The sequence below is a fragment of the Nicotiana sylvestris genome, chromosome 7 (genome assembly GCF_000393655.2).
Source record: "Nicotiana sylvestris chromosome 7, ASM39365v2, whole genome shotgun sequence".
In the NCBI taxonomy this organism is placed as follows: Eukaryota; Viridiplantae; Streptophyta; class Magnoliopsida; order Solanales; family Solanaceae; genus Nicotiana; species Nicotiana sylvestris.
The window spans coordinates 147,318,938-147,391,026 of NC_091063.1; the positions used below are offsets into that span (position 1 = coordinate 147,318,938).

Here is a 72,089-nt window from a genome sequence, read left to right on the forward strand (position 1 = left end):
GCTCGGGCCGAGTATGGGACCGGGTGTCGGCCACGGTGCTTCAGGTTTGGGGCGTGTCATCTGGAGTCGTTTGCTCAAAGGTCAAACTCCGGTCAATTCTTTTTATTTAAGCTTCAAAGTTAATAATTGTTCTTTCAATTTAATCCCAAATCGTCTGAAAACCTAACTCGACTACGCACACAAGACATAATACACATTACGAAGTTGCTGAGACCTTATGCCGCCGATCAAGATATTAATTCTCAAAACGACCGATCGGTTCATTACAATTGCCACAGCCCAAAAACCATCTCTGTCGTGATGGTGCCTATCGTGAAACTAGGTCAGTCGACACAACTCCCGAATCAACCATTATTCAATAAAAGTCATTTTTTATACCATTTATTAATCAATAATCTCATGATGTAAGTCTAAATAAACAATGTGGAATAAATACACAAGCCCGACATCGGGGTGTCACTATCCATGAGCATCTACTACAACTGCCTAACAACATCAAGACCAATATGGCCGGGAAAAATCACAAGAATATATTAAGGAAGAATAAGGGGGAGAAAAGTAGGGTTGCGATCGCCAAGCAGCTACCTTGCTAACTCCGATGAACCTGCCACCGAGCTCAGAAATACCTGAATTTGCACACAAGGTGAAGAGAGTAATGTGAGTATGCCAACTCAGTAAGTAATAAAACTAAATTTGAGCAGTAAGAAATCACGCAAACCACGTCATAGCATCACAGTAGGTACAACATGTTTCCAAAACAGGATACAAATCAAATCATCTCGTTCAACTCCCATTTCGGAAAAAATCTTTGAAAAAATGTCTTTCTAACAGTTTCAGTAGAAGTGCAATGCAATTTATAATGAAAGTTGTAAAATCATAATTGGCCCCTCGGCCAAAACATAGTTCGTATACAGCCCCTCGGGAAAATAGTAATTCATAACCATTTCATAATATAAAAATCTCAGTGGAAGTAACAAAGCCAAATCAGTGACTAAATTCTTAACACCTTGTAAAAAAAACCAATTTAAAAGAAAGTTGTTTAAAACATTTTGTTTAACATTTTAAATAGAGGCTCAGTATAAAGTTGAGGAAAAGCAGTAATTTAATCAACATATTCAATAGAGACTCACTTTAAGAAGGAGTGAAAACAGTAATTTCATAAACAGGCCCCGCAGGCAAAGCATCACTCGTATATGTGTATATATATAGCCCATCGGGCAAGCCTCTCAGTCACTCATGACTCAAATCTCAGCAATCAGCGCTCACACTCAGCACTCACGATCAATATGTACCTTATCATAACTGTTGCGGCGTGCAGCCTGATCCATATATCGCTGCGTCGTGCAGCTCGATCCATATATTTAGTCGATTGCACTAACTGGGGGTGTGCAGACTCTAGAGGCTCCTACAGCCCAAGCGCTATATCGCTGCGGCGTGCAGCCCGATCCATATATCGTTGCGGCATGCAGCCCGATCCATAAATATATAATCCTCACAACCATGCCCTCAGCCTATCTCACTCATAACCTCACACTCAGACCCTCGGTCCTTCTCTGTCATTAACCTTACAATTAGGCCTTCATCCTCTCTCAGCCATCAACCTCACAAGCTACTCGGATTATCAGTAAAAACAGGGCGTTCAGCTCAAGAATATCATTTATAGTATCAAAATTGAGTTAATAAGGGTGAGTTATGATATCAGTAAAACACAGCATGACTGAGTACAATTATTAAGTCAAAACAGTGAGGAAAAGTAGTAAAAGCCCTATAAGGGTCCAAAACAGTTGGCACGAGGCCCAAATATGGCATTCCGCCTAAAATATAGCAATACTTTTAAAAACACAATGATATCAAATAGTTTTCAATCAAATACGCGACTTAACAGTCGTATGGGACGGACCACTTCACAATCCCCAACAGTGCACGACTCCACGCTCGTCATCTAGCATGTGCGTCACCTCAAAGTAGCACAACGATGTGAAATTCAGGGTTTCATACCCTCAAGACAGCATTTACAATCATTACTTACCTCAATCCGGTCAAAACTCTAGCCCGCAATGCCTTTGACCCTCGAATCGGCCTCGTAATGCTCCAAATCTAACCAAAAATCAGATTCATACCATCAAAATATGCTAAGGGAACAAAGCTTACTCGAAAATAACATTTTACATTAAAAATCCCAAAATTGGCCAAACCCGACCCCCGGGCCCACGTCTCCGAATCCGATAAAAATTACATCAATAGAATCCTCGTTCTCCCACAAGTTCATACATACCAAGAACATCAAAAGAGGACCTCAAATGGCCCCTCAAATCCCCAATTTACACTCTCCAATTTCAAGCCCTAATTCCCCAATTTTAAACTTTAAATACCACTAATTTCATGCTTAAACAAGTAAGAATCAACATAGGATCGAGTATTGAGTTCAAAAATCTTACCTCCAAGTGTTTCCCTTCGATTCCCTCTTCCATCCTTCTCAAAAAACTCCAAAGTCGCTCAAAAATGGAGGAAATAGACCAAAAATCGCGAAAAAACACTTTTAAAACATTCTGCCCAGGGATTATTTTCCTTATTCGCGAACACGGCCTCACTCTCGCGTTCTCGTAGCACTATTAGCTACTGACCAAAAATCCATCTACGTGAACGCGAGGACCATCTCGCGAACGCGATGCATAACTGACTCACCTCTTTGCGAATGCGACGCCTACTACGCGAACGCGTAGAACAAATGCATTGGGTCCCAGCTATTCCACTTCCTCTATGCCAACGCGATACCGCTCAAGCGTTCGCGATGCACCACTATACAGACCTTTGCGATCGCGGCTCCCACTTCACGAATGCAAAGCACAAATCCTCTCTTGTCTCCAGTTCCCCTTCACGAACACGAAACTCCCCTCACAAACGCGGAGAAGGGAAACCAGCAACTGAACACCAGATTGTTTTCTACAATTCCAACAAGTCCAAAACTAGTTCGTTAACCATCCGAAACTCACCCGAGGCCCTTGGTCCTCAACCAAACACGCCAACACATCCCATAACCTCATTCAAACATGTTCCAACCTTCGGAACACTCAAAACAACATCAAATCACCCTCGGATTCAAGAATAAGAATTCCAAAAACATCCGAAATCTGAATTCGATCAAATAGTCTATTCAACCTTGCCTGAATGACCTAAAATTTTGCACACACATCACAAATGACACAATGGACCTAATCCAATTTCCGGAATTCCATTCTGACCCCGATATCAAAATTTTCACTACCAACTGGAAAATGCCAATTTTTCAATTTCGCCAATTCAAGCATGAACCTTCAACGACATCCAAAATACATTCCAATCACGCTCCTAAGTCCCAAATCACCTAACGGAACTAGCCAAATCATAAAAATTCCAATCCGAAATCATATACTAACAAGTCAACACTTAGTCAAACCTTTCAAATTTTAAGCTTTAAACTGAGAACTGTTCTTCTAAATTCATTCCGATTACACTGAAAACCAAAACCGGTGATTTACATAAGTCATAATACATCACACAGGGCTAGTCATGCCTAAGAACTGTCGAGCAAGTGCAAAAGCTCAAAACGACCGGTCGGGTCGTTATATCCTCCTCCACTTAAACATACGTTCATCCTCGAATGTGCCCAGAGTTGTTCTGAAAACCATTAAATCGCTGTGTAACCTTACCATGCACATACCCGAGGGTGATCCCACGTCACCCTATCTCATGTAGGTCTGATAACACAATGTAACTGAAACTTCAAAATCCATCCTAGCCCATAAACCTTGGAACCATATTTCCACTTCTAAAATCATCTACAAGATCAGAATCTCACATCTATACTCTGAATAAGCCCGAACAAGCTGTTACAAACCATACTTGCAACCTCAGATGCAATTACATGAGATACCTCATAACTCAAACACTCACGGCGATAACTTCTAATCATAGCAGTTGCTCAAAACAACCGAATATCGATAATAAGCCTCTTATCAAATAAAACCTCATTCCAACACTTCCGCATACTGCCAATGATAAATGAAACACCTAGAAAGTCATAACCATTCCTCAGATCAACCATTTGTGAAGCCACCTCTCCTTTGGCAAGGACCATAGTAATTTCTAAGTCGAATCCCGATATTATCCTTCCAACATGCTGAAATCGAATCCAATAGTATCCATTCCAGATCCCAATGACCTCATCTCATTCAATACGGCTACTCTAGTGACATGACACACCGATACAATCTCAAGCCACCATCAGTGCACCCCCGTGCACCAATAAGCAATAGTCCGAATGTACTCAAATCATGAGAAGTGAATCAAATGAGAGTGCTGTACCGCAAGCTCACTAGTACCACCACAACACGATGCTAAGAACCCATCATACACCGTAGAACCAGAGCACACGAATCTAACCCGAAGGATCATAGCTCGACATAACTTCACCGCAATATACGACCCTATCCAACACTGGTTCGCACGAGACACCTCAAGTCACCATGCTCAAAATCATCAACCAAGCGCAATTTGATGCCTAGCACCCAAAAGTGAATCACCATAACCATGGAGAAGCAAATGACGCAATGTCATACCAGTCCGAAAGAACATATCCAATGCGCAACAAATCATGCAACACCCAAATACTAGTCTCACTCAAATTCTATTATAAAGCCCAAATAGAACCGCACCATATGTGCATATCATCAACAAATCACAACTCCTCATAACACAGAAGAGTAACTCATAGATCACCCCAGAACACGGATAAGCGCAACAATAATCGAATGGCACATATCTCAATAATAGCAGTTCGGAGTCAATAATTCTGACCCGGTGCAGAACACACATCCATGTTGGGCCTACCACTGAACTACAAATCAACTCTGGTCACCCATAACAGATAAATAACCCTCCGGAAGTCCACAGTGACTGAATCACAACGCACACTACCCTCTGACTATGTTTTTACAATCCACAACCACGAAACCATCTACTCACGAAAAATCTTAGTCTCCCAATCCATAAAGCACACGAATCACCATATCTGATCCCAGCTACACTGCCCGAACATCTAACACACATCTGATACTCGATCATTCAATGAGGGATACTCCTAAAAATTTTCTATGCTACTAAGCGAACTTTAATATCAGTTGTTGATATAACAAAAGAGTGTCGCCATACCAATGAAGTATCCATAACTCAAACACATCGCCCTTTCTGAAATGTATACCCTCATCAAGCCACACCAATCAGTGAACTCATTGTCTAGTCATCTGGAATGTCCATGTCGCCTAAGAATTTATAACCTTCCTTTCGAAACTTAACCGTAACCTTACACGCAATCTCAATCCTACACAACATATCGCAAATAACATGCCATCCTATGTCAAATATGAGGACTTCATAATCCACTCTGAGCCACAAGCTACTGTGTACTCAACTAGCCAAGACTTTCCATTTGATCCCATCTAGGAGAAAATCACTATACATCCCATGCTCCTCATTCTAGTTGAAAATATACATCTCTAACTGTGGTAAAAATCATCAAGAACTATACAAATCCCCTTTGCACAAAATCGAACCGTCAGGACTGACTCCTTTCAACTCAACCAAGTTGGACAAGCCATCAAAACCTAAGAGCATTGCCATGAAACACCTGTATAAACCCACTTCATTATAAGCACACACGAACCGATCATATCCATTACCATGCCGATCCAACCTACTACCAAGTTGTCCTAATTCTCGGAGCTCCTTCCAAATTACCTTCAAATTGATACATTTCCTTGCTAGTACACCATTATCCTTAACTAAAACTTACCCCATGAACTTTAGCATAAAATCACACCGCCCTAAGGCTCATAAACCCTCGCATTCCTCTGAAGCACCCCCAAAAGTACCACAGCCGAGATACCTGCTCTGAGAAGACCTTTTGTGAATTTGAAGTCATTACATTCACCTTCCTAATACTGATGTGTAGAATCCATAATAATATAGAAATACCACGAGTCTTGACACCCTTCAATGCAAACCTCAGTTTCCAGCAAAATATACAACCTGAAAATCTCCAATTATTACATGTAAAAATCTTGAACCCATTAGACGCATTCTCAAGAGTCATCCACTCTACTCAAACCTCACTTAGACTGATCAAACGGACCGGATGACCTGTGCTCCATTAGCACTCCAATACCGCAGAAAGTAACCCCACCTTAATGCATCCAAATAGATTTTTGCTCCATGTACATTATATCCTTCACCAATAACAACTCAAGTCATTCCATAGATTCTTATACACCCATGAAGCATAACATAACACCTATCCAAAATTTCCTTTATTTGGATCATCCTCGATCTCAACCTCTGTAAGCCATGAATGATTCACCAGTATGCCCCAAACTTGAACCAACACAGCACATAACCGTGTAATCAACTGACCAATAGCAGACTCCCCCACTTGGCTCAAATCCATAGATCAAAACACATCATAACCCATAATGCATATACTCTATTACTACCATAATACCATAGTGAGATTAAACTCAATCCTTCATGAGCTCGTGCAACACAAACCATCTAGTATTTCAAATCATTTTCAAACCTCACGTTCACCCTTGTAACGGTCAAGACAACTTTTCTACGCGATCAAAACTCAAACTGCAGCACATATAATTTCACTGATAAAAGAGGGCTCACAACAAACATCATAGGGACTACGCAACTTTAGAACACTCCGCAGAAGATAATCCACTTGCTTAGCCTCAAACTAGCATCTCTCTATATTCTTCCATAATCATAACTATCACCCGGTCACTTACCCTTCCTGAGTCTGAACTCATATCACGACATGAAATTTACTCCATCTCCCAACTAGACAACATGAAAAAGATCCTTCATCATGCTCACAACTAGGGCTATACATCAACTCATGATGAAAATCAAGCACCAAATAGTTCTTACTACCCCCAAGTAGACCCTTCTCGCCTCATTCAAATCATACGAACACACCTCGCAGTCGCATCATACTCATCACATGGCTATCCATCCATCACTTCTCCTAATAGGGACACTATCGAACATATAAATCCAGAAACATGCGCTCACAAAATCAACAGCTCAGGGCTCAAGCTACAGGCAAGGCCTGGCCTCAAGTCCTCCAGATTTGCCTAACATCAAAACATAGAAATCATATCTCGCCCCTTGATCAAGGAATCACATGCCGCCGATGCACAACTGATACCGAGCGCTCATGCGCGCATACAAACGCATGGAAGGAATTTCAAGAGTTACATTTCAAGCTGAATCAAGGACGCACGATAAGAATTCAAGAATATGAAGTTTTTTCTAAAGGTTCTGCAGCCACCCGAGGATAAGTACAGACGTCTTCGTACCGATCCACGAGATTCTACTAAACTTGCTCATGACTCGTGAGACCTATGTAACCTAGGCTCTGATACCAACTTATCACAACCCAAAAATTGTCCCGGTCGTGATGGTGTCTATCGTGAAACTAGGCCAGCCAACACAACTCCCGAATCAACTATTATTCTATAAAAGTCATTTTTATACCATTTATTAATCAATAATCTCATGATGTAAGTCTAAATGAACAGTGCAGAATAAATACACAAGCCCAACATTGGGGTGTCACTAGTCATGAGCATCTACTGCAACTGTCTAACAACATCAAGACCAATATGGCCGAGAAAAATCACAAGAATACATTAAGGAAGAATAAGGAGGGAGAAAAGCAGGGTTGTGATCGCCAAGCAGCTACCTTGCTAACTCCGATAAACCTGCCACCGAGCTTAGAAATAGCTGAATCTGCACACAAGGTGCAGGAAGTAATGTGAGTACGCCAACTCAGTAAGTAATAAAACTAAATAAAGACTGAGCAGTAAGAAATCATGTAAACCACGTCATAGCACCACAGTAGGTACAACATGTTTCCAAAATAGGATACAAATCAAATCATCTCGTTCAACTCCCATTTCGAAAAAAATCCTTTGAAAAAAATGTCTTTCTAATAGTTTCAATAGTAGTTCAATGCAATTTATAGTGAAAGTGGTAAAATCATAATCGGCATCTCGGCCAAAACATAGTTTGTATACAGCCCCTCGGGCAAACAGTAATTCATAACCATCTCATAACTTAAAAATCTCAGTGAAAGTAACAAAGCTAAATCAGTGACTAAATTCCGAACACCTCGTAAAAAACTACAATTTAAATGAAAGTTGTTTAAAATATTTGTTTAACATTTTCAATAGAGGCTTAGTATAAAGATGAGGGAAAGCAGTAATTTAATCAACATATTCAGTGGAGACTCACTTTAAGGAGGAGTGAAAACAGTAATTTTATAAACAAGCCCCTCAGGCAAAGCATCACTCGTATATTTGTATATATATAGCCCTTCGGGCAAGTCTCTCAGTCACTCATGACTCAACTCTCAGCACACAGCGCTCACAATCAGCACTCACGCTCAATAGGTACCTTATCATAACCGTTGCGGTGTGCATCCCAATCCATATATCGCTGCGGCGTACAACCCGATCCATATATATAGTTGACTGTGCTCACTGGGGTGTGCAGACTCCGCAGGGGTTCCTACAACCCAAGCGCTATATCGTTGCGGCGTGCAGCCCGATCCAACATATTGCTGTGGCATGCAGCCCAATCCATATATCGTTGCGGCATGTAGCACGATCCATATATATATATATATATATATATATATAACTATATATTGCTGCGGCGTGCAGCCCGATCCATAAATATATAATCTTCATAACCTCACACTCAGACCCTTAGTCTTTCTCGGTCATTAACCTCACAATCAGACTTTCAACCTCTCTTAGCCATCAACCTCACAAGCTACTCGGACTATCAGTAAAAACATGGCGTTCGGCTCAAGAATATCACTTATAGTATCAAAATTGAGTAAATAAGGCTGAGTTATGAAATCAATAAAACATAGCATGACTGAGTACAATCATTAAGTCAAAACAGTGAGGAAAAGTTTTAAAAACCCCATAAGGGTCCAAAACAATTGGCACGAGGCCCAAATATGGCATTCCGCTCAAAACATAGCAATACTTTTCAAAACACAATGATGTCAAACAGTTTTCAATCAAATACGCGACTTAACAGTCATACGGGATGGACCAAGTCACAACCCCCAACAGTGCATGACTCCATGTTCGTCATCTAGCGTGTGTGTCAACTTAAAGTAGCACAATGATGTAATATCCATGATTTCATACCCTCAGGACAGCATTTACAATAATTACTTACCTCAATCCGGTCCAAACTCTAGCCCGCAATGCTTTTGCCCCTCGAATTGGCCTACAATTGCTCCAAATCTAACAAAAATCAGATTCATACCATCAAAATATGCTAAGGGAACAAAGCTCACTCGAAAATAACCAATTTACTTAAAAAATTCTGAAATTGGCCAAAACCGACCCTCGGGCCCATGTCTCGGAATCCGATAAAAATCATATCAAATAGAATCCTCGTTCTCCCACGAGTCCATACATACCAAGAACATCAAAAGCGGACCTCAAATGCCCCTCAAATCCCAATTTACACTCTCCAATTTCAAGCCCTAATTCCCCAATTTTAGGTTTTAAATACCAATAATTTTATGTTTAAACAAGTAAGAATCAATATAGGACCGAGTCGCTCAAAAATGGAAGAAATAGACCAAAAATCGCGAAAACCACTTTTAAAACATTCTGCTGAGGGATTATTTTCCTTCTTCGCGAACGCGGCCTCACTGTCGTGCTCACGTAGCGCAATTATCTACAGACCAAAAATCCTTCTACGCGAACGCGAGGACCATCTCACGAACGCGATGCATAACTGACTCACCTCTTCGCGAATGTGACGCCTACTATGCGAACGCGTAGAACAAATACCTTGGGGTCCCAGCTATTCCACTTCCTCTATGCCAACGCGATACCGCTCATGCATTCATGATGCACCACTGTATAAACCTCCGCAATCGCGGCTCCAACTTTGCGAACGCAAAGCACAAATCCTCTCTTGCCTCCAGTTCCCCTTCGCAAACGTGAAGAAGGGAAACCAGCAACTGAACACCAGATTTTTTTCTGCAATTCCAAAAAGTCCAAAACTACTCCGTTAACAATCCGAAACTCACCCGAGGCCCTCGTGACCTCAACCAAACACGCCAACACATCCCATAACCTCATTCAAACTTGTTCCAAGCTTGGGAAATTACCCTCGGATTCAAGCCTAAGAATATCAAAAACTTCCAAATTTCAAATTCGATTAAAAAGTCTATCAACCCTTGTCCGAATGACCTGAAATTTTGCGCACACGTCACAAATGACACAACGGACATACTCTAATTTTGAAAATTCCATTTCGACCCCGATATCAAAATTTTCACTACCAACCGAAAAATGCCAAATTTTCAATTTCGCCAATTCAAGCCTGAACCTTCCACGGTCCTCCAAAATACATTCCGATCACGCTCCTAAGTCCCAAATTACCTAACGGAGCTAACCAAATCAAAAAAAATTCAATCCGAGATCATATACTAACAAGTCAAAATTTGGTAAAACCTTTCAAATTTTAAGCTTCAAACTGAGAACTGTTCTTCCAAATTCATTCCGATTATCCTGAAAACAAAAATCGACTATTTACATAAGTAATAATACATCACACGGGGCTAGTCATGCCCGAGAACTGGCGAGTAAGTGCAAAAGAACAAAACGACCAGTCGGGTCATTACAACAATATAAGATCGATAAATAATAAAATGATGATATCGAGTATCATTCCACAAGATTTATAATTAACCACTACCTAATTCAAACTAATATTAAATATCTATTTAAAGGCTTAACCTTATTGTTATTGTGATGAATTAAAACTAATGCAAAACGGTAAAGTAAGCAAACGAGAAACAAGTAGGCAAACTTAGGTTGAATTTAATGAGAGATAATATATTTTAGGGTTACAGGTCAACTATCAATCATGTTGAGTTCTTTACCTGAATTGATTGATTGATTTATCTAGGTTATTAATCAAAACAATAAATTAATTTAAATTAATCTAACACATATATGTATGTGGAATCAGAATTAAATAAGAAAAATAGTTTCATATTTCCTGTATATCGGGTAAGCAATGTGATTAGATGTATGTCTATTCTAGCTAATTGCAAATTTGTTCTCTAATGCCTAGGTTTAAAAACTTGCTTTATTCAATCATATTACAATCTCTATAAAATCCACTTTTTAGTTTGAATTAAAATTCGTAGATAGTATTTGATTATCGACTAGAAAATCAAACAATTAAGCATTTGATATAACTAAAGAACCAAATACGAATAATCGATAAAAAAAATTTTAAATATGAATAACAGTGGTGAAAATTCCATAATCCTAGAATTAAGGAGCTTACCTGCATATAATCATGATAGGAAATCCACCCTCCCTGCTTTTGATCAATGACGACTTTCAAGCATTTTTCAAATTTTGCTTAATTAGGAATTTCCAAAGAAAACAAACAATATTTATATATAAGTTCACTAAATAAAGTTGATGAATATAAATTCGTGAGTTTGTGAATCATACAATCATAAGAGAAAATGCATTCTTCAAATTCATTTTTATCTCAAAGGTGCGTAATAAATATCCCTTATAAGTTCAAAAAAGTAATACATATTAAAATTATCTTCAGCAAAAGGATTTGGAACATTTGGAAATTCTGTGAAATCACCCATACAAACGAATACATGAAGCATGGCGTTTTGAGACGCTAGATCCAAATCACCATTGACGAGTAAGGTTGCAATCAAATTCCGAAAATGTGGTCTCACAAGTAAATAATGATGGAGACAATGCCTATAAACTTTATAATATTCTGGATTTGTTTCACTAAAAGTGATTGTCAACATCTTCCTTGCAATATTTGTGTACTTTGTTTCTGCCATTCTAATTGTAATAAGTTCAAGTTGGGCCTTACTTACTGCCCAAGGAGCCTCTGGATCATTTTCCATAACATTATAGCAAAATTCTCTTACAATAGAGGAATCACAAGCTATTTGAATTATTTGAGCGACAGCATTTGCTCTTAAATTTGCACCAAATAGATCAACACTTAATAGAAAAATCAAGACTAGTGAGACTGATGAAGAAGTAGAAACTGATCTCCCCATTGTTTTCTCTCTCTTTGATCTATAACAATTTCTTTGTTTGAGGTTATAAATATTTGTTGGTGTGATATAAAAATGTATGAAATTTAATTAGTAACAAATCTTAGTATAGAAAAGTTAAAACTGTAATTTTAATGCTTTTACCTACTACAAACTGAAATATCTGATTCCTATTTAATATGGGATTATGATATTCTAAATTTGCCTCCATTGTAATAGGCAACATCTTAAATTGATAAATATTGATATATGCATTGAGATCCCAGAAAAAGGATATACACAACCGCTCAAATGAAATATTGTCAAATTGTCCTAATTAAAGAGGCTACAATCAATAAGATTTATAAACACATAAAGAATGAACGCATTTACTTAGTATACCATTGTCATATATAAATTTCATTTATATTATACCATGGACTCCTCATTTTCCATATCTTCTCGCAAGTTTTCCAAATTCCAGACGATTGCCTAATTATTTGGAATAAAATTAATTCATGGGTGATAAATCAACTTCAAATAAATTGTACTAAAGTCATAGTACAATGCAAATAAAAATAATACTGAACTATATATCACAAAAGGTAAAACGCGGGAAAATGCAAAAATCGATCAACATAAATGATTAAGCACACTGAAAATTTTCAAGTAATACAAATCCAACTAAACTAACGTAATGGAACTTGACATTTTATATAAGCATTTTATTTTTAAAGATGATTTAATTTAAGTAGGGATAGTTAGTGTGTATGAGCCCGTTTAGATTGACTTATTTTAAGTGCTTTTAAGCCAAAATCGTTTTTAAGCCATTTTGTAGTGTTTGGATAAAGTAAAAAAGTGCTTTTGAGCACTTATTTATAAGCTAAAATGATAAAAACAAGACAAAAACCAAAAGCTAAAAATCCTAACTTATGACTTAAAAGCTATTTTGGCTTAAAAGGTACTTAAAATAAGCCCATCCAAACGGGCTTTATATATATTTTTGGTAAGCATATTGTTGTCATGAAGAAAATTAAAAATAATTTTTGCTTTTATTTCTAGTGAAAATCTACCTTTTTCCGTTTCTTCATCACTACAAAAAAACAGCTTTTAGTCATGCAAAAACACTTTTGTTACCTCGAAAAGTTTGGTCAAACACCCTAATTATTCAAAATAAATACTTTGACTTCCTAAAAACTGGACCAAACATGCTATAAGTAGGAATATGCAAACACGATATTTGTACTAATTCAGCAAGCCTACATCTAGTGTCCCTTTAATCTAATGAGTTTCATTAGTATGACTGGAGCTTGAAGGACTTAGCATGAATATCCGTGGTTGTGTGGGATTTGAGGTTTTTTGAGTTAGTGAAATTTTGTGTTCAGGTGGCTTTTTGGATTCTGGGGTATGAGCTGATGGTGATTTGGGTTTGAGTGTGGTTTCAGTAAATTTTTCTGGTAATTTTGGCCATTCCCGGAGTTTGTAACTGACAAGAAATTTATATTTACCTGGACGGCTTAATGAGCCAATTGAAGGGTAAAGACTTTCATATTTTGCTCGAAATTGCTTTTCAGTGGCTTTTCCTTTCTTCTTGGATTTTGGTTTGGTCTTGTTGAGGCCAAATCTTTCCCAGTGACACAGATGGTGTTCATCATATTCTCCAATTGGGTTATCTAAACAGTCTTGGCAATGACAGTCAAGATCCTAAGGGCAGTGTCCCGTAAAGGGGCATTTGAACCACCAAACCCTTTTTCCTTCTTTGTCAAAATGTTGGCACCAGTTATGCTCTTCCATGATGCTTTGTATATTCTAGAAGAACTCTCCGTCAGGTTCAGGGTATGTATCTGTTGTATCTTTGGGTTGAATCATTATGATTTACTCTTGTTTTACTCGAGCACAAGTAACAAATAGTTTGGCATGCGCACCAAGAACGTGTGATTTTTGAAATTCACTCACCACGAAAAATACTCGTGGTTTCAACTTTGCCTACATCTAGAGTTAGATTCTAAAACATAGAGAAAATGCAAATACACTAAAAATATTATTCACATCAGGTATTTATATCAAATCAATAAAATTAATGTAGTTAAATTATGCAAAAATGGAGAGACGTCCACCCAAAATACCATGTAAGAAATCACCCCAGTCCCAATTGTTTTCCCCAGCTTAAACATTATTTCTCCAATCTGTCTACCACCTCTGCCTTGTTGATCAATCTGATGATGTGCCATATAGTTGTTGTGCATGTTAGATTAACTAGGCAGAAACGGATTAATTGACCACCCTTACCACCCTTACCTCATTGAAGGTTTTTCAAGTTCTTTAAGTTTGGTTTGGAGTAGACTTTGGTGTTATCGAGGTTCGTTTGGGATTTCGAGTGTAGGAATAGTTCTGTAGGATGATTTATGACTTACGCGCAAAATATGGCATCATTCCAAGTTGATTTGACAGGAAACGGACAAGCGGAAGTGTTTTAAGAAGTTTTTGAGTTTCATGTAGGATTCATGCATTTTGGGCGTACGATTCGTGGGTTTTGATCTCATTGTGATGTTTAGATCGTGTGAGAAAGTCTGTATTATGTTGTGGAATGCATTAGATTAAATGGAGGGGGTTTCGGGGGGCCCGGGTGCGAATCAGATTGGAATCGGACTTGGTTTCGGGCATGGGGGACTGTGGTGGCTTCAGATCTGGTGCATCGCACCCGCGTGGAAAGGGCTACATGTGCTAGGCTGCAGAAGCGGCCTAATTGTTGCAGAAGCAGACTGTAGGCTGGAGCTAAGTAGTCGCAGGTGTGAGGCTTTTTCTACATCTGTGCGCCCGCAGAAGCGACCGAGGGTCCTCAGATGCAGACTTGGGGTGGTTGGCTGTGGGTCATAGAAGAGAAAGGAATCCGCAGGAGCGAAATCATAGAAGCAAACCCACAGAAGCGTCTCATCCTCCGCAGAAGCGAGTAAGCTGGAGGCAGTGGGGGATCGCATGTGCGACCTTTTGACCGCACCTGCGGTTCCGCACATGCGGTTAAATGGTCGCAGGTGCGGAAGCCGCTGGGCTATGATGGTTTTTAATCAGAGACTTAGGCCATTTTTTTACACATTTTCATTTGGTCTTGGGAGATTTTGAGAGCACATTAAAGGGGTTTCTCATCTACAATACAAGGTAAGTAAACTCCACCCACTTTCACATTAAATACGCGGATTATATGTAAACTGAACATGGAAATTTTAAGAAACTTATGGGATTTGTGAAGAACCTAGGGTTTTGGTAAATTGGGATTTGATCACGAATTTGATGGTGGAAGTGGGAGAAAATTATATATTTGAGTTCACGAGTTGATGGGTAACTTAGAAAATTTCCAGAATCCGGGCACGTGGGCCCAGGGATAAATTTCATTAATCTTCCAAATTGAGTTGGTAAATACTATAAGAGTTAAGATATTAACTTTTGAGCATATATTTTTTAGTTTATAGGACTTTTGATTACTTTCGGAGTCCTCATCATCGTTTGAAGGGTTCTGGTGAGGTTGGAAAAGCCGCATTGAGGACTTGGGATCAAGGTAAGTTTCTTGCTGAACTTTTTAAGAGGGAACTTATCCCCTTAGGCGTATTATTGTTGTGTGCTACATGTATGGGGAACAACGTACGCACGATGTGATGAGAGTAAGTACGTAGCTATATTTCATTATATGTTTGGGTAGACATAGATTCACCTTATGTTTTTAATTATATTGTTTATGTCTATCATATGTATTAATTATTTTGATTAGAGCTAAGATTGGGGATTTATATTGAAATTATCGACTTAGCTTCTTATTTCAGAAAACTCAGGAATACTTAATAAATCATGAATAAATCCATGTCTTCTTGTCTCGCAAGTACTTCCACGAGCGAGATAAATTTCTCTACTCTAATGGAATCGGGTTGTTCGCCTTAGTATTATGATAAAACCACTCTTATGGGATTAGGTCATTCGCCTCGGCAGTATGGTAACACCATTCTTATGGGATCGGACCATTAGCCTCGACAGTATGATGGTAACACTATTTTTACAGGATCGAACCGTTCACCTCGACAGTACTAAGTACCACTATTCTTATGGGATCGAACCATTCGCTCAGGCAACTTTGTGCTTAATAATCGAAATGGGTTTCGGTTTGGGTATAACTGAGTTAGTGCCTTCACGACTAGTTATGATATGTTGGTAATGTGATACGGACTCCTGATTTTATTTACTGTAGTTGCTCTTATTTGCTTTGTCGATACTTGTTTTATACTCACCATGTCTACTTTATGCACTTATATTATCATTATTTGACCTCTAGTAAGTGTCAAGTCGACCCCTCGTCACTACTTCTTCAAGGTTAGATTAGATACTTACTGGGTAAGTGTTGTTTTGCGTACTCACGCTACACTTCTGCACTGATGTGTAGGTACTAAGACAGGTACTACCAGTGGCCATGCAGGCGCATATGCGATCATTTCCGAGACTTAGTGGTGAGTTGCTTGCCTTGCTACGATCTGCAGCATCGGAGTCTCCCTCTACCTTATTTACTATTCTTTCTATTACTTTCAGATAGTAGTTGTAGTAGTTTTGTATATTCCCTAGATTGCTCATGCACTTGTTACGCCGGGTTTTGGGGGATCTTTAGTATTTATGTACCGCTATATTTATCATTTCTTTCACCACTTTGGATGTTCTTATTATGATGGTACTTTGTTTCAAAGAGATGCTACGGTTGAATGAAATCTAGTTTATACTGTTCTTTAAAACGAAAAACTTTCATTTTAAAATGGTAAAAAGGGGTAAGTAAATAGTAGTTTCACTTGTGGTCTTGCCTAACTCCGGCATTAGAAGCAGTCGCGACCTATTACGGAATTGGGTCATGACAACTTAGTATGAGAGCTTTAAGTTCACATAGGTCTCACGAGTCATGAGCAGGCCTAGTAGAGTCTTACGGATCGATGCAAAGACGTAAGTACTTATCCTCGAGAGGCTATAGGGTGTTAGGAAACTTCTCTTTCTTCATCTCCTATCGTGCAGTTGATATTCTGCTAAGTATCTTTCTATTAGTATTTTATAGATGGTAAGAACGCGCACAACGGATGTACCAGGCAGTTGAGGGGCTGCTACCCCCCATTGCTAGAGGCCGAGGTAGAGGATATGGGAGGGCTCCAACTACAGTCATAGGACAAGGGCGCCCTAGGGTTGCTCCAATTGTACCACCAGTGAATCCAATGGAGGATTTTGTTGTTAAGGAGCAGGATGAGGTGCTTGCGGCTGTGCCAACCCCAACAAATTTCATGATTGCGCTGTGATTCTAGGAGGTCATTGGATGTATGTTGCAGTTCATGGACTCTATTATGTAGGCTGGTTTATTTCCAACGGACCCTACCATATCTCAGGCTAGAAGGGGAGCACAGACCTACCGTTCAAGATCTAGGGCACGTCGTTTCCATTTATTAGTCCCTAGGTGCACTACCTATGGGCAGAGCCCAGCCTGTTGCAACAGCTATACCAAAGGTTGTACCAGTTGGGGCTATTGATCAGGAGAAGCGGCTGGACAGATGGACTAGACTTCTCCCTCCTACCTTTGGGGGTGAGCGATTAGAGGACCCCCAGGATTTCATTGAATGATTCAAGGATAGGCTCCGGAACATGGGGATATTGGAGTCCAACGGGGTGGACTTCACCACCTTTCAGCTTGAGGGCAAGGCCCGCAGATGGTGACATGCTTACCTTCTTAGCAGGCCAATTCACATCCTTTGACTTGGGATCAGTTTACACATATGTTCTTGGAGAAATATATACCACCTTATGATATAGAGGAGCTTTGGGATCAGTTTGAGCAAATCTATCAGGGTCACATGTCTATCGCCAACTATGAGGCGAGGTTCATCGACTTATCTCTCCATAAAACTATTATATTCCCTACATACGGAGAGAGCGCGTAGAGGTTCATTGCAGGTCTGCACCCTGAGATTCAGGTACAAATGGCCCATGAGGCTGAGATGTGGACTTCTTTTATTCAGGTTGTAGATATAGCTCAGAGGATCGATCTATTCAAAACCGCAAGAGTTTGCACCAAGGGACAAGTGGCCCTGACAGTTTTGGGGGATTTAGTGGCACCCCACCTTGGAGCAAATGTCAATTCATGAGGGGTCAGCCCAGCAGGCCCATGCAATCAGCACCACCACTTGCTCCGAGTGCTCCAGCACGACCCTATTTCAGTGCCATTCCAGAGAATACTTAGGGCTCGCCAACTATTCAAGGTTCCTCCAGTGGGTATTCAAGACAACATGTTCAGACTTCAGGTCAGCAGTCCATCGTCCGAGGGGTTGTTTTGAGTGCGGGGATCTTGGCCATGTGAAGAGGTTTTGTCCCAGACTTCGAGGTAAGGCCGAGTAGCAAGACTGTCGGCCCATACTTACTGCACAAGCTACCACACCGCCTGCCCGGCCAGCCAGAGGTGGAGGGAAAGCGGCCAGGGGTCGTCCTAGAGGTGGAGTCCAGTTAGTTGGCGCTCTAGCAAAATTTTGTGATATCCCCGCCAGGCTAGAGGCAATCATCTCTGATGGACTGATCACATGTACTATTTCCATTTGCCGTAGGGATGCCTCGGTATTATTTGTTTCGGGGTCTACTTACTCCTATGTTTCTTCTCTATTTGCTCCTTATTTGGATATGTCATTCGAGTCCTTGGGCATTCTTGTATATGTGTCCATGCTAGTCGGTGATTCTGTTGTTATGGATCGGGTATGCCGATCTTGTATGGTGACTTTTATGGATATGAGACCCGAGCGGATCTTTTATTGCTCGATATGGTTGATTTTGAGGTTATCTTAGGGAATGGACCGGTTGTCCTCGTACCATGCTATTCTTGATTTCCATGCTAAGACTATTACCTTGGTGATGCCTGAGTTGCCTAGATTAGAGTGGGAGGCTACGTTTGTCAGTACTTCCAGCCGAGTTATTTCTTTCTTGAAGGCTCGACTTATGGTCAAGAAAGTTGTTTGGCCTACTTAGTCTTTCTTCGGGATACTACTACAGAGACTCCCGCATTGGATTCAGTACCGGCGGTGCATTATTTTTCCAATGTTTTTCCTACTAATCTACTTGGTATGTCGTCGGATCGGACATCGTTTTCAGCATTGATTCGGTCCCGAGCACCCAGCCTATTTCTTCCTCATCTAATGGACTGGCTCCCAATGAGCTTAGGGAGTTAAAGGAGCTACTTCAGGAGTTTCTTGAGAAGGGGTTCATTAGAACTAGTGTGTCACCTTGGGGAGCACCGGTATTTTTTGTGAAGAAGAAGGATGGGAGTATGTGGATGTGCATTGATTACCATGCATTGATGATTTGTTTGACCAGTTACAGGGTGTCAAGGTATTCTCTAAGAACAACTTGAGATTTGTGTATTAGCAGCTGAATATCCGTGCTTCAGATATTCTGAAGATGACTTTCCCGACTAGATATGGACACTATGAGTGTTTGGTGATGTCCTTCGGCTTGACTAATGCCACGGCGACACTCATGGATTTGATAAACTGAGTGTTCAAGCCGTATCTTGATTCACTTGTCATTTTCTTCATTAATGACATATTGATCTACTCGCGTAGTATGGAGGAATACGAGCAGCATTTGAGATTAGTGTTTTAGACCTTGCGGTAATAGAAGCTTTATGCTAAGTTCTCCAAGTGTGAGTTCTGGTTGGATTTCGTGACATTTTGGGGCATATTGTATCAGGTGAGGGCATTATGGTGGATCCCAAGAATATTGAGGCAGTCCTGGGTTGGTCTCGTCCTACCATAGTAACCAAGAACAGGAGTTTCTTTGGGTTAGCAGGGTATTATCATCGGTTCATGGAGGGTTTCTCATCTATTACAGTGCCCTTGACTAGATTGACCCAGAAGGGTGCTTTGTTCAGATGGTTCGACGATTGCGAGTTGATCTTTAAGATGCTCAAGTTGGCTTTGACTATAACACTGATTTTAGTGTTGTCTTCCGGTTTAGAGATGTATACTGTATATTGCAGCGCTTTACGCATTGGTCTGGGTTGTGCATTGATGTACGAGAGGCGAGTTATTGTATATGCTTCACATCAGCTAAATTCCCACGAGAAGAATTACCCCATGCATGATTTGGACTTGGCCGCGATAGTTCATGATCTCAAGATATTGAGGCATTATCTTTATGGGATGTCCTATGAGGTTTACAACGATCATCGCAGCTTGCAACATTTGTTAAAGTAGAGGGATCTTAATTTGAGGCAGCACAGGTGGCTTGAGTTACTAAAGGACTATGATATCACCATCCACTATCATCCGGGCAAAGCGAATGTGGTTGCAGATGCCTTGAGCAGAAAGGCTAAGAGTATGGGAAGTTTGGTATTTATTTCAACAAAGGAGAGGCCATTGGCTTTGGGCATTCAGTCCTTAGCTAACAGACTTGTGAGGTTGGATATTTTAGAGCCCAGTTGAGTTCTTGCATGCTTTGTGGCTCAATCTTCATTACTTGAGCAGATCAAGGCTTGTCGGTGTGATGATCTGCACTTGTTGGTTCTTAGAGAGACGGTACTTCAGGGTGGTGCCAATGAGGTTACTATCAGTGAGGATGGTGTTTTGCGTCTCCAGAGCCGCCTATGTGTTCCTAATGTTGATGGCTTGAGGGAGGAAAATCTAGAGGAAGCGCACAGTTCTCGATATTATATTCATCCATTGTTACGAAGATGTATCGCGATCTGAGGCATCAATATAGGTGGCACCGGATGAAGAAGGACATATTTGAGTATGCGGCAAGATGTCTAAACTGCCAACAGGTCAAGTATGAGCACCAAAAGCTAGGTGGCCTACTCCAGAAGATGGTTATACTAGGATGGAAGTGGCAGCGCATCACTATGGACTTCGTTGTTGGGTTGTCACGGACATTGAGGAAGTTTGATGCTTTTTGGGTCATTGTCGATCGGCTGACTAAGTTGGCACATTTTATTCCAGTGGTGACTTCTTAGTCATCCGAGAGGTTGGCCCAGATTTACACAAATTTGACATCCACAGACCAACGGGAAGTCGGAGCGGACAGTTCAGATTCTGGAGGATATGCTCCGAGCATGTGTCATTAACTTTTGAGGTAAGTGGGATAGATTTTTGCCCTTGGTCGAGTTTTCTCATAACAATAGTTATCAGTTTAGCATTGAGATGGCTTTATTTGAGGCTTTATATGGTCGGCGATGTCATTCGTCCATTGGATGGTTTTAGCCTGACGAAGCTAGGTTATATGGCACTGACTTAGTGAAGGATGCCTTGGAGAAGGTAAAGTTGATTCAGTTATATGGTACTGATTTAGTGAAGGATGCCTTGGAGAAGGTAAAGTTGATTCAAGAGAGACTTCGCACGGCACATTCCAGATATAAGAGTTACGCGGATTAGAAGGTATGTGATTTATCATTTATAGTGGGTGAGAAGGTTCTCTTGAAAGTCTCACCGATAAAGGGAATCATGAGGTTCGGGAAGAAGGGCAAGTTAAGCACAAGGTTTATTGACCCATTTAAGGTATTGAGACAAGTTGGGGAGGTTTCTTATGAGCTTTCTATGCCTTCTAGTCTATCGGGAGTTCATCCGGTCTTCCACGTGTCTATGATCCAGAGGCATCATGCCAACGGGTCGCACATGCTAGATTACAACACGGTTAAGCTAGATGAGAGTTTCGATTATGAAGAGGAGCCAGTTGCCATTATTGACAGGCAGGTTCACCATTTGAGGTCCAAGAAGATTTTTGCGGCAAAGGTCTAGTGGAGGGGTCAACCAGTCAAGGAAGTGACTTGGGAGATCTAGTAGGACATGAGAAGCAGATATACGCACCTTTTTAGCACTCCAAGTATGATTCTAGACTCGTTCGAGGACAAATATTTGTTTAAAATGTGGTGAATGTTACTACCCAACCAGTCGTTTTTCTTTATATATCTCATTAACCCTATTTAAGACTCTCCGCATGTGCTTTTACTGTTTTATGACCTACGGGGATGGTTGGTTTAGGTTTGGAAGGGTTTGGGTTGAAATCAAAACACTTAATTCCTTAATAGTGGCCTATAATGGTTAAGATTGACTTGGGTCAATATTTTAAGTAAACGACCTCGAAACCGGTATTTGATGGTCCCAATAGGCTCGTATGATGATTTTGGACATGCGCGTGTGTTCGGATCGGGTTTCCGATGACCCGGGAGCGTTTAGACGCTTAATATTTAAATGGCTCATTGAAGGTTTTTCTAGTTCTTTTTGTTTAGTTTTGAGTATACTTGGGTGTTATCGAGGTCCGTTTAGGATTTTGGGCCTGGCAATAGTTCTGTATGGTGATTTATAACTTTCACGCAAAATTTGGCATCATTTTGAGTTAATTTGATAGGAATCGGACGTACGGAAGTATTTTTAGAAGTTTTTAAGTTTCATGTTGAATTCATGTGTTTTGGGCGTCCGATTCATGGGTTTTGATGTTATTTTAAATTTTTGACCATGTGAGCAAGTACGTAATATGTTGTGGGATGCGTTAGCGTAATTGTATGGGGTTCCGAAGGTCCCCGGGTGCGAAGCGGATTGGAATCGAACTTGGTTTTGGGTATGGGGGGCTGCTGGTGGCTTTACATCTAGGGCATTGTACCTGTGTGGAAAGAGCCGCATGTGGGAAATTGGAGAAGCAGCCCAGTGGCCGCAGAAGCGGACTTGAGGTAGGAGCTAGGTGGTTGCAGGTGCGAGGCTTTTTCCGTATCTGTGCGCCCGCAGAAGCGGTTGAGGCTTCGCAGATGCAGACTTGGGCTAGCTGGTTGTGGGTGTAGAAGCGGACCCACTGGAGCGACTCCCCCTCTGTAGAAGTGAGGAAGCTGGAGGCAGTGGGGGGTCATAGGTACTTCCTTTTGACTGCACCTGCGGTTCCGCATATGCGATCAAGTGGCCGCATGTGCGGAAGTCGTTGGGCAGTGATGGTTTTTAATCCGAGACTTAGGCCATTTTTTCACACATTTTCATTTGGTCTTAGGAAATTTTGAGAGCACTTTAGAGGAGGATTCTCATCTACAATATAAGGTTAGTAAAATCCACCCACTTTCAAATTAAATACGCGGATTATAAGCATATTGAACATGGAAAATTTATGAAACTTGGGGATTTGTGAAGAAGCTAAGGTTTTGGTAAATTGGGATTTGATCACGAATTTGATGGTGAAAATGGGAGCAAATTATATATTTGAGTTCAGGAGTTCATGGGTAACAATTATACAAGAAAATTTTTGAAATCCGGGACGTGTGCCCGAGGTGTATTTCAATAATCTTCAAAATTGAGTTGGGTAAATATTATAAGAGGTAAGATATGAACTTTTGAGCATATATTTTCTACCTTATATGAATTTTGATTAGTTTCGGAGTCATTGACATCGTTTGAAGGGTTCAAGTGAGGCTAGAAAAGCCAGATTGACGAGATGGGATCGAGGTAAGTCTCTTGTCTTACCTTGTAAGAGGGAACTTATCCCCTTAGGAGTATTGTTGTTGTGTTCTACTTATATGAAGAACTACGTACGCACGAGGTGAAAAGAGTCCATACGTAGCTATATTTCATGATATGTCCGGGTAGACTCAGACTAATATCATGCTTTTAATTGTATTGTTTATACCTATCATGTGTATTAATTATTTTGATTAGAGCTGAGACTAGGATTTAAATTGGAATTATCGACTTATCTTCTTATTTCATAAAACTAGGGAATACTTAATGAATTATGAAAAATTTCATGTCTTCTCGTCTCGCAAGCACCTCCGCGAGCGAGGTAAATTTCTCTACTCTAATGGAATCGGGCCATTCACCTTAGCAGTATGGTAACGCCACTCTTATGGGATCGAGAAATTTGCCTTGGCATTATGATAATACCACTCTTATGGGATCAGGCCATTCCCCTCGACAGTATATGGTAACATTATTCTTACGGGGTCAAGCTGTTCGCCTTGGCAGTACTGAGTACCACTATTCTTATGGAATCGGGCAGGTCGCCTCGACAACTTCGTGCTTAATAATCGAAACGGGTTCCAGTTTGGGTATAATTGAGTTAGTGCCTTCACGACCAAATATGATATGTTGGTAATGTGATATAGACTCCTTATTTTATTTATTGTAGTTGCTCTTATTTGCTTCATCGATACTTGTATACTCACCATGTCTACTTTATGCACTTATATTAACATTATTTGACTTTTACTAAGTGTCAAGTCGACCCCTCGTCACTACTTCTTCGAGGTTAGACTAGATACTTACTAGGTACGCGTTGTTTTTCGTACTCACCTTACACTTCTGCACTGATGTGCAGGTACTGAAACAGGTACTACTTGTGGTCACACGAGCGCATAGACAATCATTCCGGAGACTTGGTGGTGAGCTGCTTGCCTTTCTACGATCTGCAGCATCGGAGTCTCCCTCTACCTTATTTACTATTCTTTCTATTACTTTCAGACAGTAGTTGTAGTAGTTTTGTATATTCCCTAGATTGCTCATGCATTTGTGACACCGGGTTTTGTGGGATCTTTAGCATTTATGTACAGCTGTATTTATCATTTCTTTCACCACTTTGGATGTTCTTATTGTGATGGTACTTTGTTTCAAAGAGATGTTACAGTTGCATGAAATCTAGTTTAAATTGTTCTTTAAAAGGAAAAACTTTTGTTTTAAAAAGTTAAAAAAGGGTAAGTAAATAGTAGTTTCACTTGTGGACTTGTCTAACTGCAGTGTTAGGTGCAGTCGCAACCTATTACAGAATTGGGTCGTGACACTTCATTAATGCTAACCTGAACACTTTTTAATTATAAGTACTGCTTAATTAAGAGACTTAGACTATTTCTATGGTTGACAAGTTGTTGGAGTTTATATTTATTTATTTTGCTACTCAAAGATTCTCAATGGACAAACAATGAGATATGTATTATTGAAAGCTACTTCTTTTATAGTCAACGTTCTACTCAAAAGTACGATCATACATGTATCATCTTTTCCATTAATAACTTTCATTGCCTAATCCTAACAAAGATGTCTACATTTTTATGTGAGACAGTAATTTCAAGAAAAATTATCTCAAACCCAAAAATTTCTCAAACTCAATAAGCATTATATAATGGTCAAGTGCAGTAAACGAATACTTTAAAAATCCACATTCTGGATAGTTGAAAATGTGAATTCAATTTTGAACTGACAAATATTTTGAGAATTATCATATTTGAATTCTATGGAACTAGATTTTGAGAGTAAACATTTTGTGACAAACAGAGAGGAAACAGACATTGAGAAATTTGAAAGGAAATATTGTGACATAATTTGATAAAATTTATGAAAAAGGACTTCGCGCAAGACATCTTAACAGAGTGGTAGATATGTATACCAATAGTGTTTCTAATCAACTTATTTTTTAGAAGCTTTAGTGTTTTTCTTTCAACATAGTTTTACTACCAACAAAAGCTAGGAATGGTGAATTCTTCTTTGATGAATTCATCTAAACTATATGTTCAATATTGATGATAAATACATAAATTGAATTTTGTTTTTTTGGAATTTTGATGCTCCTAAAGGCTCACGGAAGGATACATAGTTGACAAGTAATAAAACTGTAACGACCCGACCAATCGGTTTGAGTATTAGCGTCCCGTTTAGCTATTTGGAGTCTTGATTAGTTTTGTATGATGTATTATAACTTGTGTGTATCGTCGGTTTTGGTTTTCAGGTGTTTCAGAATTAGTTTGTAAAAATGAATTTCATGTTTGAAGCTTTAAGTTGGAAGAGTTGACAAAGTTTGATGTATATTTAACCTCGGATCGGAGTTTTGATGGTTCCATTAGGTCCGGATGGTGATCATGGACTTAGTCTATGCCCGGATTTGCATTTGGATGTTCCTAAAAAGTTTCGGCACTATTTGGCAAAAGTTGGAAATTTAAAGGTGTGGAATGTTCATAAGTTTGACCGAGAGTTGACTTTGATGATATCGGGTTTGAATTGTCATTTCGGGAGTTGTAATAGGTCTGTTGTGTTACTTGGGACTTGTGTGCAAAATTTGAGTTCATTCTCGGTTGATTTAATATGTTTCGACACGAGATTTGAAATTTGAAATTTCAAAAGTTTCATTAAGTTCAATTTGAGGTATGATTCGTGGTTTTGATATTGTTATGCGTGATTTGAGGCCTCGAGTAGGTCAGTGTTATGTATAGGGACTTGATGGTATGTTCGGGCGGGGTCCCGGGGGGCTCGGGTGAGTTTCAGATCGCTTTCAGACCATTTCCTCTCACTTTTTTTATTGCTGGTTTTAGTTGATGTCTGTAGTTGTCGCGTCCCCTTTTTTTCTCGAGAAATCGGAATTCGACATTTCTAGGACAACTCATTTCCTTTTGGTATAGAGTAAGGTATTTGAAGAGTCTCCATCTAACGGATTAAGGTGCATTAGGATACCTAGAGCAGTTAACTCATGAAACTAGTTTACATTACCAAAGATCGGGTAAGGGCTCGAAATTACTTTGAAGGGAAGGTGTTAGGCACCCCTCGAGGTCCACAACGGTGGGTCCCGGCCAAACTTAATGAAGATAATTAGTCTTAAAAGGGAAGAAAACAAATTGGGGCAGATACCATATTCAACTTACTTTTACACAGGAGTATAGGGGTGGTCCTAAGTTTTTTTAAGCCTATAGGATCATTCCATACAAAACTTTGCAACTCCCTTAAGTTAGGGTTTTACTCATAGCATTAACGCATGGGCTATCATTTCCTTTACTACTCATTTACTATCTTCAAGTTGTTACTTAAGCGCATTAATTGATTCTAAACCTTACCCTATGCGTGCACTACCCGTCCCTTACCTACGGTCCTGGAAGTATTAAGGACCTACATTTAGGGTGGTTCTAGACTGCCCTATGTTACTTAAAATGAGAAAATCTAAGCGACAAACAAAATTCAAATAGGACTATCATGTAAGGAGAAAATAAGGGCACATATTAACCTCCACAAGTAGACAACAAGTGCATGCAGTTAAATCAACAGATTTCGTTAATTTAGGATCCTATAGGCAGGATATCTAGATGAGCAGAAACAAAATGCAAGACAACATTTTTATTAAGGTGGCATCAGAACCTACTAGTTTTCCTATTGATTTTATGAAGCTTTGATTCTGGGCATTTTCAGGCAATAAGATATCAATGTTTTAAACCCCAGAATCATTAATAACCCTACAAATTTGCCTAAGTGATTAACAGAATCCTATAGGCATGGTATCCACAACTGTTAATTATAGATCTATAACAAGATTTCTAAGTGAATTACTGATTTTAATTCGTAAAGACAGGTTTACCTCCTTAGAATCCTGTAGGCATGCTTTCTAAGTTGCAGATTTAATTTAAACTATATATGCAGGATCTCTAAGTTGAAACTGATTTTGTCTCCTATAGGTATGATATCTACTAGTTTAAATCCTATAGACATGATTTCTAGGTTTTGAAGTTGATTTCTTTTATTCCTATAGGCATGGTATCTAAGTTGAAACTGATTTTTTTATCTCCTATAGGCATGATATTTATTAATCACATGTGGGCAGAATTTTAAGCACATTGCTAGGAAAGTTTGTTAATTCACACAAATTGAATCCTATATACATGATCACTAATGCATGTTGGGCTAAAATATGTGTAGATCCTATGAACATGATTTCTAATACAGAATTAATATAAAGCCTATAAGTAGTATCTCTAGTATGCCAAAAATTATGAAAATACAGAGTCACAAACAACCAGAAAAATTCTCCCTAAACAAGTATGGCATTTGCATGATTCAATCAACGTAATTAAACCCTATAGGCAGGATTTCTACCTAGTTTTAAACAAAGATATAGAATCCTCCCCCTCCCCCAGCTTTCACTAATAAACCCAAATCTATTTATTACACAGATTATTACAGCCTAGAATGAATAAATTACATATTAGTATCTATTACACTATAGGGAGCCTACACATGCCCAATATGAACCTAGGAACCAGGCCTTCAAACATAGAAACTTTGAAACATAATGGTAGTCCATCCATATCACATAAAATTGGGCTCTTGGTGTGTCAAAGTTCCCAAGGGCCTTAGGGACCCCGGGCAATGCTCACACCAGGACCACACTCAAAGAAACAATTCATAAAAGATTGGAAGACTATCCCCAATGTGTCAAAGTTCAGATGAGTCTCAAGGACCCTAGGCAGTGCTCACATTGAGGGTGGTAAGAACCTAAAGGACTATGAGTAGAAGTTTGAAAACTAGTACATAGAGGATAAGGGGGAATAGGTTTCGAAATTAGTACATACAGAATAGTAACAGAACTGCACCAAAGAACAAACAAAACTCATGTTTAACATATAATTCAAATAAGTTGATATTTGTTCAGATTAGATACTCATACCAGCATTCAAAGTAATGACAGAAAGCAAGGACACTTGAACTAACTGACCGAATTAGCCACATATTACATGTTTGTAGTACCTAACAATAGTTAAAACAGGGAACATACAACTGAATTGGACAGGGCTTCACATTATTGGAGATAACTTAGTTTAGTATTATCACTAGGTTGAATGATACAATCATATATCAAATAGAATCATGTTGAGGTTTTGAAATAAACTAACCAAATAAACACATAGAACAGAATAGGATAACAGGAGTTAAAGCATACCAGTTGAGAAAGAAGTAACAGGAATGAAATGGCAATTTGAATCCAGAGAATTTAGCCTTGGCTTTTTGCCGGCCAGACAGTGCAGCAAATCAGAATAACAGGAAAAGAGAACTCAGTTTTTTGAGAGAATAGAAAGCTTGAGAGTTTTAAGTTGTAAAGTGTGTAAGTGTTTCAGTGTGTCTATGTAAGATTAGGATAAATGAGTGGCTTTTATAACATACAGTAGAGTAAAACAAATAAGGTAGTGAACCAATCACACACAAATAAGGTATGAAAAATCAATTAACAATCAATTAACGACATCATGAATCAATTAACAAGTTAGAATCGAGTAAATATCACTTAATTTAAGGAAAATCTCACATGGAATCAATCAGTAATTAAGAATAAGGTTAAATAAGGTAAGAACTAATTCCAAAATCAATTAGGAGTCAGAACACAAAATCAAGTCAGTAGTACAGATAATTAATCACATAAATAAGGTAAGAATAAGTAAAATCTTAATAAGGAAATGCGGGTACTGAATTCAAGCCCTAATTTAGGTACGTAAATCAATTAACGCTTAATTGATAGAATTAAAGGTAAACAGGTAAAAGACATAAGAATAAATAGTCAAATAATCGGAACCCTAAGAAATAGAAAGACATATAGATGGAGCTTGATTAAATCAAGTATAACTCGGTCGAAAAAGTAAATAAGAAAATCAGAGATGAAAACATTTAAATGCTAAAACCCTTTTTTTGCAGAAATTCATCAAAAATCAAAACCCTAGCTTTTAGGGTAAATGAAATCGGTCAATAATAACAGTAAACACAGAAAGTTTTAAGGGAGAAATACCAAACAAACGCAAAATCGCTTCAGATCTAAACGGATTCAACAAGAAAATATCTAGGCTCATGAAAATAGACAAAAGTGAATCAAAGTTGGTTTGAACCGGAGATTTGAAACCCCGAGAATACGAAAATACTCGTACTCACAAGTATTAGAGTGAACATAGATGGAATAATCGTGAAATGAGAGACTTTGAACCAGATTTGGTTCGAGTCTCTTGAGATTCACATCAAGCAACATAGAAATCGTATAACCAGTAGAGAGGTGAGGTCAGATTAGGCATGAAATCGAAGAAAAATCCCATGAATTAAGGGGGATATCTGTGGCGGTGGGCTAGGGTTAGAGGGGGGTGAGAGAGAGTAGATAAGAGAGAAGGGATCCAGAGGCAGCGGGTATGAGATAGGGTTTGGGGGGTTTTTATATATTAAAAGAGGTTGGGGAATTTAGGGTCGTTGATTTTCTGAGATCAACAACCAAGATTAGGTTTAGGTAGGGCATGTACGGATACTTGGGTTTGGGTAAGGGTATGGGTAGTTGGGTTTGGGTATTGGGTTGCTGGCTAGTATTGGGTTGGGATGTCCGAAAATTTAATTAAAAAGGGCTATGTTTTAAATACCCACTTAGATTAATAAAATAATTTATACAAATAATTAATAAATGATAAAATTGTTATTTGTATATGAAAATGATTCAAAATAACTATTTAATATTATAAAAATATAAAAAGTCATTTTCAGTGTAAATAATGTAATTATGCATATATGGGCTATTATTACAGTTATTGCAATTATAACCGAAAGATACAAATATAATTACGCATAAAATGATTAAAACTTAATATAAAAGTAAATGATAAAAATCAAGTAATAAATCATTATAAAATTATTTGTGATGAAAATAGTAATTATTTAGATAATAAAATACTAGAATAAATTAATTAAAATCCTTTTTAAAATATCGAAAATTATGGAAAATTACTAGTTGATGCTCGTGCAATATTTTGAGAGTATATATGCATTTTTTATAAATATATGAGGGAAAAATTAGGTATCAACAGCTGCCCCTCTTTACCCGGGAAGGGTGAAAGAGTTGTCTGGTAAAGAAATGATGAGCGATTTTGATCGAATGGGGTGTTTTGAAAAATATGGGCCGCAGCCTAGTCTCTGAGCTGCCTACATATCCCTGGTTTTACAGAAATCAGACCTTGTATAGTTGTAGACCAAACGATGAATGAAACCGATGGAATTGTTATAGGAGTGGTAGTATGTTTCAGGAAAGGTTCTTTAGGGAAGGATAATATCAGATGGGTTTATGCGGAGATATGAAGGCGAATCTAAATTGTAACGGATGTATCACAAGGCAGGTATTTGAACGGGCATGGGGTAAAAGTGAGTAATTGTTAGAATTGGTTATGTTTGAGATAACGGCAAGATAGAAATGGTATGAGTGGAAACCGGAGCGAAAGTTGCTCCCGCTTGAAGAATAGTTACCTCCTGGATTTCCTACAAAACTTAAAACATGATGCATGCAAGTGTGTAGATTACTGCAGCAATTTAAACATAATGCAAATTCCCTTTGGACCATAAAGGTTATCTTTGGACGGAGAGGATGACGTATTTAGACCATGACTTCCCGGGCCATGAATCATGAGATAAGGGATTTGCAGGACATGAAATGATGTTCTCGAGTCATGAGAATGGTGCCTCTGAACCATGACGCCTTTGAATAATGATGTGCAGGTTTGAGAGATCCTCAGGCCATGATATGGTGTCCTTAGGCTATGAGTATGATGCCTTCGGACTATGATGCCTTTGGATATAGACATAATGATGGATCATAAAAGCAAACAAAACAGAGCTTATCTTGAATAGAAACGGGATAGAGCTTAGCTCCGGAAAAGGCAAAATAGTGCTAGGTTTCAGATAGTGTAACATTCAGCATTAGTCAATGAAAGGCAGAGCTTAGCCTTATGTAGTTGGAGAGGCATGGTTTAACCTCATGCAAGGAGATGAGACAATGCTTAGTCTCATGCAGTGGAAGGCGGTGCTTAGCTTTATGCAAATAGAAAGGTGAGACGTAGCCTCATGCAAGAAAGGGAGACAGTGCTTAGTCTCATGCAACAGAAGGCAGTTCTTAGCCTTATGCAAATAGGGAGGCAGGGCTTAGCCACATGCAAGATTTGAGATAGGGCTTAGTCTCATGCAAAGAGAAGGCAATGCTTAGCCTTTTGCAGATATAGAAGCATGGCTTAGCCTCATGCAAGATTTGAGATAGGGCTTAGTCTCATGCAAAGAGAAAGCAATGCTTAGCCTTATGCAAATATGGAGGCAGGGCTTAGCCTCATGCAAGATTTGAGACATGGCTTAGTCTCATGCAAAAAGAAGGCAATGCTTAGCCTTATGCAGATATGGAGGCAGGGCTTATCCTCATGCAAGATTAGAGACAGGGCTTAGTCTCATGCAAAGAGAAAGCAATGCTTAGCCTTATGCAAATATGGAGGCAGGGCTTAGCCTCATGCAAGATTTGAGACAGGGTTAGTCTCATGCAAAGAGAAGGCAATGTTTAGCCTTATGCAAATATAGAGTCAGAGCTTGGCCTCATGCAAGATTTGAGATAGGGCTTAGTCTCATGCAAAGATAAGGCAATGTTTAGCCTTATGCAAATATGGAGGCAGGGCTTAGCCTCATGCAAGATTTGAGACAGTGCTTAGTCTCATGTAAAGAGGAGGAAATGCTTAGCCTCATGCAGTAGACAAATAGCAAATAGGAGTAGAATATTTCATAACTGGAGATATAGTTGCGCTTGGCGGTCGGATTGCTAGGAAGATAGTGATTTTGATATGTGTATATTTGCGAATACTCCTTTTATGTTCATCGTGCCTGCATCCAAAGAAAAATTGTGAGTTTTGCGGGGAGGTTGGTTCATGCCCTTGTCTACTTGTTTCGCTTTGCTTTGCTCTGGAGACCTTGTTCAAGTTACCCTAGGTAATACTTGGCTACCAAAGAAATAAACGTTTCAATAAATATGAATTTATTGATGAAATAGAATCATTTTGGAAAACATGGTGGTATATAGTATCAAGTAAATTATATGAATTAATCACTATAACACTTTTAGAGACATGCGACTTTCTTTGTGTTAGAATTTTGAGGGTCCTCCTCAAATTTCTGCCCCAGTTTAGTGAATGATCCTTCGGTTGTTCTGCATGAAACGAAGTTTGTTGGATCTGCTCCAGAATTTTTAGAATCCTTCTCAAAATTCTGGCTCAGTTTCTTAACCAATTTCTGACTGACTTGCATATGATGGCATCGGCTGGACTTGTTCCGAAATTTTGAGGGTCCTCCTCAAAATTTTGCCCTAGTTTCTGATTCTGGGGAAATGAAGATTTTATTAAGATGTGACCAAACCCATAGGGCTACCTACGTATCCCCTCTTAAACGGGAATCATGTCAAGTATAGTTCAGTTATATCAGATGAAGGAATGTAAACAATCTAAATATAGTATCTCTTGACTGCGTCTGAATTGATAGGTTTTGGCCAAAATTCTCCGTCCATTTCTGCAAGTATGAGTGTTCCTATTGTTAGTACCCTGTGAACCATGTAGGGCCCTTGCCAGTTGGGTGAAAATTTCCCTTTGGCTTCATCCTGATGTGGGAAGATCCGCTTCAGCACCAGCTGTACTGGTGCGAATTGTTTTGGTTTGACCCTTTTGTTGAAGGCTCTAGACATTCTATTCTGATAAATCTGACTGTGACATACTGCATTCATTCTTTTTCCATCTATGAGGGCTAGTTGCTCATAACGGCTCCTTATGCATTCTGCATCACTAAGTTCGGCTTCTTGTATGATCCTTAAAGAAGGAATTTCTACCTCGACGGGAATGACAACTTCGGTACCATAAATCAATAAATAGAGAGTTGCCCTAGTTGATGTGGGAACTGTGGTACGTTATCCCAGTAGGGCAAAGGGTAACTTCAGTGCTATTGTTTGTGATTTTCTACCATCTTCCTTAGTATTTTCTTGATGTTCTTGTTGACAGCTTCCACAGCTCCGTTCATTTGAGGCATGTATGATGTGGAGTTTTTGTGCTTGATTTTGAAGGTGTCACACATGGCTTTCATCCGATCATTGTTGAGATTGGAAGCATTATCAGTGATGATGCCCCGAATCAACAAACAACACGATCCCTGACAAAATCCGCAACGACTTTCTTGGTTATAGCTTTGTATGATGTAGCCTCTACCTATTTTGTGAAGCAATCGATGGCCACTAAAATGAACTGGTGCCCGTTAGAGGCAGTGGTCTTGATCAGACCTATAACATCCATTCCCCAGGCAGCAAAAGGTCAAGGCGCACTTGTTGCATTGAGTTCATTTGGTGGTAACTTTATCATGTCTGCATGTATCTGGCATTGGTGGCATTTCTGGATGTACCGGATGCAATATATTTCCATGGTCATCCAAAAATATTCTGCTCTAAGTATCTTTTTGGATAGAACAAAACCGTTCATATGTGGCCCGCAAGTTCCGGCATGTATCTTGATCGCACCCAACTATGCTTTATAAAAAGGACACGCGGATGTTGCAAATATATCTGAGTATTTAGCCCAAAGTCGAACCCACGAGGAATTAACCTATCAATTACTCTCATTAGACTTATTAAATTCCATGGAATCAACTTCCCAAACGTTGTGAATAACAATTGAAGATGTTTCTACTAACTAAGAATGAATGTAAATAAGAAACTGAAAACTAACTATGATTAAGTTGTAACCAAGTAAGAGAAGGTTCTAAGGTTATGATTTTCCCTATTGATGGAATCCATTCCGGTTATGTTTCACATAGAATTGCCTAATCATCTCTATCAATCATGAGCACTTTTATTACCGTAAATCTCTCCCGAGTAATCACAATAATTTACTAGACGCACTCTCCCGAGATACGCTAGTTGGTTTTGTCTATTACAGCTCACTTTAGATTGCACCCAAGGCTTCGTTATCCTTAATCCCGCCTTTAAACCTTCAGTTATTGATCCCTCATATTTTAGGAGTGGTGTTATTCAACAATTATCTAAATATGCAATCTCTCCCGAGTTATGCACACTAAATAGGCACAGCTAATTGAGGATCCTATCAATTAACTACAACAAGCACATAAATGAACAAATAGAGATTAAACTAGACAAACTATATTAACATAACAAGAAGTTCATCCTTCAATAGGTTTCATCAAAACCTTAGACTAAAATATTTAGCTACTCATACTAGTGTTCATCATAACAATATTCAAATTCATCACAAATCGTAAAAACAAAAGGAAGAAAGGAAGAACTCGATGTTGAATTACCCTCCTTGCCTCTTGCCTCTCCTTGCCTTTAACTAAGCTATGAAAACCTTGATAATGAATCCTTGGGCGAGCTGGACCTTCTATAGGTTAAGTGGATTTACCCCCGAACTTCCAAGTTTACCCCTGAAATTTACTTTTCCAGAACTGGGCTAGCGCGGTCGCGCTAATGGACGCGCTAGTGACCGCGCATATGCCCTATCATTCTGCCTCGACCATCTGGGCTAGCGCGGTTGCGCTAGTGGATGAGCTAGTGGACACGCTAGTTCAAGTCTTCATTTCGTCTCTTCTTTTTCTTGTCTTCCCACGTACTCAGCTCCTAGGGGCTTTTCTTGCTTCAATTTAGCTCCAATCACAGATTTAAGTCCGCATACGTTCTACTCACTCCTGCAACGTGTGAAATTCACAATTATAGCCAATTTATCATTATTTAGCTATATTATCACAGTGAAACATAATCAAGTTGGGGCATAAATAATTGCCATATTACATAAATCTAGCCTATTATCAACACCTCACACTTAAATCATTGTTAGTCCTCGAGTAATCCACCACACTCTATATAGGTTCCTTCACTACGTATTATTCCCTAACGCATCACACCAAGAACAAATCACATAAGTTACGCCTAGTAGTGAACAATCTTCACCTCAAAATTCGACTCTCATGTGCCGTGCATTATTCATACTTACTCAGATTACTCTACACAGAAGTCAAGACTTGTCTTTCCTTCGTGAATCACATGCCCTCACATCACACAAGAGAGTAGTTCCACAAATATTAACTTCAAGAACAATTAGGAACATAGATAAACAAAATTCGCTCACTCTAAAAAAGGGCATTCACATGCCATAAAAATGCACCATAGTCTCGCCCGTAGTGTACTACTCTACTAATCGAGCCCGCTCAGTATAAGATCAATAAGACTTTACTTGGTTGTAATGTAGGCTAAGGGACGGGTAGGATATATTTGCATATAGTGACTAACCTCCCTAGGCACTTTTAATACAATTATATTAACCTTCAAAACCATACTTATGTAAACCAAACACTCCACCACTCTTTATTTACAACATCCCAATCCATTAGGTGCAATTGTAATAACCACTGCTTATCGATTACTACATTTACTCATTTTTTTCTTTTTTTTTCGTGGTGCTTATTCTTTTACTTTTCCAAACACTGCACCTTTTCTTTATTTCAATGGTTCCATTCAAAAACCAAACCACCACCTCACACTTTTGCTTTTGCATAACTTCAATACCATTCAAGTGCTTATGGGAGGTAAAGGCTTTCAAACAGATATCCATTCAAACATTTGGGTAAGGTTCGCAATATGGTTGCCAAAGAAACAGGCTTATAGGCTCAACGGGGTTGACTACGATGCGTTACAATTAGGTGGGTTTACTTTATATGTCTGGTTCAACAAAGAAATGCATATATCACTTCTAAGACTGAATGAACCTACTATTTCACTTTGCAAACACACGGGGCAAGTTCTAGGCATCAAATGTGAATCATGGAATACAGTATAACTCATACATACATGGCATATGACTCACTCAAGATTGGCTTATCAAGAAATTCTCTTCTAAGTATTCAAGTCAGTGACAAACATACAATTTAAGACACTTTAACAAGAATCAACCACTGAGATCAAGCGTTACACTCTAGTGTCTATTGTGTTCAGGTGTATCAACGCTAGGGGTTTCTCTTTCGAATTCAGCTTGTAGCCCATCAATCCTAATAAAACAAAAAGATCTGTTTAAACAAAAAATACCTACACTGGTTCAAGCTAAACCCTTGGAAAAGAACCGTGGCCCAAAGAAAAATCAAGGGGGAGTTATTACACTACTTAAAAAAATATTTTTGGTATTTTCTCTAGACTTACTTCCCTCAAGAAATTTGTCTAAAGGATCCGTCATCAGGAAGATTCTCCATATTCCCTTTTTTTTGTTTATTTTTTTTCTAGACTTAGTCCCTCAAGAACCCCGCCGAAAGATATCCGTCGTCGGGACAAGTCACTTACCTACTTTAAAATTACCTAATGAAACTATTACTCAAAACACCAAAACAACCAAAGAGAAACAAAGAAACATCAACCAGTCAACTTGCTACATATACATATATACATTGAAGTATCCCCCACTGCACACTTATAAGGTAGACATATAAGGTAAAGGAACTTCCCTGAAAGATCACTCCTGATCGGAGACGGTGTCTGGGTTCACATTACAAGCACGACCCAGAGCTCTCAGCCAGCCTAAGAATTTCTTTTCCGACTTCACCTGCCGGTCAGCCACCGCGTCAACGCGGGCACCCAAATCAGTGACTGAGGTATGCAGCCCAGCCACCTTTTGCTCCAAAGCGGTGAAACGGGACACCCGGGAAGCTCCAGAAGATGTTGTAGTCCCAGATGGTGCTGCAGGTGATGCACTTTGCTCATGGGCTTGTGGTTCGCCCCCCATGTCCTCCTACTCGACCTCCTCTTCCTCCGAGTCATCATAGCCACTACTATCCTCCCCACCTGCGGCTGCCGGCTCCTTACCCGTGGTTACCATGTCCGCCCGGAACTTGCGGTCTTTTGGCACCAGCCCATCCACCGCCAGATTTTCCGGCACCCGAGCTTGCCTTCAAAGTTTAGTGACCAAAGAAGGGAAAAAGAATCCATATCTTTTGACTGGATAGCGGATGAACATCTCTTCATGAATCACTTTGGCCACGTCGAAGTTATGACCATTTATGAAGCACCAAATCAAGGCCTCTCGGGGGCCATTCACTTCCATAGTGTTGAGGGACGGGATTAGACGATTGTTGATAATATACAACCAGCACTTCCCTTCAAAGGTTAGTGCGGAGGAGTGAAATATCTCACCATACTTCATCCAGATCACCTCTTTCCCGAGCACACAGATCATTTCAAAGAACCGTTCCCACTGTGTGTTTGTTCGGCAATACCCCTCATAATAGTCATCATAATGATCCACATGAGGGGAAGCTAATACGCCGTCCGTATAGCCTCAACAGAGGCATTCATCACCTTTCGGTGCACTGTGACCACGCCATTGTAATGCTCCTTCACATTGGCATAGAATTCCCTAACAACCATGACATTGGCCTCACCCGGCTCGTTAATGAAAGCTTGCAACCCCCACCTCACCAGCTCAGTGTACATGTGACGGCAGTGTAGCTGGACCGATCCTATGTCAATTCCCCTCTCCGGAATCGGCTTTTTGGAGTCCTTATCCGCAAAGCAGTCTTGAGCCTTGACAGAGACAAATCTATTACTATCAAAGGGGCGGGCAGAACTGCACCGCATACCCTGGACGAGCCGGCTTGGCTACTAGAAGAGGCACCTGTGACGTGGCATTTTCGAGATGGAGCCATAGTACCTGAAAACGAGAGCACATTAGCACAGCCCAACATAAAGTTATGACGCACTGTGGTTACTCAGACTTCACACGCATAAGTGGTCACAACTACACAATTACATTCACAGAGGCATTTACACAAACACCTTGTGGGCATTCTACCCTCATACCCCATTTCACACATGTTACAACCTCAACCCACCACAATATCCTCCAAAATCACAAACCACGTGAAGCAACACCCCACCAATCCTACCACCTACAAACACTACAACTTATGCTTCAGATTTTGACTAAACAGAGGCACGAACAACAACTACATAGATACAAAAATAAAAAACAAAAACGAAAATTAGAAAAGAAAAGAAGAAGAAAACGAAAAAATGGTACCTAGGAGTCATACCTGTAGTGGGAGATTGTTAGGAGAAGCAAAGATGAAGAGAGGGGAGTGTGATTGAGACTTAGGGAAAGTTGAACAAGATGGAATTGAGTTGAAGAGGAAGGGAGCGTGTGAAGAAGAAGGGGTTAGGGTTGGGGAATTTTCGTTTAATGTGGTGGAATGGGTGGGAATTGGGATTAAAGATGGGGGAGGTTATTAGAAAGGGGTAGTTTAGGCGATATTAAAAAAATTAACATGAAAAAAAAATAAAAAAACAACACAAAACGCACAAATGTGGGCGGGACTAGCGCGGTCGTAGCACGATACGAGCGCGACCGCCCTAACCCAGGCAGAATACAATGCAATATGCGCGGTCACTAGCGCGATCGCTCTAGTAATGCAGCCACTAGCGCGGGCGCGCTAATATTTTTGAGCCCAGGCAGAATATTTGCCCATATGCGTAGCCACTAGCGCGGCCTGTAGCGCAGGCGCGCTCCTGGGCGATATTTTTTCATGTTTTTTTTACCTGTTCTTACCATTTTTGATGGCCTTATCACCCACCCATTGTCACCTGTATTGGTTAGCACGTCCTAAAAACTCATAATTAACAACAACTACTATCATTGGGTTGTCTACCAACCAGCGCCTTAGTTAATGTCGTGGCACAACGATTACAACAATTCAATGGGTTGCCTCCCATACAGCGCCTGATTTAACATCGCGGCACGATGCAGACAAGCGCATTTAAGGCTCGCTCGACCTTTGAAGTTCCGTCAGGTGGATCTCTGACACTTCCTTTGGTTCTTTCATGCCTATGTATAGCTTCAATCTCTGCCCATTGACTCTAAATGTGTGAGAGTCTTTCTCTTAGGCAATCTCTACAGCCCCTGAAGGGAATACTTCAACCACTCGAAATGGCCCAGACCATCGTGACTTAAGCTTACCCGGGAATAGCCTTAATCTCGAATTATAGAGCAGTACCATGTCCCCAGGTTTGAAATGTCGCTCAACAATGTTCTCGTCATGTAGCCTCTTCATTGTTTCCTTGTACAACCTTGTGCTCTCAAAAGCAAGATGTCGGAACTCGTCAAGCTCATGCAATTCAGTGATTCTAGTTGTGCCCGCAGCCTCAATGTCTAGGTTCAGCTGTTTCAGTGCCCACCAAGCTTTATGTTCAAGTTCCACTGGCAAGTGGCAGGCCTTCCCGAACACCAACTTATATGGTGACATACCAATTGGTATTTTAAAAGCAGTTATATAAGCCCAGAGTGCATCATCTAGCTTTTTGCCCAATCAGTTCTTGTGGCGTTCATTGTCTTGGTCAATACACTTTTTATCTCTCTATTAGACACTTCCACCTGTCCACTTGTCTGTGGATGATACGGTGTTGCCACCTTGTGACGCACATCATACTTTGATAGCAACTTCTCAAAGGCTTGATTACAGAAGTGGGTGCCTCCGTCACTGATAATAGCTCTCGGTGTCCCAAAACGGGTGAATATGTTCTTCTTCAAAACCCCACTACTATTGCATCATTAGTGGAAAATGCTACAGCTTCTACCCATTTGGACATATAATCTATAGCAACAAGTATGTTTTATTGCCAAAGGAGCTGATGAAGGGTCCCATGAAGTCAATCCCCCAAACATCAAACACTTCCACCTCTTGAATCGGGTTCATGGGTATATTATGGCGACGGAAAATGTTCCCGGTTTGCTGACATTCATTGCAGCCCTTCACCCATTGGTGCGCATCTTTGAACACTGTTGGCCAAAAGAAACCGGCCTCTAGCACTTTCGCCGTTGTACTGACTCCTCCAAAATGCCCTTCATACGCCAATGCATGACATGCCTGCAAAACAGAAGATTGTTCTATCTCGGGGACGCACCTCCGGATCATATTGTCAACACATATTTCAAACAGGTAAGGTTCATCCCAATAATACATGCGGTAGTCACGATAAAAAATTTTCTTTTGTATAGACGAAAGGTCATAGGGAACTATACCGCTGGCCAGGTAATTTGCAAAGTCTGCATACCATGGCACTTCCTCAAGACTAGTAGCGAGCAGTTGCTCGTCTGGAAAGGTTTCTAGAATATCCTTAACCTCAACTGAGTTTTCAACTCCCTCAAGTCGTGATAGATGGTCAGCGACTTGGTTTTTTGTGCCATTATGGTCACGAATTTCGAGGTCGAATTCTTATAGTAGTAGCACCCTACGAATCAGGCGCGGCTTAGACTCCTTCTTCTTAATCAAGTACCTGAGAGCTGCATGATCAGTGTATACAATTACCTTAGAGACAATCAGGTATGATCTGAACTTGTCAAAAGCAAACACCACAGCTAACATCTCCTTTTCAGTCACAGTGTAGTTCAGCTGGGCTCCACTCAGCGTTCTACTGACATAGTAGATTGGATGCATTAGCTTGTCTTTCCGTTGTCCCAGCACTGCCCCCACTGCGGAGTCACTAGCATCACACAAGAGTTCGAAAGGTTGCTCCTAGTCGGGGCAACAATGATGGGTGTTGTGACTAGCCTCTTTTTCAACTCTTCGAATGCTACCCTGCAATCATCATAGAACAAGAAAGGGTGATCTTTTTCTAACAACTTATAGAGAGGGTGTGCGGTTTTTTGAGAAGTCTTTTATGAATCTCCGGTAGAAACCGGCATGCCCGAGGAAGCTCCTGATTGCCTTGACTGAAGATGGAGGAGGCAGCTTTGCTATCACATCCACTTTAGCACGATCCACCTCAATTCCTTTACTTGATACTCAGCGTCCCAATACTATGCCCTCTTGTACCATGAAAAAGCACTTCTCCCAATTAAGAACCAGGTTAGTCTCAATACACCGTTTCAGCACATGAGTGAGGTTTCTAAGGCACTCCTCGAATGAGTTTCCCACCACTGAGAAATCATCCATGAATACCTCCATTATGTCTTCTACCATGTCAGTGAATATGGCCATCATGCACCTTTGAAATGTGGTGGGTGCATTGCATAGGCCAAAGGGCATCCTCCGAAAAACATAAATCCCTTATGGGCAAGTGAAGGAGGTCTTCTCTCTGTCGTCTGGTGCAATGGAGATTTGATTGTACCCTGAGTACCCATCCAGAAAACAGAAGTGTGACCTCCCTGCCAATCTGTCTAGCATCTGATCAATGAAGGAAATGGGAAGTGGTCCTTCCGGGTGGCTAGATTTAGCATTTTGTAGTCTATGCAAATTCTCCAGCCCGTAACGGTTCGTGTTAAGATCAGTTCATTGTTATTGTTTTTTATCACCGTCATGCCACCCTTCTTAGGCACACATTGCACCGGGCTGACCCAACTGCTGTCAGAGATTGGAAAAATGATTCGCGCATCTAACCACTTTATCACTTCTTTCTTCACCACTTCTTTCATGTTGGGGTTCAGCCTTCTTTGATGTTCCCTGAAAGGTTTGTGTCCCTCTTCCAGCAAAATTTTATGCATACAGTAGGCGGGGCTAATCCCCTTAATGTCTGTCATGGTCCACCCAATGGTAGTCTTACACTCTTTAGGTACCTGCAAGAGTTGTTGTGCCTGCACATCTAACAAACTGGATAAGATAATAACTGGTAATGTGGAGTCAGGTCCAAGGAACTCATACCTGAGATGGGCGAGCAGTGGCTTCAATTCCAGCTTTGGTGGTTCTTCAATGGATGGCTTGGCTGGAGGAGTTTCTCTATTTTCTAAGTGTAAGGGCTCAAATTCAAGAGTTCTATCCCAGAACCCTCCGCCCTCTAACGCCAACACCCATCTGCCCGTGAATGTTATCTCTACATTGTATAAGAGAGCAATTGTTCAAGATTACATCCATTCAAGATTATATCCATTGCATCAATAAGAGAGCAATTGGCGAATTCACTTGGTCGCCTCATAGATTTTTGCACATTGAATGTTATCTCTACATTGTTCAATCTCATCTTGAGCTCCCTAGTCTCACAATCAATAAGAGCTCTCCTAGTGGCCAAGAATGGCCTTCCTATAATTATGGGAATTTCTCCATCCACCTTGTAGTCTAAGATCACAAAATCTGCAGGGAACACAAATTTCCCTACCTGAACCAACACATCATCCAGGATACCAGAGAGTCTTTTTACGGTCTTGTCAGCCAGCTGCAACAACATAGAAGTGGGTCTAGCTCTTCCAATCCCCAACCTCTTATAGATCGCTAGGGGCATAAGATTTATGCTAGCCCCTAAATCACAAAGTGCTTTAGCGAAAGCGAAGTTACCAATAGTGCAGGGAATTGTAAAGCTCCCTGGGTCAGATAGCTTCTCAGCAATTGGTCTAGTCACCACTGCACTGCAGGTCTGAGTAAGAGTCACCGTGGCCAAGTCTTGGAAATCGAATTTTCGGGACATTAAGTCCTTCATCATTTTGGCATAACCAGCCATCTCTTTCAAAGCATATATCAATGGAATATTTACCTGGATTTGTTTCAGCATCTCCAAGAATTTCTTGTATTGCTCCTCTTTTTGGTACTTGGCCAGCCTCTAAGGGAATGGTGCGGGAGGTCTCTTCTTCCCAATGATTTGGGATTGCTCTTTATCAGCTATCACCTCAACTACTTGTTCCTGGCTGTCCCAGCTTCTTTCTCGGTCTCAATCTGAATGTTATGTTCTTCCTGGGGAGGCTAGACTGTCACCTCTGTTAGTTTTGTTGACTCATCTAGCTCAATGGGCACTAGTATGAGTGTCTCAGCCTGTCTGCTTTCTCGAGCCCTCTCTTTATCCACATCCAAATCTCTACCATTACGTAGACTAATTGCCATCAGCTGCTTCGGCCCTTGATCTTTTGGATTTATTTGGGTGTCTGCAGGTAATGTCCCATGAGGACGATTGTTTAGAGACATCGAAATCTGGCCTATCTGCACTTCAATATTCTTGATAGCTGAATCATGTGCATCTACTCTTTAACTGATTTTTGCATTAGATCTTATAACATATTGCATCATTGTCTCAAGTCTAGCAAACCTATCTTCATGTCGTCCACCATGCTACTGCTGAGGAGGATGATATTCATGCTACTGATTTTGATTATTATATCATTATGGCCTTGGATAAGGTGCCATATTATTAGGAGGACTCATACCTCCCATGTTTCCATTGTTGAACTGTGGCTGGACTAGCATGTACGGCTGATTTTGCTGGCCCCAATTCTGACCACCCTGTCTTTGGCCTCCATAATTAGACACATAGTTCATCTCTTCAGGGTAGTGATGATGATCATGTTCTGTATTCCACTGGTTACCAATTGGCTGACTAATGCAAGATGTGCACAAGCCCCCATTGGTAGTATCTACAATGTGTACCTGCTGCAAGAGTATACTCATCTATGTCATTAAGTGGACATGTTTTCAGCAAGAGTATTGGACGGATCTAAGGGCACTAAGTGAACCACTAGAGTGATAGGTGCATTCCTGGTTGTCTACCCCGAATTCTATGTCATCTTGTCAAGAAGACTCTAGCCTTCTCTCCATGTTTTGCTCAAAAATGCTCCACCAGCTGAAGCATCAACATTACCCTTCATGATATCTGACAATCCCATGTAAAATCGTTGCCCCAACATCAGATCTGGAATACCGTGGTGCGGACATATAACCAGCATTCCTTTAAATCGTTCCCATATTTCATGCAGTGTCTCCATTAGTCTCTGTTTGAAACTCAAAATTTCATCAATTTGTTGAGCAGTCTTGTTGGGTGGGTGGAACTTGTTCACGAATTTCTTGACTAACTCCTCCCAAGTTGTTATGGAATTGATGGGGAGTGAGTTTAGCCAGGTCTGGGCAGCTCCTATCACTAAAAATGGAAACAATAACAGCTTGATTGCTTCCTGAGTTACGTTGGGCTGCCTTTGGGTTTTGTAGATTGACAGGAAATTCTTCAAGTGCTGTTGAGGATCTTCGACTTGTGACCCCGAAAATAGTCCTTTGTTTTGCAACAAGTGCAGCATTTTGTTCGTGATTTGGAATGATTTAGTCTGTATTTGTGGGACTAAAATCGTTGTGGTTAGATTTTCATCTGTGGGTTGTGCCCAATTATAGAGAGCAGCCTCTGGCACAAGAGGTGCCACTGGCGCTATGGTACAGCTGGGTCTTCTTCGTGATCTCCCATGTCTGGTTCGAATTGTTCAGTTGTTTGTTTTTTCAGTTAGCCCGATTCAAGGCCTTGAAAACTCTCTCGGGATCTGATAATGCTTCAAATACTTCACCAGTTCTCGATGAGTTTCTAGGCATGCACCTGTACAACCAAGTCAACAAACGTTAAAATTTCAATGTATAGATTAGGTTAGAGAAAACTAACTACACTATGAGTTTTTGTATTTCTTTCAATTGTAATTGATAACACCGTTAAGTCCATGGCAACGACGCCAAAATTTGATTGCGCCCAACTATGCCTTATAAAAAGGACACGCGAATGTTGCAAATATAATATGAGCATTTAGCCCAGAGTCGAACCCACGAGGAATTAACCTATCAATTACTCTCGTTAGACTTACTAAATTCCACGGAATCAACTTCTCAAACGTTGTGAATAACAATTGAAGATGTTTCTACTAACTAAGAATGAATGTAAATAAGCAACTGAAAACTAATTATGATTAAGTTGTAACCAAGTAAGAGAAGGTTCTAATGTTATAATTTCCCCTATTGATGCAATCCCTTCCAGTTATGTTTCACATAGAATTGCCTAATCATCTATATCAATCATGAGCACTTTTATTACCGTAAATCGCTCCCGAGTAATCATAATAATTTACTAGACGCACTCTCCCGAGATACGCTAGCTGGTTTTGTTTATTGCAGCTCACTTTAGATTGCACCCCAAGGCTACGTTATCCCTAATCTCGCCTTTAAACCCTCAGTTATCGATCCCTTATATACTTTGGGAGTGGTGTTGTTCAACAATTACCTAAATATGCACTCTCTCCCGAGTCATGCACACTAAATAGGCATAGCTAATTGAGGATCATATCAATTAACTACAACAAGCACATAGTTGAACAAATAGAGATTAAACTAGGCAAACTATATTAACATAACAAGATGTTCATCTTTCAATAGGTTCCATCAAAACCTTAGACTAAAATATTTAGCTACTCATACTAGTGTTCCTCATAACAATATTCAAATTCATCACAAATCGTAAAAACAAAAGGAAGAACTCGATGTTGAATTATCCTCCTTGCCTCTCCTTACCTTGAACTAAGCTATGAAAACCTTGATAATGAATCCTTGGGCGAGTTGGACCTTCTATAGGTTAAGTAGATTTACCCCAGAACTTCCAAGTTTACCCCTGAAATTTACTTTTCCGGAAATGGGCTAGCGCGGTCGCGCTAATGGACGCGCTAGTGACCGCGCATATGCCCTATCATTCTGCCTCGACTATCTGGGCTAGCACGGTCGCGCTAGTGGACGCGCTAGTCCAGGTCTTCATTTTGTCTCTTCTTTTTCTCGTTTTCCCACGTACTCAGCTCCTAGGGGCTTTTCTTGCTTCAATTTAGCTCCAATCACAACTTTAAGTCCTCATACATGCTACTCACTCCTGCAACGTGTGAAATTCACAATTATAGCTAATTTATCATCATTTAGCTATATTATCACAGTGAAACATAATCAAGCTGGGGCATAAACAATCGCCATATTACATAAATCTAGCCTATTATCATATCTCCTCAAGCAATCTGGAAGCCTCTTTTGCATCAACACACCTTAACAGTCCCAGATCAGGAGTTCTTCTATACAGGGTTCCTTCGCTTTGGAAGAAGTGATTGGACAGCCTCTGCAGTGTGCATTTCGGAGTATGGTTTGCTTGTTATGGGTATTCTCCTTTTGCCAAATATTCCTTGATGTCGTGGAACCAAGGTTTTCTGTCCGTTTCATCTTCAACATGAGCACAATAAGCCGGTTGATTACGAATTTTCACCGGGATGGGATCGATGAAATTCTTGTCTGGATGTTGTATCATTAATGATAAGGTGGCCAGCACGTCTGCGAACTCGTTCTAGATTCTTGGAACATGTTTGAATTCTATCTTTGTGAACCTCTTCATCAATTCTTGCACATGATACAAGTATGGTAGTATCTTGGTGTTTTTCGTAGCCCATTCTCCTTGAAGCTGATGTACCAGAAGATCTGAATCTCTAATTACCAGCAATTTTTGTATATATCGACGGCCAAATTGAGCCCCATGATTAAAGCCTCATATTCTGCCATATTATTGGTGCATGGAAACCTAAGCTTCGTGAATACCGGATAATGTTGACCTGTCTTTGATACCAAAACCACTCTAATACCACCTCCGTTGAAATTGGCAGCTCCATTAAAGAACATTTTCCAATCGTCATAGCCTTCAGCAATGCCCTCTCCTAGGAATGACACTTCTTCGTCAGGAAAATATGTTTTTAGTGGTTCGTATTCTCCTCCCATAGGATTTTCAACAAGATGGGCTGACAATGTTTGTCCTTTGACTGCCTTCTGAGTTACATAGATGATATCGAACTCACTTAACAATATCTGCCACTTGGCTAACTTCCCGGTTGGCATAGGCTTCTGAAAGATGTACTTTAGAGGATCCATTCTTGATATGAGGTAGGTGGTATAGGCACAGAAGTAATGCCTCAATTTTTGAGTTGTCCATGTCAAATCACAGCAAGTGCATTCTAGTAGAGAGTACCGTGCTTCATAAGGCGTAAACTTCTTACTCAAATAATATATGGCTTGCTCCTTTATTCCCGTCTCGTCATGTTGTCCCAAAACACAGCCAAAAGCTTTATCTAATACAGACAGATAGAGTAGTAAAGGTCTCCCAGGTTCTGGTGGGACTTGGACCAGTGGTGTGGACAGGTATTCCTTAATTTTATCCAATCCCTTTGATAATCTTCAGTCCAACTGGTTTTAGCATCCTTCCTCAACATTTTGAAGATGGGGTCACATATTACTGTGGACTGTGCTATGAAGCGGCTGATGTAGTTGTGACGTCCCAGGAAACTCATCACGTCTTTTTTGCTCTTTAGTGGTGGTAACTCTTGGATAGCCTTAACTTTGGATGGGTCCAACTCGATTCCTCAGCGGCTGACGATGAATCCCAATAATTTTCCTGTAGGAACCCCAAATGCATATTTTGCGGGGTTCAGTTTTAAATTGTATCTTCATAGCCTGTCAAAGAACTTCCTCAAGTCTGCTATGTGATATGTGGCCCTCTTGGATTTGATGATGATGTCATCAACATACACCTCTATTTCTTTGGGTATCATATCATGGAAGATGGTAGCCATGGCTCTCATGTAGGTAGCCCAAGCATTCTTTAGACCGAATGACATCATTTTGTAGCAGTACACTCCCCATGGTGTAATGAAGGCTGTTTTCTATGCATTTTCTTCGTCCATCCAAATCTGATGATAACCCGCGAAGCATCTACAAAGGATTGGAGTTCATGTTTGGCGCAATTGTCAATCAGAATGTGTATATTTGGTAGTGGGAAATCGTCCTTGGGACTTGCTCTATTTAAATCCCGATAGTCGACACATACCCTCGCTTTCCCATCTTTCTTCGGAATCGGTGCGATGTTGGCTAACCAACTTGGGTACTCAACTACCCTAAGGACTTTGGATTTGATCTTCTTAGTGACTTCTTCCTTGTTTTTTAGGCTCATATCTGGTTTGTACTTTCTGAGTTTCTGCTTTACCGGTGGACACATTGGATTAGTGGGAAATTTATGAGCTACTATGGATGTGCTCAAGCCGGTCATGTCATCATATGACCATGCAAAAATATCCTCATATTCTTTAAGGAAAAAAGCATATTCTTCCTTTCAGACGGTGATAGGTGAATGCTTATGTGAGTTTTTTTGACGGTTTCGGAATCTCCCAAATTGATTTTGATTTCGTCCAGATTGGACTTAGGTTTGTTCTCAAAATTCTCAACTTGCTTAGGTATTTCATCATCTTCTTCTGAGTCACTATCCTTATATTGCGTTGTCTCATTACATGTCACAGTCATCAGTTTATCAGGAAAAGTAATAATAATGTTGTAGAAGAAAAAATATAAAAGATAATAATAAATACTAAATAACAATGCATTAAATTTTGAAAATATCCAAAACAGGTACGACTCGATGACTCAAGCAATTATTTCGAAACAAAACTGCGTCTTTTAAAATAAAATACTCAAAATATCTTAAATGCCAAGAATGGCTATTTAAACAAGTCAGGCTAATTGCCAAGCTACCCAGGAACTTGACGGGCCTGGCATGGTGCGACAGTCCAATTCTTAAGAACAACTCCCTTCTCCACGGTCTAAATGGCGAGGCCTTCTTCCTCCTCATCCTCAACAATCACATTGCAATCCATATTCTCGTCTTCTAGAAACAAGTTCCTCAACCCAGTCAAAGTTTCCTCCTCTGCAGATCCCCATATTGTATCGGCCCGGTGAAAAGTCTAACTCAGATGTGGCACTGGCTGCTCGATAAGGAAATAAGGACAATGCCATGGTGGTGACCAATTATTATCTTCTTTCCATGTGTACGGATATCCCAGGCCAAAAGTTGTGTCGTGATGCTTCAATTGTATCGGTTTGGTAATGCCCTAGAGTTTCCTCCCGAGTCCTTTGTCGGTTTCATACCCAGACCATGCCAGTATGCATTCTATTTTGTTACTCACCAATTATCTTTCTCAATCGCGTTGACCCGCTCAATACGATGATAAGTTTCTCCACCTAGCCTTCTTCTATTCTCAACAATCGGGACAGTTTGACTGGAGTAAATGGGGTTACTTCTATCTCTGTGAATGATTACCTCTTGATGGTTCCATTCGAACTTTACAGCTTGGTGTAGTGTGGAAGCCAAAGCCCCAGCGGCATATATCCTAGGTCGACCCAATAGAAGATTCTATGTAGCAGATATGTCTAGTACTTGGAACTCAACATCGAACCAGGTCGCCCCATATGTAGACAAAGGTTAATCTCCCCAATCGTGGCCCTTTGAGACCCATCAAATGCCTTCACGTTCATAATCCCTGCTCGTATCTCATGGAAATCTTTGCCCAAACTTTTCAGAGTAGTCAATGGACAAATGTTGAGGCTTAAAACCCCATCTATTAAGACTCCGGAGATGAATTTTACCTCAAATTGTACTATGATATGCAGTTCCCTATTGTGACTTAATCCTTCAGGCAGTAATTCATCTTCGTGGAAGGTGATCTAGTGACTCTCCAGTACTTGCCCTACCATGTTGACCATATCTCCATTGGTGATGTTGTTGGGTACATAAGCTTCATTCAACACCTTCATCAGAGCACTCCTATGCGCCTTAGAATTTTGCGATAGCGATAGGATGGATATCTGGCGGGAGTCTTGTTCAAATGATCAACAACAGAGTATTCTCTAGCTTGTACTTTCCTCCAAAGTTCGTCTGGACCAGTTTCAATGATGGGTTGTTTGGTAGCAGCTTCCTTGCTTGTTCCTTCCAAATTTTCGGGTGTATAGATCCCTCCAGTTCTGGTCATCCCTTGTGTGGCACCAGATTCTTCCATCATAATCTCAAGGTATGGCGTTGGACTTGAAAGGAGGTGTAGGTGCTACTATCACAGTGAAGGGTGTGGATACTTCTACTTCAAATGGAGTTGGTGTAGTTGCAGGTGTTGTTACTTCAATTTCAAACGGGACTGATGCGGCTACTTCAACTTTGGTTGGCGGTTGTATCTGTACTACAATAGGAGTGAGTGTGACTACATGTTTTAGGGTCATCACATTCCCGAATAAGCCCAATTGACCCCTCAGGATCCCATTCTTCATCAGTTTCTATCATATTTACTCCGTCACCCCTATGATCTGTGAGGGGATTATTAGGAACATTTGGCACGGCTTCCTTTGCTTGTATGACTTTGGTATCAATCAAGGTTTGAATCTTTTCTTTTAGAGTGCGGCATTCATCGATAGTATGCTCTTTCATGCCAGAATGGTATGCACAGGTTTTGTTCGGGTTGACCCATTAGGAGGAGTTTTCCATTGCAACAACAGGAATGGGGGTGACATATCCGGTAGACTTCAATCTATCATATAGTTGGTCAATGGGTTCAGCAATAGGGGTGTATTGTCTGGGCAGCCAACGATCAAAATTGGGTCTGGGTTTTTGACAGTTTTGACGGTTGGAGGTTAATGGTAATAGGCTGGTTGGGTGTTATAAGTGTGGTAGGAGGTAGCGGGTTGAGAATATCTGAGGGTGAGGGTTGGTATGTAGTGGAGGTGTTTGGTATGTGAGTGGAGATTTTGGACCTTGGGACACCATTACTGCCCCTACTTCTTTCTTCTTTGATATACCCCCTGACTGCAATGCTTTGTTCGTGGCCTACATTGCCTCAAAATTGGTTACCATCCCACTCTTGATCCCTTCTTCAATTCTTTCCCTGAACTTGATGATGTCGTAGAACTTGTGATTTTCAATTACCATTAACCTTTCATAGTTTTGTGGATCCTAGGCCCTGATGAAGAATTTGTTCATCTGCTCTTCCTTTAATGTCGGCCTGACTTTTGCAGCTTCTGACCTCCATCAAGTAGCATACTCACGAAAAGTCTCCGTTGGTTTCTTATTTAGATTGTGTATGTACAAGACATTCGGCGCATTCTCTGTGTTAAACCTGAATCGATCCATGAAGTCTGATGCCATGGTTACTCAATTAACCCACTTCTTGGGATTTTGACTGATATACCAAAATAGGGCATCTCCAGTGAGACTCCTCATGAATAGCTTCATGCGAATTCTTTCATTTTTCCCAACTTCCACGAGTTTATCACAATATGTTCTCAAGTGTACCTTTGGGTCACCAATTCTGTCGAAAATTTCGAACTTAGGAGGTTTGTAACCCTCCGGTAGTTCCATGTCTGGCTGAATGCACAGATCCTTATAATTCAGACCTTTAATTCCTTTGCCTCCTTCGACACCCTGGACTCGGCTCGTGAGCTTCTTGAGCTCTTCGGCCATGTTTTTTATGAGTAGGTCCTTCTCGACAAATTCTAAAGCGTATGATGTTGGTTGAGCAGAGTGAGGTAAGATTTCTATGTATATGGAATTTTTTTGGTGGGTGCAAAGGGTTGGAGTGTAGTGGTGATCGTTAGTTGAGTTTTGCGGATTGGGGATAGGTTGCGGGTATTTTGAGGAGTATGGTAAGGGGTTTGTGGGTATTGAGTAGGAGGATGTTGGTGTTGAGGAGGAGTGGGTATCGGTGGAGGGTTAGGATTTTAGGGAGGTATTGCGTATGGATGGGGTGCGGGAGGATTTTGCGAACGTTGGTTTGGTGTGTTTTGAGGAGGTTTTGGGTTTTGAGCATTTTATTAGTTAACGTCTGGGACGTTTAGGGTGAGGGAGAGGTTTGCCAAGTTGCGGACCTGCTCAAGTTCTACTTGCAACTCCAGTATTTTCTGTTCCAATCGTAGGACCAAATCAGTCTAGGCTGGAGTACTTCGACCGTCTGAAGTTTCAATATTATCAATATTTTCTTTTCGGATACCACTCTGATCATCCATCTTAGCTTTTACTTTGCTTTTCGGATTACTTGGAGGAGGAAGAGGTGGAGGGTCTCTAGATCTGGTGTGATATGCTGACGATGCCAGTATGTGCGAACCAACCTTGGGGATGGGAATAATCGAAATAAACAAAAAAAACAAAAGGTAGACAAGTCAGTAAGGATGATAAAAAACATTTGTATGATTTAAACACATATTGCGGAAATGTAAATTCGCGTCCTAGTTTGGGGAACCTCATTGTGCCCGAGGTAGGCCTAGCGACAAGTAGATTTGGAGAGATTTAATGCTGATAAATGCCTCATTTCATTAATGTAATAAATAAGACAAACCTAAAAACGATGATAAATAAACGAGTTACTAATGGCATCTGCCTTATTACATTTGAATTCAAAATGACTCAAAACAAATAAACCTAATCTACTTGGTCTAGGAGGGACCTTCCCCATATTTGGCCCTCTTGGCTCCATCAATCAGATTCCCAAGTCGTGCATGTCCAGCACCAGGTATTCCCTTGCTATATGTCCTCCTTCGTTGCTTTCTGCATTCTGACAATCTACGACCCTTTTTCTCATCTTTCCTTCCAGTTCCATTAGGCCCTGCTCCAAGTACTCCAACCTTTCCGCCGACCTTGTAGCCATTTCTTTCCACTTGTTGATTGATTTCATGTCGAACTTGTGTTGCTCCAGATGCTTGGCTTCGGATTCAAGGACCTTCTTGCATAGCCTCTCATACTTCACTTGTGCTTCAGCGACTTCATCTATGACCTTGTTTCACTGACCAACCCTTGGCTCGAATATTCCTGTCATGTTATCTTCTAACCATGATGGGTAGAAGTACACATGACCTGTGTGATATCGATCTAGCTCGATGGTATCCTTTTCCACGATAACCTTCAAATGCCATATGTGTTGGGCCTCATATTTGTACGGAATGGCGTCATCCTGAAAATCGGCTCTGTAATGGATTATTTTGGAGATTCGTGGTATGACTTGTTTTCTACCAACTTGTCTCATAACCCTAATAGGGATATATGGATGTATTCCCCTTAACCCAATCAACACCAAGTGCGGAACATCCCTGGATCTAATGATGAATTCATCGGTAGGAAACCACCCGAACATCCAGTGAACCTGGTCCTCGGTCAAATTGTTGAAAAACTGTGCCCATTCTGTAGGTTCTTTGGTTGTGCAAATCTGTCTGGGATAAGGTCATTCTTTTAGGATGGTGGAAAGCGATGTGATTGTTCCATGGTCTTTGTGGAAATTCTTAGCGGTACAACCCCTCTGAAGATGTTCTAACAACCAAATCTGTAGTAGCAAGTTACAACCCTCAAAGTGTTTGAACCCCTTCTTGCAACGATCCAGAGCCCGGTATATATCTGCTACAATCATCGGGACAATAGCATAGGTTTGTCCCTCAATTCCCTCCATCAAAGCTCTGGTTACCATGGCCAACCTGGTGTGAACTCTGTCCCTTTGGCTTGGGAACACTATTATACCCAGAAAGTAGATGATGGATATAAAAACCCTGCGATAAGTGCAACTTAGGGAAGTGATGGAGAATTCATCATGAAAGATACGGTAAGATTTGATGTGTCTGTATCGTTCATAGAGGAAGTCAAAGGGTATGTAAGACTTCTTCAAGCACTCCAAGTCCTCATTCTTTCTCAGGCCCATCATTTTCAGAAACCCCTTAGTATTGCATTTTTCTAGTACTAGTAAACCGGGACTATCCAATGGTAATCCAGTGAACCCTCTGATTTCCTCTAGAAGAGAAGTCATTTCTATGTCACCAAAAAAAAATACAGCTCTTTCTCCATCCCGGAATATAGTAGCAGCTTTGATCAGCATGTTGTTTGGTTGAATGTCCAATAAGGTAGGTAGATTTCCAAGAATCCTTTTCACGTGGTTTTTACAGCTTGGTGAAAGATTTTCCCACCAGTCTAGCAACAATGGTGGTATACTTCGGATCATGCCGAACTTGGAGACTTCGTGCCTCATTTTCTGCAAAACAAACAGAGTTAGACCCTTGCCCCCTCCGTATTCGACTAACTACACATTAACGATTAGCATGTCGGCATTTATCTCTCCAAATAATGCACAGATTGTGATTGCATCCATTGGGATTATGGAAATCCTGGTGGACTTTGGACAAGGCTTTCTTAGAGGATTATTATGTGGACAATATATTAACCCCAGATAGGTTTGACCATGATGCATGTACAGTTATTTATCAAAGCAAGGTTACTTTAGAAGTCTAGACTGGTACCCTCAAGCGGACAACTTGGGGAGGAAAGTCACAGAACCGTTGACTCCACCACTGATCGACTAGTTTTACCGCAAATAAGCATTTTCGAATTTAAAGGGTGATTTTAGGAAGAGCTCAGACACTCATCAAGTGTCGCTGGTATTAGTACGCACGAGTGGAATATGATGTTGAGCATAGAGCTATGCAAATAAAAATAACACATTGTCAAGTATTTGCATAATGAATAATGATAAAATGCGATATTTAATAATTGTAAAGACATTTAAGAAAAGAAAAACAAGGAGATAAGTCAATTTCCATAGTAAAAGCAATAAAGTAGTGGGAGAGAGATCATAAATGAATAAGAATAGACAAATAAATTCACATAGAATGGGAAGGGGTGTGCGAGTATTAAAGACAAGCTAAAAGACTAATTCACAGACAAGTTCGTTATGGTAAGAGCCTAAAGATATCCCCAGTAGAGTCGTCATGCTGTCACGCCCCCTTTTTCTTGCAAAATTGGGTTTCGACATTGTTGGGACAACTCCTTTCCTTTTGGGATGGGGTAAAGGAATTGAAGGGTCGCCACCTAACAGATTAAGGTGTGTTAGGGCACCTAGAGCAGTTAACTCATGAAACTAATTTGCATTTCTAGAGATCAGGTAAGGGCTCGAAATTACCTTGAGGGAAAGGTGTTAGGCACCCCTTGAGGTCCACAACGGTGGGTCCCGGCCGAACTTAATAAGCGAATTAGTCTTAAAAGGGAAGAAAACAAATTGGGCAGATACCATATTCAACTTACTTTTACACATGAGTATAGGGGGTGGTCCTAAGTTTTTAGCCAATAGGATCATTCCATGCAATGTTTTGCAACTCCCTTAAGTTGAGGTTTTACTCATAGCATTAACGCATGGGCTATAATTTCCTTTACAATCCATTTATTATCTTCAAGTTGTTACTTAAGCGCACTAATTGAATCTAAATCGTACCTTGTGAGTGCACTACCCGTCCCTTAGCTAGGGTCTTGGAGGTATTTAGGACCTCTATTTAGGATGGTTGTACACTGCCCTATGTTGCTTAAAATAAGAAAAGTTAGGCGACAAACAAAATTCAAATAGGACTATCATGTAAGGAGCAAATAAGGGCTCATATTAACCTCCACAAGTAGACAACAAGTGCACCCATTTAAATCAATAGATTTTGTTAATTTAGGATCTTATAAGCAGGATATCCAGATAAGCAGAAACAAAATGCAAGACAGCAGTTTTATTAAGGCGGCATCAGAACCTACTGGTTTGCCTACTGATTGAATTTGCACCTATTTGTATCTATTTAGTGATCAGTCCGCTAGTTTCTTTGCTCCCACTCGGTTTAAGCTTTGAATCTGGGCATTTTCAGGCAGTAAGACATCAGTGTTTTAAACCCCAGAATCATTAATAACTCTACAAATTTCCCTAAGTGATTAACAGAATTGTATAGGCATGGTATCTACAACTGTTAATTATAGACCTATAACAGGATTTCTAAGTGAATTACTTATTTTAATTAGTAAAGACGGGTTTTATCTCTTTAGAATCCTATAGGCATGTTTTCTAAGTTGTAGATTTAATTTAAACCATATAGGTAGAATCTCTAAGTTGAAACTGATTTTTGTCTCATATAGGCATGATATCTGTTAGTTTAAATCCTATAGACATGATTTCTAGGTTTTGAAACTGATTTGTTTTATTCCTATAGGCATGGTATCTAAGTTGAAACTGATTTATCTCCTATAGGCATGATATCTATTAATCACATGTGGGAAGAATTTTAAGCACATTGCGAGAAAAGTTTGTTAATTCACACAAATTGAATCCTATATGCATGATCATTAATGCACGTTGGGCTGAAATATATGTATATCCTATGAACAAGATTTCTAATGCAGAACTAACAGAAAGCCTATAAGCAGTATCTCTAGTATGCCAAAAAATGTAAAAATACAGAGTCACAAACAACTAGAAAATAGGCAGGATCTCTAAATAAGTATGGCATTCGCATGATTCAATCAACGTAATTAAACCCTATATGCAGGATTTCTACCCAGTTTTAAATAAAGATATAGAACCCCCCCCCCCAGCTTTCACTAATAAACCCAAATCTATTTATTACAGAGATTATTACAGCCCAAAATGAATAAATTATATAACAGTATCCATTACACTATAGGGAGCCTTCATAGGCCCAATATGAACTTGGGAACCAGGCCTTCAAACATAGAAACTTTGAAGCATAATGATAGTACATCCATAGCACATAAAATTGGGCTCCTGGTGTGTGAAAGTTTCCAAGGACCTCAGGGACCCCGGGCAATGCTCACGCCAGGACCACACTCAAAGAAACAGTTCATAAAAGATTGGAAGACCAGCCCCAATGTGTTAGAGTTCAGAGAAGTCTCAAGGACCCTAGGCAGTGGTCACACTGAGGGTGGTAGGAACCTAAAGGACTAAGAGTAGAATTTTGAAAACCAGTACATAGAGGGTAAGGGGAAATATTTTAGAAATTAGTACATACAAAATAGTAACAAAACTGCATCAAAGAACAAAAAAAAACTTATGTTCAACATATAATTCAAATAAGTTGATATTTGTTCAGATTAGATGTTCATACCAGCATTCAAAGTAATCATAGAAAGCAAGGACACTTGAACTAACAAACAGAATTAGCCACATATTACATGCCTGTAGTACCTAACAATAGTCAGATCATGGAACATACAGCTGAATTGGATAGGGCTTCACATTATTGGAGATAACTTAGTTTAGTATTATCACTAGGTGGAATCATACAGTCATATAGAAAACAGAATCATGTTGAGGTTTTGAAATAAACTAACTAAATAAACACATAGAACATAATAGGATAACAACGATTAAAGCATACCAGTTGAGAAAGAAGTAAACCGGAATGAAATGGCAATTTAAATCCAGATTATCTAGCCTTGGCTTTAGCCGGCCAGACAGTGCAGTAAATTAGAATAACCGGAAGAGAGAACTCAGTTTTTTCAGAGAACAGAAAGCTTGAGAGTTTTAAGTTGTAAAGTGTGTAAGTGTCTCAGTGTGTCTGTGTAAGATTAGGACAAGGGAGTGGCTTTTATAGCATGCAGTAGAGTAAAACAAATAAGGTAGCGAACCAATCACACACAAATAAGGTATGATAAATCAATTAACAATCAATTAAGGTCAACATGAATCAATTAACAGGACAAAATCGAGTAAGTATCACTTAATTTAAGGAAAATCTCATATGAAATCAATCAATAATTAAGAATAAGGTTAAATAAGGTAAGAACTAATTCCAAAATCAATTAGGAGTCAAAACACAAAATCAAGCCAATAGTACGGATAATAAATCACATAAATAAGGTAAGAACAGTTAAAATCTTAATAAGGAAATGCGAGTACTGAATTCAAACCCTAATTTAGATAAGTAAATCAATTAACACTTAATTGACAGAATTAAAGGTAAACGGGCAAAAGATAGTAGAATAAATAGTCAAATAATCGGAACCCTAAGAAATACAAAGACATATAGATGGAGCTTAATTAAATCAAGTAAAAATCACTCGAAAAAGTAAATAAGAAAATCAGAGATGAAAACATTTAAACCCTAAAACCCATTTTTGCATAAATCCAACGGAAATCAAAACATTAGCTTTTAGGGTAAATGAAATCGGTCAATAATAATAGTAAAAATAGAAAATTTTAAGAGAGAAATACCAAACAAACGCAAAATTGCTTCAGATCTAAAGAGATCTAAACGGATTCAACCAGAAAATCGCTAGGTTCATGAAAATAGACAGAAGCGACTCAAATCTGGTTTGAACCGGAGATTTGAGACCCCTAGAATACGAAAATACTCGTACTCACAAGTATCGGAGTGAACATAGACGGAATAATCGAGAAATGAGAGACTTTGAACTAGATTTGGTTCGAGTCTCTTGAGATTCACATCAAGCAACATAAAAATTATATAACCAGTAGAGAGGTGAGACCAGATAAGGCATGAAATCAGAGGAAAACCCCATGAATCAAGGGGGATATCACTGACGGCGGGCTAGGGTTAGAGGGGGTGAGAGAGAGAGAAGAGATGAGAGAAGGGATCCATAGGCGGCGGGTTGGGAGAAATGAGATAGGGTTTGGGGGGTTTTTGATATATTATAAGGGGTTGGGGAATTTAGGGTCGTTGATCTTCTGAGATCAACGCCAAGATTAGGTTTAGGCAGGGCGGGTATGGGTACTTGGGTTTGGGTATTGAGTTATAGGTTAGGATAATTGGGCTGGCTAGTATTGGGCTGGGAGGACCGAAATTTAACTAAAAAGGGTTATGTTTTAAATACCCACTTAAATTAATAAAATAATTTATAATTGATAAAAATGCTATTTATATATGAAAATGATTTAAAATAATTACTTAATATTATAAAAATATAAAAAGTCATTTTTCGTGTAAATAATGTAATTATGCATATACGAGCTATTATTGCAAAGTTATTGCAATTATAGCCTAAAGATACAAATATAATTATGCAGAAAATGATTAAAGCTTAATATAAATGATACAAATCAAGTAATAAACCATTATAAAATTCTTTGTGATGCAATTAGTAATTATTTAGATAATAAAATGTTGGAATAAACTAATTAAAATCCTTTTAAAAATACAAAAAAATATGGAAAAATATTGGTTGATGCTCATGCAATATTTTGAGAGTATATATGCATTTTTAGAAATATATGAGGGAAAATTAGGTATCAACAGTAGTGAATCGCGTTCGCGTCGGAGTCATCGCGATCGCGAACAAGGATTTGGACTGGCCTATTTTATCTCTTCGTGTTCGCGAGTATTGAGTCATGTTCGTAGTGCATGTGGGACTTGAACTTCACGTTTGCGTTTGTGTAATCGGGTTCATGATGGTGAGATAGGAGCTGGAGCACTCTTCTTCGCATCCGCGAGTCGTGGGATGTTTTCGCGTTGTGTGGCATTTTTGCGCATCGCGCTCGCGTGGGTAACTTCGCGAACGCGTAAGGCATTTTGGTGGCAATTCATTTTCTTCATCGTGAACGCGATGGTTTTTCCGCATAAATGAAGAGTTCTCTTGGGCAGTGTGTCACGACCCAAAACTAACCCTGTCATGATGGCACCTAACGTGGTACTAGGCAAGCCGACACACTACCAAAACCAATCAATATTTTCATTTTTAAGATAAAACCAAAGCTATTTAACAATAAACCTACATAAGGATTTTAAATCAAAACAACAGCGCGGAAAGAAAGCCCGACATCAGGGTGTTGTTACACCTCCTTTTTTACACCCCGAGGGTATATGAGAGTTTTTCCAATTAAAGTGACATTATTCGAAATGGGATTATTTAATTTATCGGAGTCGCCACTTGGAATAGCTGATTTGGTGTCCCAAGTCACCAGTTTATTTTAAATCCCAAATCGAGAAAGTTTTGACTTTCTCTTAAACGTCTGCGAACCAGAAATTCATGATAAGGAATTCTATTAACCCGGGAGAAGGTGTTAGGCATTCCCGGGTACCGTGGTTCTAGCACGGTCGCTTAGTGATTATTACTTGGCTTAAATTGTTTAACTACTTATTTTTAGGACCTATGTGCATTTATCTTTGTTAGTGCTTTTAATCACTTGATTTGTTCGTAATTAAAGAATTAAGTAACGCGTACGTAAACTCTTTTCCCTTAGCGCGTCAAAATCATGTCACGCGAACGTGTCCACAATTAGTAACGCTTTGTTTATTTTATGAAGATAGTTCGGTTGAAGTTACGCGAACGCATCCCTCGAGTTATTATTAGAATTAAATTCGCAATTATGTTACGCGAACGTATACATAATCACAATACTAGTCTAAATCGAGCCTAAAGCAAACTACGATTTCAATTTTTAAGAAGCAACATTTGTGAGGGTCATGGATGGTTTAATTTATTTATGGCACACCTCAAATATTTTCTATAAGTGTTAGTTCTTAATCTAATCTTACAAGGGCCATGAATTATAAATTTTGTTTGGCATGGCACACCTCACTTATTTTAACAAAAGGGAGCTGCGTTTTTATTTTAACAATTAATCACGCTTTATTAAATATTAAGAAAGTGTGGTCGAAGTTGCGCGAACGCATACCTCAATTTATTTGTTAGGATCATAACCATGTCGCGCGAACGTGTACATGTGTATAGCATTATTAACTTACAGCGAAGAAATGAACGAAGTGAGCAAGGATATATATGATTCATTTAGGACGTAAACATCTTTAAAAGGTCATTATGTCACTTCCCTTGATGTTGTTACTACACGAAACTTGCAAAAACGCATTTAGCTAATTCAAATGATTTCAGAAGTGAATATGGACGAAACTACAATGCAAAGCAAGAAAAAACTTGTGCCAAATAAGTACACTGCTCATTTCAAAAAGTTTACAATTTTATATCAATTCTTTATGCAATTAAGCAAAGGATAACAGTCGGAATATATTGGACCACGGGAATTCCTTTTCATTAATAAACCAAGCACAAATCCAACTTCAATCTTTTCTTTCAAATCTCAAATATAACATTGTACTTTTGAATTGTGATTTTAAACTAAATAAGCTATGGTAAGGGAGAAATGAGTAGAAAACAAAACTCACCAAAATAGAAATAAAAAAACATATACCAACTTTTAAGAAAATTCTATAAAATCATTATGCTAAAGAAAACCTTGATGAAACAACGTCATAAGTGCCTTGGCATCTTGAACATAAACTCATAATTTCATTGACTATAATGTACTGTGTACCTCAATCTCAAGAGAATCGTTACCCCTTTAAAGCTCTAATTAAAAAGCAGGAGCATTCAATGGACACATAAGTGGACAAATTTAAGAAAATTTCACAATCTAACTTACATACTAATGGGTTATCATAATCAAACATTTTATCAAAAAGATTACCATCATGTAAGATAAAACAAAAACAGATCTGGATTTCATAAAAGTGCATAGAAATTTAAACATGCTAGAATTCAAAAAAATAATAATAATACAAGTTCGCCGATGTGTACCTAAGCGTGCAAAAGACGGGAAACAACCAAATCAAGGCAAAGGTAAAGGAATGGAGCTCAGCCGAACACAACAGTCTGCAGATTCAGCAACATACAGTAGAATCAAACAAGGATTTGAGCTTAAATTGATCTTCCAGACTTGAAACAATCTTGAATTTCGGATCTGAACTCTTTAAACTTCAGCTGCTTAGGCGTGTGTGTGTGTTCTGTCAATGAAGGTGAAAGAAAGGGAGTGTGTATAGAGGAATGAGAGTTGCGTGAAGATGAGGGTCTTTGATTTTGGTAAAAGTTGGAGACAGCAGTAGGCCTAGAAGTGGGAGTTTTTCGGCTGCCTCTTTCATCTCTTATGGAGCATGGCCAATTTTTTTGTCTTTTCTTAGTGATTTGGGTGGTACCGGTAGGTTTTAAGCTGGCCCAAACGAAATTAGAAGACCAAATCTACTCCTTTGTCTTTTGTTTTTTCTTTTTTTCTTCTTTAATTAATTAAAATCCTAGATTAATTTATTTTTTGTAGAAATTAAAATTCTTTATTTATTTTTAACGTTAAAACAATTAATTAACTTAAACTAAAGAAAAATATTAATTTTAAAGATTAAAATCTAAATAGGTAAAAATAACCATTTTTTTATTTTTACTTAATAAAATTAATTCCTACATGCAAATTGAACCTAAGATAACATGAAACTAAAACATGACAATTTTTATGATTTTTTTATGATTTTAAAAATATTAAAAATGCATGGAATGGAGAAGAAGAAGTCTGATTTCTTTCTTGTGTGAGAAGAAAAGGGGATAGGGAAGAAGAGGGGAGTTGCGTCGTAGTTGAAGGATCTGATTTTGGTCATTAGGTCTTAGCTAAGTTAAATAGAGCTAGGGTTATTTTACTGGTAGGAAATGGATATTTGGCTAAAATAATTGCGCTGGAATATGGGTAATTGGGTTATTTGATATTTTTGGACTTCAAATTAAGCTGGCCCAAACGAAATTAAAATGTCAAATCTACTTTTTCTCTTTTGTTTTTTTCTTTTCTTTTCTTTAATTAATTAAAATTCTAGATTAATCTATTTTTTGTAGAAATTAAAATTCTTTATTTATTTTTAATGTTAAAATAACTAATTAACTTAAAACTAAAGAAAAATGCAAATTTTAAAGATTAAAATCTAAATATGTAAAAATGATCATTTTTTTTATTTTTACTTAATAAAATTAGTTCCTACATGCAAATTGAACCTAAGATGGCATGAAACTAAAACATTACAATTTTTATGATTTTTCTTATGATTTTAAAAATATTAAAAATGCATGGAATGCAACTAAATAAAGAAAAACTCCTAGAAAAATCAATTAAAATTATTTTTGGTCTATTTTTAGGAGTTATTTTCATGTAGGGCAAAAATTAGGTGCTCACAGGTGTCACTAGTCATGAGCACCTACTACAACCGTCTGACAACATCAAGGCTAACATAGCTTGGAAATGACTGAATACAACTAAGGGAGGATAAGGAAGTAGAAAAGTAGGGTTACGATCGACATGCAGCTACCTTACTAACTCCGATGGACCTGTCACTGAGTAATCAACACCCGCTACCGGGTTCAGAAATACATGAATCTGCACACAAGGTGCAGGGAGTAATGTGAGTACGCCAACTCAGTAAGTAATAATGGTAAATAAAGACCGAGCAGTAGGAAACACATAAAAATCACATCATGAAAACTTAGTAAGTATAACATGATTTCAAATCAATATATGAGTCAAATCATCACGTTTTAAATCCAGTTTTCAGTAAAAATCGTTTGAAGACACTTTACAACAGTTTCACTAGAGGCTCAATGCAATTTATAGTAAAAGTGATGAAAACCATAAACAGGCACATAGGCAACGATATCCTTCTTCATTCTACGCCACCAATAATGTTGCCGCAAATCCTGATACATCTTCGCGATGCCCAGATGGATAGAGTACCGGGAAGTATGGGCCACCTCTAAAATCAACTCTCGAAGCCCATCCACATTAGGCACACAAACCTGACCCTGTAATCTCAGAACTCCATCATCACCTAAGGTAACCTGCTTGGCACCCCCACACTGCACCGTGTCTCTAAGGACACACAAATGGGGATCATCAAACTGCCTATCACGGATACACTCCAATAACGAAGAACGAGCGACCGTGCAAGCTAATACTCGACTAGGCTCAGAAATATCCAACCTCACAAATCGATTGGCCAAAGCCTGAACATCCAAAGCAAGAGGCCTCTCACCGACTGGAATATAAGCAAGACTGCCCATACTGGCTAACTTTCTACTCAAAGCATCGGCCACCACGTTGGACTTTCCCGGGTGATATAGGATAGTGATGTCATAATTTTTCAACAACTCCAACCACCTCCTCTGCCTCAGATTCAACTCCTTTTGCTTGAACAAATACTGAAGACTCTTATGATCCGTGAACACCTCACATGCCACGCCATACAAGTAATGCCTCCAAATCTTCAATGCGTGAACAATGGCTGCCAACTCCAAATCATGCACTGGATAGTTCTTCTCATGAACCTTCAACTGCCTCAAAGCATAGGCAATGACCTTACCATCCTGTATCAACACTGCACCAAGTCCAATACGAGATGCATCACAATAAACGGTGTAAGGCCCTGAACCTGTGGGTAAAACTAACATCGGCGCCGTAGTCAGGGCTGTCTTGAGCCTTTGAAAGCTCGCCTCACACTCGTCCGACCATCTTAACTGGGAACCCTTCTAGGTTAACCTGGTCATCGGGGTTGCAACAGATGAGAACCTCTCCACGAACCGACGATAGTAGCCTGCCAATCCCAAGAAACTCCGAATCTATGTAGCTGATGCTGGTCTAGGCCAGTTCTTGACTGCCTCAATCTTCTTTGGATCAACCTAAATACCCTCTGCTGATACAACGTCACCCAGGAATGCCACTGAACTTAACCAGAACTCACACTTCGAGAACTTAGCATATAACTAACTATCCTTCAGAGTCTGAAGAACCACTCTAAGGTGTTGCTCGTGCTCCTCCTGGCTGCGAGAATATATCAGGATATCATCAATAAAGACTATCACAAACAAGTCCAAATAAGGCTTGAACACTCGGTTCATCAACTCCATAAATGTTGCTGGGGCATTGGTCAACCCGAATGACATAACCAAGAACTCATAATGCTCGTACTGAGTGCGGAAAGTTGTTTTAGGGACATCGGATGCCCTAATTCTCAACTGGTGGTAGCCAGATCTCAAGTCAATCTTGGAAAATACCTTGGAACCCTAAAGCTGATCGAACAAATCATCAATCCCCGGCAGTGGATACTTATTCTTAATTGTAACCTTGTTCAATTGCCGGTAATCAATGCACATTCTCATTAAACCATCCTTTTTCTTTACAAACAAAACCGGCACATCCCAAGGCGAAATGCTGGGTCTAATGAAACCCTTCTCAAGCAAATCCTGCAACTTTTCCTTTAACTTTTTCAACTTCAGCGGGGCCATACGATATGGTGGAATAGAAATGGGTTGAGTGCCAGGAGCCAGATCAATGCAGAAATCAATGTCCTGGTCGGGTGGCATCCCCGACAGGTCTGAAGGGAAAACCTCAGGAAACTCACGAACCACGGGCACAGAATCAATATAGGGAACCTCAGCACTAGAGTCACGAATATAAGCCAAATATGCCAAACACCCCTTCTCGTCCATACGCCGAGCCTTCACATACGAAATAACACTTCGGGTAGAATGACCAGGAGTCCCTCTCCACTCTAAACGGGGCAAACCCGGTAAGGCTAAGGTCACGGTCTTGGCATGGCAATCCAAGATAGCATGGTACAAGGATAACCAATCCATTCCCAATATAACATCGAAGTCGACCATGTCTAAAAACAACAAATCAACACGGGTCTCAAGACCTCCAAACACTACAGTACAAGAACGATGAACTCGGTCGACCAGAATAGAATCACCCATCGGTGTAGACACATAAACAGGAATACTCAATGAATCACTAGGCATGACCAGGTACGGGGCAAAATAAGATGACATGTATGAATACGTAGACCCTAGATCAAATAGCACTGAAACATCTCTATCACAAACTAGTATAGTACCTGTAATGATAGCATCTGAAGGCTCAGCCTCGGGCCTGGCTGGAAGTGCATAACATCGGGGCTGGGTCCCACCACCCTGAACTGCCTCTCTAGGACAGCCTGCTGCTAGTTGGCCTCCACCTCTAGCGGCTTGAGCTCCACCTCTAGGACCTCTACCTCCACCTCTAACACTTCACGCCCCCGCCTTTAGCTGGCTGGGCAGGCTTTGGGACATCTGGTGCATATACCATAGCATGAGAACTCTGATGCGGAGAACTGCTCGAAGCTCGAGGGCAGTACCTAGCAATGTGCCTCGTGTTGCCAAAAGTAAAACAAGCCCTCGGTTGCTGAGGCTGACGACCCTGGAAACTCTGAAGCGGCAGTGCACTGATAAGTGTTGATGGTGCACTATAAAGCTACTGATCAGAATAGTGCATCTGAGAACCACGACCACCTGAAGTACCATAGGAGACCTGAAGAGCTGACTGAAAGGGCCTAGGAGGATGGCCTTTACCATATGAATCTCTACCTCCAGACGAGGTACCACTGAATCTACCTGAATGACGGGCCTGCTTATCCGACCCATGACCACCTCCCTATGACAGAACCATCTCAACTCTGCAGGCCACATTGGCCGCCTCCTGAAATGTAATCTCACCCCGGCCTCCTTGGCCATCTGAAGACGAATCGGCTGAATAAGACCATCAATAAACCTCCTCACCCCCTCTCTCCCGGTGGGAAGTATGACAAGAACATGACGAGCTAGATCGATGAACCTGGTCTCATACTGAATGACCATCATGGAACCCTGCTGAAGGTGCTCAAACTGCCTCTGATAGGCTTCTCTCTGCGTCACGGGGAGAAACTTGTCTAGAAACAACACTGAAAACTGCTCCTATGTCAAAGATGGCGATCCGGCTGGTCTCACTAAGCAATAATCCCTCCACCGAGTCTTGACGGATCCAAATAAGCGAAATGCAGCAAAATCGACCCCATTGGTCTCAACAATGCCCATGTTCCTGAGAACCTTATGGCAGTTGTATAGGAAATCCTAGGGATCCTCAGAAGGAGCTCCACTAAAAGTAGTAGTGAAGAGCTTGGTGAATCTGTCCAATCTTCACAAAGTATTGGCAGATATAGCCGCTCCATCGCTGGTCTAAGCCACTACACCCGGCTGAACTGCCATCGCTGGCTGAACCGCTAGAACCTGAATCTGGGGAGCTACCTACTCCGGAGTGCGTGTAGCAGGAGTCTGAGCCTCTCCTCCAGCCTGAGAAGTGGCTGGTGCTACAGGAAGCAAACCTGCTCGGGTGACACTCTCCATAAGGCCCACCAATCGAACCAGAGTGTCCTGAAGAATAGGGTAGCGATAAACCCCTCTGGGACCTGAGCTAGGCCCACCGGAACTGTTGGGGCTAGAACCACCTCCTCAAAATCAACCTGAGGCTCCGCCACTGGTGCCGCTGCTCGAGGCTGAGCTCTGCCCCTACCTCGGCCTCTAGCACGACCTCGGCTTTGCCCTCTGCCCCTAGTGGGAGCTGCTGTAGGGGGCTCGGGCTGCTGAGCAGTAGATGAGGAAGCGCGTGTTCTCGCCATTTGCGAAGAACAGAGTAGAAGTTCAATTAGCATTTGAGGAACAAATCCGCACGACAAGAAAGAACAAAAGTGAAGTTTTCCTAGATTGGTAGCCTCTGGGGGATAAATACAGACGTCTCCGTACTGATCCCTCAGACTCTACTGAGCTTGTCCGTGAGTTGTGAGACCTATGTAACCTAGAGCTTTGATACCAACTTGTCACAACCCGGATTTCCCACCCTCGGGAGTCGTGATGGTGCCTACTAATGAGAGCTAGGCAAGCCAATCCTTAACTACTTACTTCATTAATAATTACTTCTTTTAACAATTATCGGCGATAACATGAAAGCAACGGAATTAAATAAATATGCGGAAGACTTAAATTTAAAGAAAACTGAACAATAATGTGAGAATCAACATATGTCTCTACCCAAGAACTGGTGTCACATTACTCACGAACTTCCAACCATTTGAAAGAAAATATAAACTGTTTGTCTCAAATATATGAGATAACAGACGGAAATAAAAGATAGAGGAGACGCCGGGCCTGCGAACGCCTGCAAGGCTACCTCAGCATCTCACTGGACTGAAGGCTGGCTCTCGCGCTACTGCTGCTGTCCAAAACCTGGATTTGTGCAAAAGAGCACAGAGCATAGTATCAGCACAACCGGCCCCATGTGCTGGTAAGTGTCTGGCCTAACCCCGGCGAGGTAGTGACGAGGCTAGGACCAGACTCCAGATAAACCTGTACAGTTATATAATATATGGCGGAAAAGTAAACAAGTAATAAGCAGTTAAAGCTGGGGAAGGGGAACATGCTTCGGGGATAGCAGTTAAAAGAAAAACGGGGAATAATAAAGAAGCTAGAACTATAACTCCTATCACAAATGAAAAAAATAAAGGCAAATTTCACTTTCAGTTTCCTCTTGTTGCAGATGTGCAACCCGATCTCATTTCTCATATCTCGTGGTAGGCGTACCACTCGCTCCCATTTCATTCTATCTCGTGGTAGGCGTACCACCTGCTCCCATTTCATTATATCTTGTGGTAGGCGTACCACCCGCTCCTATTTCATAATATCTTGTGATAGGCGTACCACCCGCTCCCATTTCATAATATCTTCTGGTAGGCGTACCACCCACTCCCATTTCATAATATCTTGTGGTAGGCGTACCACCTGCTCCCATTTCATAATATCTTGTGGTAGGCGTACCACCCGCTCCCATTTCATAATATCTTGTGGTAGGCGTACCACTCGCTCCCATTTCATAATATCTTGTGGTAGGTGTGTCACCCTCTCCCATTTTATAATGTCTTGTGGTAGGCGTACCACCCGCTCCCATTTCAGTTCATCACACAATCACAAGAAATCCCGGCATGGGAACATAAGTAATATAATAACTTCCCGGCAAGGGAACAAGGATATCGAAATAGTCATCCCAGCAAGGGAGAATTAGCTATAACCAATCTCACTTTGCTAGTACTCAGTTCAATTAATGGAAATACTTAATCATAGAGGATCATTAATTAAAGTATACAAGGTGTCATTCAAAAACACAACAACTTTCAAGTTAAGACCCACGGTCATGCTTGACACCAAGCTAGGGTTAAGCCAAACACTCACCTCGATGCTTTGAACACCACTCAAGTCTCAATTATAGCTTTACCTCTTGATTCCACCACCAATCCGCTCGAATCTAGTCATAAGTTACTTAATCACATTAATAAATTCTAAATGAATCAACCCCAATGCATGAAAATGAGTTTTCCAAAGTTTTACCCAAAAGTCAAAATTCACCCCCTGGACCACGTGGTCGCAAACCGAGGTTCGGACCAAAACCCGATTACCCATTCCCCAACAAATTCAAATATATGGTTTGTTTTGAAATCAGACCTAAATTGAGGTCCAAATCCCTAATTTTAGAAAAACCTAGGTTCTACCCACATCACCCAATTTCCCCATGAAAATCTTTGATTTAAAGTTGAAATCATGTTAAAAGATGTTAATAAGTGAAGAAAATAAGTTAGAAATCACTTACCAATCATTTCGGAGAAGAAAGGTTGCTTGGAAAATCACCTCTTATGTTTTGGGGTTTTGAAAAGTGTAAAATAACTGAAATTCATGTGTATTTATACCCCTCTGAAGTTCCTACCTCGGACCGCGCAAGAAGGACTGCGGCCGCACAGGCTCCCTGAAGACCTGCGGATCATTGCCTCGTGCAGACTGCACCAAGTCGACCGCGGATGCACAGCACCCACCGCGGATCGCTCAAGATGATCGCGACCGCACATGATTGCTCACGGACCGCGCAAGAGGGTTCAGAGACCTGTCAAAATTCCTGAACCTGCAACATCTGATCTTCTAAAGCCTAAGGTATCCCGGAACCTACTAGAAACTCACCCGAGCCCTCGAAACTCTAAACCAAGCATGCACACTACCTCAAAAACACCCTACGAACATATTCGTGTGATCACATCACCAATACAACATCATGAACATCGAATTGAGCCTCAAGATCAATGAAATTTCTCAGATTTCCTTTTAAACATCAATTCTCCCAATTTGGGTTCGGATCACATCAAACGGCGTCTGTTTTTTACCAAACATTACAGGAGTGATTCAAAACATATATAAGACTCGTACCAGGCGCCAGAACCAAAATACGGGCCTGATACCATTGCTTTCTAATCAGATATCATTTCCATTTTCTTTAAACATTTTCAGAGAACAATTTCACTTAAAAATTCATAACTCGGGCTGGGGACCTCGGAATTCGATTCCGGGCATACGCCCGAGTCCCATATTTTCCTACGGACCCTCCGGGATCGTCAAATCATGGGTATGGATCTGTTTACCTAAAATGTTGACCGAAGTCAAATTTATTCATTTCGAGGTCAAAACTTAGCAATTTTCACAAGATTTCACATTTAAGCTTTCCGGCTACGCGCCTAGACTGTGCACACAAATCGAGGTGACTCAAAATAAGGTTTTTAGGGCCTCGGAGACACAGATTTCAATTAGAAACAGGTGATGACCCTTTTGGGTCGTCACAATTCCATCTCTTCTAAATGCTACTTATGAAGAATAACTCCTTTGAGTCCATTCAGGCTATACTGAGGTTACTATAACATAGAGAAGCCATTTGCTCCCTTATTTTCATGGGCCTAATCCTGAGGACTAATCCATTCTCGTCACCTTCTTATTTTCATGCCCTTTCTTATTCATATTCCTGTCTTCCTAAAACCTTGTCGCTTTACCATACTTTAGCTTGCGACCTATACATATCTATTTATACTACTCATAACCTTCCTTCAACTTGCTTGAATTTCCTTGTGTTATTTTAGAACATCAAGCGATACATCACATCGTCTCCAACATTTATCTATTCTCTTAACTAGATCTCTTAGTACTTAGAAACCATAGGCTGGCCGACATACCGCCGACGATGTCGCTATCATTCCCGGTTATTGGATCCCCGTGCTTATTGCCTTCTATCCGAAGAATGGACTATTCACGATCTTCTGCCTTTGAGTGTCTCATACGTTGTTCACCTTTACCTTACTTACCTTAAAATTTCACATTGTATCTCATATCTCTCTCATGACCTCCCTTCCACCTAGGTGTAATTTACGCCCATAACTTGAAGCTCTATTATAATACTCGCACCTCTGGTACATACACAATCCTGTGGGAGCTCTATATTAACTTCTTATGAGGCCGGTACTTCTTCTAACTGGCTTTCTTTTAAAGCCATTATAGATTATGGTTATTGTGTTATTTATCTTGAACATCTGATATTAAGAGTGATTCTATCATGTTCTCAAGCACAACTTCTATAATTTTTCTAGGTCCAATAATCAGACTCCTGATTTACTTGGGTGATGTAATTCTTAGTTTCCTCTTCCTTCTGATCAGCCTTTGGGTAGGCTTAAGTTATCTTCCAATTTGTGGCTCATGGTATCAGTTATTACCTTAGCTCTTCATGGGCATTATGGAATATCTATGATACAATCTTTTAACAATTCAATCTTTTGTCTATGCACTAAGCTCAATTCTTTCTTTTAACTTATACCAGAGTCTTCTATGGTTGTATGATTGTCAACAAAATATTTTGCCCGGATAATGCTCCAAAATCGTGAGTGTATCCATAATGTAGTAACTCTGAATCATTGATCGAATAATTCTTTTCGTTCCATCTCAGCATTCTCTAAACATGTGCAATTACTTTTCCTGGTCTTTTTGCCCCTTGTTGTATGTATACTTAACTCATCCTAGTTCCCATACATGCTAGAAATTTTGTGCAACTCATATAGTCTCGAATATTACCTCTGATCTTTCTCCCCGTTCATTAGCCACGGTAGGTGCCACTTTCTTTTGGAGGGCATACAATTTTTGTTGTGAGACTGCTTTTACATGACTATTTCTCCTTCGAGTTACTATTTTTAGGTTGAAGCCTTCTCCTTTATTTCCATAGCTAGTCTTCCATTATAGTACTTAGGGAGGACTCTCTGACTCTTGTAAAGTTGTGTACTTATTAAATTGTATACTCGACGGACCTCCTGATGTCCTTCCTTCCCTATACTTATCCGTAGTTACATACCTCCACGCCCTGGAGCTTGTGGGTTGCTTATGAACTGATATTTTGATTGCCTTCCTAGTGGCACTTTCTTTTATCCCCGCAACACTCATATGGTACCTTTAACTACCTCGACTTTTGTCTGAATATATC

General features: G+C 40.1%; 1 protein-coding gene across 1 annotated transcript; it reads left to right on the plus strand.

The window, feature by feature from the left end:
- Positions 1 to 20,894: 20,894 nt before the first annotated feature.
- Positions 20,895 to 21,954, plus strand: LOC138873925 (uncharacterized). The gene is made up of 3 exons (XM_070152413.1): positions 20,895 to 21,161; positions 21,421 to 21,528; positions 21,628 to 21,954. Exons 1-3 carry the CDS (start codon positions 20,895 to 20,897, stop codon positions 21,952 to 21,954), a joined length of 702 nt encoding a protein of 233 aa, XP_070008514.1.
- Positions 21,955 to 72,089: the final 50,135 nt, after the last annotated feature.

What these genes read in the sequence shown, in the direction of transcription:
- LOC138873925 (XM_070152413.1), top strand. Translation starts at nt 20,895, where the DNA reads ATGTATCGCGATCTGAGGCATCAATATAGGTGGCACCGGATGAAGAAG. An exon ending in TGGCACATTTTATTCCAGTG is followed by an intron (nt 21,162 to 21,420) that starts GTGACTTCTTAG and finishes GGATGGTTTTAG; the next exon opens with CCTGACGAAGCTAGGTTATA. An exon ending in TGAAGGATGCCTTGGAGAAG is followed by an intron (nt 21,529 to 21,627) that starts GTAAAGTTGATT and finishes GTGGGTGAGAAG; the next exon opens with GTTCTCTTGAAAGTCTCACC.